At 37.3% G+C, this 72,089-nt stretch overlaps 3 protein-coding genes across 6 annotated transcripts in view; 1 reads left to right on the top strand and 2 right to left on the bottom strand.

Annotated features, from left to right (window-relative positions):
- The window catches only part of LOC111610914, a 19,680-nt gene extending 2,820 nt beyond the window's left edge, over positions 1–16,860 (bottom strand). The window contains exons 1-15 of one of the 3 annotated variants that reach the window (XM_023345996.1): positions 16,728–16,860; positions 12,735–12,905; positions 12,286–12,519; positions 12,091–12,190; positions 8,796–9,031; positions 7,925–8,173; positions 6,926–7,183; positions 5,463–5,912; positions 4,996–5,241; positions 4,060–4,317; positions 2,707–3,120; positions 2,231–2,479; positions 1,291–1,548; positions 393–650; positions 1–190 (exon numbers count right to left, since the gene is read on the bottom strand). The exon at positions 1–190 is cut by the window's left edge and continues 68 nt beyond it. In XM_023345996.1, coding sequence (XP_023201764.1) covers positions 1–190; positions 393–650; positions 1,291–1,548; positions 2,231–2,479; positions 2,707–3,120; positions 4,060–4,317; positions 4,996–5,241; positions 5,463–5,912; positions 6,926–7,183; positions 7,925–8,173; positions 8,796–9,031; positions 12,091–12,190; positions 12,286–12,519; positions 12,735–12,905; positions 16,728–16,761 — 3,605 coding nt within the window. In that variant the 5' untranslated portion in view covers positions 16,762–16,860. The remainder of the gene's footprint in view (positions 191–392; positions 651–1,290; positions 1,549–2,230; positions 2,480–2,706; positions 3,121–4,059; positions 4,318–4,995; positions 5,242–5,462; positions 5,913–6,925; positions 7,184–7,924; positions 8,174–8,795; positions 9,032–12,090; positions 12,191–12,285; positions 12,520–12,734; positions 12,906–16,727) is intronic. The other 2 variants (XM_023345997.1, XM_023345998.1) reach the window with 2 other exon arrangements.
- Positions 16,861–26,313: 9,453 nt separating this feature from the next.
- Positions 26,314–46,370, top strand: LOC102223372 (protein O-GlcNAcase-like). Of its 2 annotated transcripts, XM_014468978.2 has the most exons (18): positions 26,314–26,377; positions 26,711–26,981; positions 30,245–30,296; positions 33,122–33,219; positions 33,371–33,501; positions 33,587–33,758; positions 33,832–33,930; positions 36,365–36,634; positions 37,853–37,939; positions 38,073–38,539; positions 38,622–38,796; positions 39,665–39,721; positions 40,182–40,267; positions 40,395–40,499; positions 41,005–41,096; positions 41,470–41,659; positions 42,721–42,880; positions 43,595–46,370. In XM_014468978.2, the coding sequence occupies exons 2-18, from the start codon at positions 26,942–26,944 to the stop codon at positions 43,729–43,731; spliced, it is 2,418 nt and encodes an 805-aa protein (XP_014324464.1). In that variant the 5' UTR covers positions 26,314–26,377; positions 26,711–26,941; the 3' UTR covers positions 43,732–46,370. The 2 variants fall into 2 exon arrangements, with proteins under 2 accessions (XP_014324464.1, XP_023202382.1); XM_023346614.1 differs by lacking the exons at positions 26,314–26,377; positions 26,711–26,981; positions 30,245–30,296 and having other exon boundaries at positions 33,131–33,219; positions 33,445–33,501.
- On the bottom strand, positions 45,873–67,526 carry LOC102223112 (urea transporter 2-like). Its single transcript, XM_005799634.2, has 8 exons — positions 67,247–67,526; positions 66,705–66,894; positions 66,141–66,269; positions 65,249–65,438; positions 61,461–61,608; positions 49,540–49,674; positions 48,377–48,426; positions 45,873–48,220 (listed from the first exon to the last, which is right to left on the bottom strand). Exons 1-8 carry the CDS (start codon positions 67,371–67,373, stop codon positions 48,038–48,040), a joined length of 1,152 nt encoding a protein of 383 aa, XP_005799691.1. The 5' UTR covers positions 67,374–67,526; the 3' UTR covers positions 45,873–48,037.
- Between the last annotated feature and the right edge of the window lie 4,563 nt (positions 67,527–72,089).

Here is a 72,089-nt window from a genome sequence, read left to right as displayed (position 1 = left end):
TATCTGGTTCCAGCAGCTAGAGATGAGATGGTGTGAGTTACTGGTCCATCTCCATCTGGTGCTATGATGAACGTCTCTCTGCCGTCATACTGGAGAACAAAGCTGGTGTTGTCGTTGATTTTATTCCACTGCAGAGTGATGCTGCTCTCATCTTGTCCTGATGCTCTCCAGCCTTCTGCATTTTGAGGTGCTGAGCCAAAGGAGTTAAAAAAGGTCAATTCATTTCTTCAAAACCTTTATACTGAAAAATGTAGCATTTAAAAACAATATTGGGATGATGATACAACAAACTCAATGTGCACCTTTAAATCTCAGATCTAACATGTTTAAAAAAGGTTCATTTGGAGAAAATAACTATTCCTAGTAATCAAGCATTGTTTCATTTGTCTTACCAGTAGCTGCTGCAATGCTGATTCCACTGCTGGTAAAATTTTCAAGCACAGAAATTAGAGTGAATGTGTATTTAGTTCCAGCAGTGAGAAAAGAGACGGTGTGAGTTACTGGTCCATATCCATCTGGTGCTCTGATCAATGTCTGTGTGCCGTTAAACTGGAAAACAAAGCTGATGATGTTGTTGAATTTTTCCCATAGCAGACTGATGCTGCTCTCATCTTGTGACCATGGTCTGAAGCTTTGTGCATTTGAAGGAACTGGGAGAATAAAAACGGCAGGGAAAATGATAAAAGAAAATATATGTGCCATTTCATAACTTCTAATATAATGTCTAAATTAACTTATTAAAATTAGAACTTATTACAATAAAAATTTATCTTAAGCACATATAAACTGTATATATAAAAACCCCAGATACTTGCTTATCCACTGAAGAGAAGAAGTTTCATAGTCCCTGTGCTTTGTTCTCTCATGAAATATTTAAACTCTCACTAAAAACTAACCAGAGGGAAGAATTTAAATTCATACTTGACTTAGATTTTTATTTGCAAACAACTGTGTTGTTTCCTACTTAGAACTGTAACATGACATAATTAAAAGTGCAATAAACTTAAATATTAAAAATTAAAAATGGATGATTAATTTAATGACATATTTATCTTCTTGATATGTGATGTAACCTTGTTGTGCTTTGAGGAGCTTAGAACAGAATTTCTCTAACACTTAAAAAATGTTCTGATAATCACACAAAAATATAATTTATATTTGATCTTTGTTTCTTGCCTGCAACTCTTTAAATACCAATTTATTGGTAGAGTTCTTTGTATCTCAACACAAACATTAATGTGCAAGAGATGAAAAGTTGAAGTTTTATATATTAGATTTCCAGTATCTTACCAGTGACAGCAGTAATACTGACTCCACTGCTTCTGACATTCTCAATCACAGAGAAGAGAGTGAATGTGTATCTAGTTCCAGCAGTGAGAAAAGAGACTGTGTGGATCACTGGTCCATCTCCATCTGGTGCTCTGATGAGCGTCTCTCTGCCGTCATACTGGAGAACAAAGTTGGTGCTGTTGTTGATTTTATTCCACTGCAGAGTGATGCTGCTCTCATCTTGTCCTGACTTCATAAGTCCTTCTGCATTTCTAGGAGCTGATTTTTAAAAAAAGGAGATGTTCAGTTCAGGTTTTTGCAGTTGGGTTTTCATGTATATCTATGAGTAGCCAGTATCTTAATTGTAGCTAGAAATTGTAGTAATGTTATGTACATTTTAAGCATTATTGATCTTTCCATTGCATTTTTTCACTTTCAAAACCACATCATGTTGCTTCCAACCACCTATTTAATTTGTCCAAATATCAACATCATTCAAATCAACTAAACATAGTGGCTCAGGATCCACAATAATCCGAATTTGAATCCCCTAAGTTGACTGCTATTGGTGCAGAAAAGCACCAGCTGCTCTGCATTCTGTTTTCCATTGTATTTTCCAGGGATGAGGGTTAAGTGGTTTTTACTACCGATTGAAAACAAGAAGTGCTCTGATTGTTCAGGGTACTGGTGAAACAATGTGAGCTTTTCATGAGGAATCATAAGCATTTGCTCCTGAGTTTCTGTTTGAACTGATGACTAACAGAGAAGTTGGTCATAGTTTTATCTATAAGTTTTGTCTCAGTACCTAGTACATACACAAAAAGCACTAAAAAAGAGGAGAAATCAAACCATTTTTTTACAGTCTGTAGGCTTTCAGATATAAGATAAATTTATTTTTCTTAAAATAAAACCAAATTAGATGATGGTGTGAAAAGTTCCTTTGTGCAGTTAAATATCTTACCAGTGACAGCTGACAGTTGCTCTCCACTGTTTCTTACGTTCTCAAACACATAGAAAAGAGTGAATGTATATTCGGTTCCAGCAGTCAGAGATGAGACTGTATGGTTTACTGGTCCATCTGCATCTGGTGCACTGATGTTTGTCTCTGTGCCGTTAAACTGGAGAACAAAACTGGTGATGTTGTCTCCTTTATTCCACTGTAGAGTGATGCTGCTCTCATCTTGTGTCAATACTCTGAAGGGTTGAGGTTCTAACACACACAGACACAATATATATTAAAATATAAGCATTAGTTTTACCAAACATAAAACTTATGTTTCACATTGGGTTTGGTTAAAGAAATAACTACAATTTATAGAAACGAATGAATTGCGGTCTGTTTGTGTGTGTGTGCATCTGCATATACATATTCAAATTTCTTCGTTGTAAAAGGAAAACAGATAATTCTGAATTTTTTGTAAATTATTACAACAGTACCTGCACAATATGCCATGTTGCATCCAGACGTGTGCTGAAGTTTGTAGACGTAGTATCCATAACAAAGTTTGATCTGGATGGCGTTTGAGGCAAAAGAGAAGCAGGAACCATACCAGGAACCAAACACAGTGCGAGTTACAATTTCATTAAGCTGGACTGGATGAGTCCCGTTTATCCACATAGGAACAGAAGTTCCACATCTGTTTTCTGCTACACATTTCTCTGGTATCTGAGCGCTGGTCTGACCCAAATAAAAGCGATACCAACCACTCCAGGAAATGTACTGGTCACAGTGCAGAGATGAATAGTAGTCAACTGTATTCTCTGTTGAACGCCATGCATCGTTCAGTACAGTGTAGGTGTCACAGGGGTCAAGGCATTGAACAACTCCATTGGTGGTGATGCAGTCTGTGCCTGAAGCACAACATCGACAGCCGGTACACGGATCGTCAAATAGAATATGTGGGGCAAAACAGAGGATAAGCATTATAAGTCTAAAGACACAAAATACTTTTGTTTTTATTTCGACTTACTGTCAGATTTTGAGTTAATGAGGGTGAAGAGGTTTTCCTGCACCTTTAGTGAGGATATCACTAAAGATGCAGTCAGAGGAAATCATTAAAAAAAAGAAAAAAACATCACCTTTTAAAAAAAAGAGATGTTCAGTTCAGGTATTTGCAGTTGGGTTTTTATGTATATCTATGAGTAGCCAGTATCTTAATTGTAACTTACAAAAAAAACACGTCCGGGTCAATTAAACAAGCAAAGAGCAAAAGGATAAACATTAGCGTTAAGTCTTGGTTTTAGCAGATTTTTAGTTGACATGGTACAACTAATAAATAAAATAATATCTTTTAAATCCTTTTCATCAGTAAATCTACCTGTGACAGCCTGACAGCTACATGTTGCTTTCCATTTACAGTCGCTCTCTCTACATGGACTAAACAAATCCTACTCAGGACAAAGAACAGAAACATCTCACACTCCCTTTATGATTTAAAATGTTGACCCTATTAGGAAATTTAATGACCACTAAACATGTTTCTTTACTTTGTTGACCTTCAGATGAGACTCTTTAATTAGTTGCTATGTAGCAGATTTTTGAGTAATTTCTTAAGACTTTAACAGTCTTTGAACAGAAAACTGGTTTATGAGAAATGGGGAAAACATATGGCAAAGGTCACCAGACCAGGACTTGAACCTGTGACAGTTGTGCTTTACCCTGCACTACTGAGTCTTTTAAATTTTTATATAGCAGATGGGTCTTGTTCAATAACCAACCAATGGACTGCAGACTAACAGAATTTTGGTGTGAAAAAAGTTTCACTTTCTTAATGAAATGTAAAGTCTTACCAGTAAATGCAGTAATACTGACTCCACTGCTCCTGACGTTGTCAAGAACAGAGAAGAGAGTGAATGTGTATCTAGTTCCAGCAGTGAGAAAAGAGACTGTGTGGATCACTGGTCCATCTCCATCTGGTGCTCTGATGTTTGTCTCTATGACGTCATACTGGAGAACAAAGCTGGTGCTGTTGTTGATTTTATTCCACTGCAGAGTGATGCTGCTCTCATTTTGTGCTGAAGCTGTAAATCCTTCTGTATTTCGAGGAGCTGATTTTTTTTTTAAAAAGAGATGTTCAGTTCAGGTTTTTGCAGTTGGGTTTTCATGTATATCTATGAGTAGCCAGTATCTTAATTGTAGCTTACAAAAAACACGTCCGGGTCAATTAAACAAGCAAAGAGCAAAAGGAATATAGGATAGATCAGTGTTATGCACATTTTAAGCATTATTGATCTTTCCATTGCATCTTTTCACTTTCAAAACCACATCATGTTGCTTCAAACCATCTATTTAATTTGTCCAAATATCGACATAAATATACTGAATATTTTTTCTAAACCCCTTAACAAGCAGCTAAACGGCTGCATTCTGTTTTCCATTGTATTTTCCAGGGATGAGGGTTAAGGGGTTTTTACTACCAATTGAAAACAAGAAGTGCTCTGATTGTTCAGGGTCCTGGTGAAACAATGTGAGCTTTTCATGAGGAATCATAAGCATTTGCTCCTGAGTTTCTGTTAGAACTGATGACTAACAGAGAAGTTGGTCATAGTTAGGAATCCATAAGTTTTGTCTCAGTACCTAGTACATACACAAAAAGCACTAAAAAAGAGGAGAAATCAAACCATTTTTTACAGTCTGTAGGCTTTCAGAGATAAGATAAATTTATTTTTCTTAAAATAATACCAGTGATGGTGTGAAAAGGTACTTTGTGCAGTGAAATAACTTACCAGTGACAGCTGACAGTTGCCCTTGACTGTTTCTTATATTCTCAAACACATAGAAAAGAGTGAATGTGTATCTAGTTCCAGCAGTCAGAGATGTGACTGTGTAAGTTACTGGTCCATCTCCATCTGGTGCACTGATGTTTGTCTCTGTGCCGTTATACTGGAGAACAAAGCTGGTGATGTTCATCTTGTTCCACATCAGAGTGATGCTGGTCTCATCTTGTGTCAATACTCTGAAGGGGAGAGGTTCTAACACACACAGACACAATATATATTCCAATATAAGCATTAGTTTTATCAGACATAAAATTTATGTTTCACATTGGATTTGGTTAAAGAAATAACTACAATTTATAAAAACGTGTGAATTGCGGTCTGTGTGTGTGCATCTGCATATACATATTCAAATTTCTTCGTTGTAAAAGGAAAACAGATAATTCTGAATGTTTTGTAAATTATTACAACAGTACCTGCACAATATGCCATGTAGCATCCAAACGGCTGTTGAAGTTTGTAGACGTAGTATCCAGAACAAAGTTTGATCTGGATGGCGATTGAGGCAAAATAGGAGGAACGATACGAGTAACCCCACCAGGAATCAAACAGATTGCGAGTTACAATTTCATTAAGTTGGACTGGATGATTGCCGTTTATCCACAAAGAAGCAGAAGTTCCACATCTTTGTTCTGCTACATATTTCTCTGGTATCTGGGCATTGGTCTGACCCAAATAAAAGCGATACCAAACACTCCTGGAAATGTCCTGGTCACAGTGTAAGATTGAATTGTCTGTATTCTCTGTTGAACGCCATGTATCATTCAGTACAGTGTAGGTGTCACAGGGGTCAAGACATTCAACAACTCCATTGGTGGTGATGCAGTCTGTGCCTGAAGCACAACATCGACAGCCGGTACAAGAAGCTTCAAATAGAATATGTGGGACAAAACAGAGGATAAACATTATAAGTCTAAAGACACAAAATACTTTTATTTCGACTTACTGTCAGATTTTGAGTTAATGAGGGTGAACAGGTTTTCCTGCACCTTTAGTGAGGATATCACTAAAGATGCAGTCAGAGGAAATCATCAAAAAATAAAATAAAAAATCACACCTCACTAGGAGTTAAATAAACATTAGCTTTAAGTCTTGGTTTTAGCAGATTTTTAGTAGACATGGTACAACTAAATAAAATAATATCTTTTAAATCCTTTTCATCAGTAAATCTACCTGTGACAGCCTGACAGCTACATGTTGCTTTCCATTTACAGTCACTTTCTATACATCAGGGGTGTCAAACTCCAGTCGTCAAGGGCCGCTGTCCTGCAACTTCTATATGTGCCTCTGCTGCACCACACCTGAATAGAATAATTGGGTCATTAGAAAGGCTCTGGAGAACTGATCTACACAAGGAGGAGGTAATTAAGCCATTTCATTTCAGTGTTTTGTACCTGTGGCACGTTTAAAAACTGCAGGACAGCGGCCCTTGAGGACTGGAGTTTGACACCACTGCTCTACATGGACTAAACAAATCCTATTCAGGACAAAGAACAGAAACATCTCACATTCCCTTTGTGATTGAAAATGTTGATCCTATTAGGAAATTTAATGACCACTAAACATGTTTCTTTACTTTGTTGACCTTCAGATGAGACTCTTTAATTAGTTGCTACATAGCAGATTTTTGAGTAATTTCTTAAGGCTTTAACAGTCTTCGAACAGAAAACTGGTTTATGAGAAATGGGGAAGACATGTGGCAAAGGTCACCAGACCAGGACTTGAACCTGTGACAGTTGTGCTTTATCTTGTGCTACTGAGTCTTTTAAATTTCTATATAGCAGATGGGTCTTGTTCAATAACCAACCAATGGACTGCAGACTAACAGAATTTTGGTGTTAAAAAAGTTTTGCTTTCTTAATGAAATGTAAAGTCTTACCAGTAGCTGCAGTAATACTGACTCCACTGCTTCTGACGTTGTCAAGAACAGAGAAGAGAGTGAATGTATAGTTTGTTCCAGGAGTGAGAAATGAAACTGTGTGGATCACTGGTCCATCTCCATCTGGTGTTCTGATGTTTGCCTCTCTGCCGTCATACTGGATTACAAAGTTGGTGCTGTTGTTGATTTTATTCCACTGCAGAGTGATGCTGCTCTCATTTTGTCCTGACTTTGTAAGTCCTTCTGCATTTGTAGGAGCTGAATTTTTTAAAAAAGATGTTCAGTTCAGGTTTTTGCAGTTGGGTTTTCATGTATATCTTTGAGTAGAAAGTATCTTAATTGCAGCTTACAAAAAAAAAAAACAAAAAAACACGTCCGGGTCAATTAAACAAGCAAAGAGCAAAAGGAATGTAGGATACAACAGTATCATGTAATTTTTAAACATTATTGATCTTTCCATTACATCTTTTCACTTTCAAAACCACATCATGTTGCTACCAACCATCTATTTAATTTGTTCAAATATCAACATCATTCAAATCAACTAAACATAGTGGCTCAGGATGCACAATAATCAGAATTTGAATCCCCTAAGTTGACTGCTATTGGTGCAGAAAAGCACCAAAAGCTTCTCTGGATTCTGTTTTCCATTGTATTTTCCAGGGATGAGGGTTAAGGGGTTTTTACTACTAATTGAAAACAAGAAGTACTCTGATTGTTCAGGGTACTGGTGAAATAATGTGAGCTTTTCATGAGGAATCATAAGCATTTGCTCCTGAGTTTCTGTTAGAACTGATGACTAACAGAGAAGTTGGTCATAGTTTGGAATCTATAAGTTTTGTCTCAGTACCTAGTACATACACAAGAAGCACTAAAAAAGAGGAGAAATCAAACCATTTTTTACAGTCTGTAGGCTTTCAGAGATAAGATAAATTTGTTTTTCTTAAAATAATACCAGTGATGGTGTGAAAAGTTACTTTGTGCAGTGAAATAACTTACCAGTGACAGCTGACAGTTGCCCTTGACTGTTTCTTATATTCTCAAACACATAGAAAAGAGTGAATGTGTATCTAGTTCCAGCAGTCAGAGATGAGACTGTGTAAGTTACTGGTCCATCTCCATCTGGTGCACTGATGTTTGTCTCTGTGCCGTTAAACTGGAGAACAAAGCTGGTGCTGTTGTTTATCTTGTTCCACATCAGAGTGATGCTGGTCTCATCTTGTGTCAATACTCTGAAGGGTTGAGGTTCTAACACACACAGACACAATATATATTCCAATATAAGCATTAGTTTTATCAGACATAAAACTTATATTTCACATTGGGTTTGGTTAAAGAAATAACAACAATTTATAAAAATGAGTGAATTGCGGTCTGTTTGTGTGCATCTGCACACAAACAGACCGCAATTCCTCTGTACATATTAAAATTGCCTTTAGGCTTTAACAACTTCGAACAGAAAACTGGTTTATGAGAAATGGGGAAGACCTGTGGCAAAGGTCACCAGACCAGGACTTGAACCTGTGACAGTTGTGCTATAAATAAAGCCTTTTGTTTCACAGCACAGTTGGGGGTTTATATATATTTTTATTTGTTAAACAAAAGCAAAGCCTTCAAAACTGTTTATTGGTTCTGTGTTGCATAATGTAGTTTTTTCCCTTAAGAAGAAATAGATCATTTTTCCAGATGTAAGAAATGCAAGAAATATTTCATTATAATGAACAAGTCCTGCCAAGCCATCTGCTGAAAATACTTGTGATGTAGTGTGCTTAGAGACTGTAGTTGAGGGACCTGCAGAAAATGACACCACAGTCATGTGTTGTGTAAAATTATGGATTATTTCTGAAACAGCAGAAATGAGATACATTACTTGGTTTGTAGCAGACGAATGGCAAACTCAGGCTGCAATTTTCATTCGACCATCTTCCAGAGTCACTAAATGATCCAGCAACACACTCAGAGGCATCATTGGGTTCGCCAGCCGCCCAGTTTCGAAACAGAGAGGTGCTTCCATCAGACCACAGCTTTTCCCGATACAGTCCAATCCAAACAGTGATGGTACCCTTTAGGGTTTTTATGATTTCAGTTTCTGCCTGATTCCGTACACTGGCAAGGAAAAACAGTGTTAATAAACAATCATATTAAAACCAGGACACAAGGAAAATAATCTGTGTTGGGTTTCCTTTGATTTTTCTCTTTCAAAACAAAAAACAATTATTGTGTTTTTTTTTGTTTTTTCAGTTTTAATACCTAAATGAAAAAAACAACAACTTTAATTTGAAAATTAAAAATCCACTGTGTTTGGTTTTTGCTTCAGCTATTGAATCTAAACTGAAATATACAGTTTTTATTTATAAATATGTAAAATGGAAAACAACGAATGTCGACAAAGAAGAACACTACACAAGAAATTATTACACTTTATAATATTAGTTGCTTTCTTGGAATGTTAAGTCAAATTTAATTATATTAGGATCATGAGCTCTCGAACAGATGCGTTGACTCTCTTTAAAACCAGTGGTGTCAAACTCCAGTCCTCAAGGGCCGCTGTCCTGCAGTTTTTAGATGTGCCACAGGTACAAAACACTGGAATGAAATGGCTTAATTACCTCAATCTTGTGTAGATAAATTCTCCAGAGCCTTACTAATGACTTAATTATTCCATTCAGGTGTGGTGCAGCAGAGGCTCATCTAAAAGTTGCAGGACAGCGGCCCTTGAGGACTGGAGTTTGACACCACTGCTTTAAACAAAGCAGTCAAAGGTGATCAAAGTGGACTGGAATCCACCGTCTACCACACTAAACTCTCACCCCACACAAGAAGAAGCATTTATTGTTAATTTCTCGCTATCATCCTTTCTGATATGATACAGTCTGGGCTTTCTCATGTTCACTTGGATTCCTTCTGGTAGAATTTCTACCGGGCCAAATCAGCCACCTTAACATTTACCTTGTTTTACTAGACCCTTATTATTTTATCAATTTTATTGTGACTTTTATGATTATTACTACAACAATCATTCAGCATCATGTTGAATGATTGTTGTACTTCATGTTATAACTGTATGGAGGCTCTGTTTGTTGCGACTTAATATACTTTTCTTCATAAACTTACCCTGGCTTTAATTAAGCTCTGTATGACAAAGAGAGTTTGATATTGTGTGGCTGTTGTTATAACTCGTTCATCATTGTTTGTATCTTTGACATGTTTTTGCAGTCTAAACAAATGAAGATGAAAGAGGAAGCCAGAGATCAGGCATTAGAAAACCTAGACTTTCCTGTCTCAGAAGAGGCTCTTGCTCCACAAGATCACCAACCAGTTCTGAGGATGAACCTCCACATCATCTTCATGGTGGAAGGATTTTTCTTTTTTACTGAGCAGCTGACCACAGTTTTAACAGCAAAAACTGGTGTGTTACCAACAGTAAGAGCTTAATAAACATGATTTGATTTAAAAAATAACTGGACAGAATTTATTCCCCTTGTTAATCTACCATTTGTCTTTCATACATTTTATTTGTTGTTGGCTTTCAGGGCCCTGTGATGGACTGGTGACCTATCCAGGGTGAACCCCGCCTCTCATCTGGGCTCCTACTGAGGGGCACAAACAGGCCTTCTGACATACAGGTGAAAATAAAAAATAATAAAAACAATGTTTTGAAAAAAAAAAAACAACTCAAAAAGAGCACTAGGGGCATCAAGGATAAAAAGGGCAGGGGCTCAACCCCCTTTGCCCCCCACTCTGCACGTGCCTGACCTAGAATATGCAGATGAGTGGCTATATTCTGGTCTTTTTGCGGAAGTTGTTTCAGGGTAGGATGCCTCAACTGTTTTTTGTTTTTTCTCTCGCACATAGGACTGTCAACGTTAACGCGTTAGCGCACGCGATGAACCTGAACATTTTAATGCGTTAATATTACATAAGACAGATCAATCGAACCATCTATTTTGACATCAGAGCCTCTCTCCCATGGAGTGTTATCTAGTTCACAGCAACACGTTACACACGGGGAGCTACGACCAGCGAAATACTTTTCCTGCGACTGCAGACAACAACAAGAGTTGAACAGTTTCAACTTTCTTGTGTTGGGTCTTTAACCAACGTTGTGCACATCCGCAATTTCACGTGCACAATTTACACCGGTCTTCACTGGCTGGATGAGGACAATATAGTGCTGCCTCAACACAGGAAATGAATGTAGAGGAACGTTTCTAAACCAACGTTTAAAACATACCGAGTTTCTATAAACCTTCCTGAATATAAAAACCTGTAAATATTCAGACATGGTTGGTTTGAGACAACTTAAACTTTTTTGAGAATGTGCATGTTTGATATGGGCTTCATGGTATCATAAAAGAGTGGAGCATCCAAGAACTAGAAATTAAAATAGATCTAATAAAATAGATCGATCAGTTGGCTCCTGAGCAAGTTTGGTACCACTTGTATGCATGTACTGTATAGTGGAGTAAATTTCTCTTAGTTGCTATTGAGTATGGGAGATTACAAAAGCAAGATAATTGCTTGGATTTTAAATTGCTGCCGTGCAGCACGAGGGGTTCGCACAGCTGTGTGCATATTTATATTTCAAGCCTATAAAGTTAGGCATAGTGATTAATTGTGATTAATCAGCCAGTGCCAGATTCTGCTATGGGTAACACAGTCAACCGCCCAGAGCAGCATCTTGTGGGGGGGTGACAAGACCGACCCCTCTCACCACCCCAGATACTCCAATTGTCTGTGTCTCACTGTAACTCCAACCTTCCATAGACTAATGGATGGAAGACATAATGAGATATTGCCATCTTACTGTACCCGCCAACCTTAGGTCTACAGATAGAGGCACAGAAGGTGTCTCTGTCTGCAAACATAGTATATGGATAAAGACATCAAAATGTATCTGTCTATGGAAATGTCTCTGTGTACCTGAGTATTAAGTTAAAATTAAGCAAAACGTAACCGATACAATCCGGTTTAGGATTTTCAAAATAAAAGATCCGGAAGTAGTTCATTATGTCTTGCGCGGCCCGGTACGGGGACCACTGTCTTAAAGTACAAGATAAAAACCCAGAGGAAAACATCTGGAATTCATGAACTACAATCCCTCTCTCTATAGATTATTATGCATTAATGCAGTATTTGCTTTAAGATATTGTCTTGTTATTTACCTGGCCAGGTCAACATAATTCGTACGGCAGAATTTCTGAGCTTCTGTCCAGTTTAGTGAAATGTTACTCAAAACATAGGATGGTGATCCACCTACTGTACCTGTAAATATATACACAAAAAGTAGAATAAGAAAACCAAAAGAAAATGATAATAATAATCTTTCAAATATATAAATATATATAAAATACTCTTACCATTATAGCACACAAATTGTATTGTCTCCGTGCACCCAATGTCATCCCATCTGCCCACAGAGTTATAAGCAGTACCATAAAATCTAACACAATACTGTTGTCCATAATAATTATTGGGTTCGCCAGGTTCCCAGTCCCTAAATGAATATTCTCCAGGACCGTAGAAGCTGCTGTCATTTAGGGACCATTTCCAGCTGTTTATTTTGTCATCATAAAGACCTATCCATGCCTTGCCTAAATAAATAACAAAACAAAGTTTATTACATTAAAAAGCTGCAGTGAAGCATGTTTATACTCATATGATAAAACTTTCACTGATATGAAAACATAAGAAAAGGTAGTTTTATGTATATAGCACATTTTCAGCAACAAGGCAATTCAAAGTGCTTGAAATGTGGGGTTTGTGAGTATACATGTGTTATTCACCCATTTTCAAATTAAAAACCCACCTGTATTATTGGAGGTGGTCCTTAAAAAATCATCAACATCAGCTGAGCTTTCAATGGTGGCCAGATCAGTGTAGTCCCGTCTGCAGACTCTCTGAGCTTCTGTCCACGTAAGCGAAGTGTTCACAAAGTAGTACTGATGGCTTTGGGCACAGGCAACACTGAGCAGGACGCCTGAAATAAAACCAATTAAACTTTAACAGCATTGCATTAGAGGCATTGCATTCATCTTCCTTATTTATTCCAAGTGTTCTTTCTGTGGAAAATGTCAGCAAAAGTAGTGATTAAAAGCATTTGATTATTATTATGTAACTCCCATAAACTATGCTGATCTGTATGTATGAGTTTAACATACATACATATGTGTTTAACATAACAGGATTCTACAGGACATTCATAGAATGTCCTGTAGAGGGCACTAGACTCACATTTCTGCGTGTCGGTACGAGAAGAAGAGAGAAAAAGAGAAAGGCAGAGGGGAGAAGAAAAGAAATGGCAGGCTACGTAGACTGAGCACGTTTCAGCAGAAGTAGAGAAGTTACTACTCATAAGTGCTGCTGTGATATGGAAGAAATTTGTTTATTTTGAACTGGATAGTGTGTAATCCGTTCTGGGATTTCTCCGGTTGGTTTTTTTTGGACGGCCCATATCTGAACGAGCCAGTTGAGTTCCAGAAGCAGGAGGGTCCCGCCGCCATCTTTGTGACTCGGACTGAAGCCTGGAAAGACGGAGGGTCTGGTGCTGCTGGAGCTGGATGTTTTGCTTTGACTACAGATACGCTAATTGGACAAAAAAGGAGCCCCCGATCCTTTTAAAAAAATTTATTCCACAAACTATTTGTTCATGAAAATTTTCAAAATTGACAACTTATGTGCACATTGAGTGAACTGACTGACTGAACTGTTATATTGAAGGACTAACTGGAATATGTAATTTCTTCTGTTGACATGAGTTTTAAAGCTACAGTTAAGAAAACCTATCCTCATTTTTCTGAATATTAATTTGCTTTTTTTTGTAAGGATGGACAATTTAAGTTTTATTCTTAATTTTATTAAGGTAATTAATGTTACCTGGATTATTATTTTTTTGTGTGGGGAAAAAAAATAAACTTGAGTTGTTAAAACTTATATGCTTATCATCCTCCTGCGTGACCCTAGAACAAAAGTAACTATCCTACTGAGTTTATTGCTAATTAAATTTAAGTAGTGGTTACAATTAGTGTATCCAAATGACAAGATGTGGAAAGTTAAGTATTCTTCAGCGAGAGTCACTGTCAATGTTGACATTCACATCTACAATTTTGTTGTCCTAAAACCTTTCTAAAATTTGTTTTAATGCAATGTTCATTATTTGTGTAGTTTAAAAGGATTTATGTTTATTGAACTTGGTAAACATGAAGGAACCACAAAGTAACCTTAATAGCTAGTTTGCAGTGTTGTAGTCAAGACCACCTAAACCAAGACCGAGTCAAGGCCAAGACCAGCGCCCCGCATTACATGACACGATAAAATGTGAAATATGATCAAAATTGCTTCTCAAATTGATCTGAAAGATCCACATTCTCCTAAAAACACCTATATATTAAATGCTTAGAGCTGAAATAAATTATAATTAGCAATTCAAACTCTTCTTTGTTCTGCTTTGCTTCCATCTCTGTGCCACAATCTGCAGAGGTCTCATGTCGCCCCTACTTAGATAAGGCCCTGGGTGGTTGCTCATATGGCCAGTGTCAGAAACCACAGCTGTCTGCACCATTAAACATAGCAATCATGACAATGCACAAACGGTAAACAACGCCAAACTATGGGTGTATAGGGTTCCCTGTAGGAGCCATATATACATTTTGGAACTTAATACAAAATGTTATTTTGTGTTTACGTGAATTTAATTTTTTACTCTGCTATTTGAAAAGGATAAGCGTCTGTAATTGTATTGTGCTTAAGCTTATTACGTGGTGTCTTTTGATTGGTTATTGACTAATTAGTTTATGAAAGATGAAAGTACTTGCTCATTGTAGAAGACTGGCACCTTGAGAGTAACACAGTCTTTTGACCGTCACTTTCTATTGGTTGTGAATCTGTTTGTTATTTTTATTTTCTCTTAAATTCAGTAAAGACTTAAAGATGACTGTTGGATTCAAGACCTCTATTTTTTTTTTAGAAGAAATGTGTCGGGTACGAAAGAGCTTTAAGAGGCTAGACTAGTGAGACCTTGCTGCACTTACATTCCATTTGTGTCAAAAATAAGTAGAAGTCATATGTGTAGATGTTGTTGGTCTATGTCATAACAAATGCTATATATACAGTACAGACCAAAAGTTTGGACACACCTTTCTAATTCAATGGGTTTTCTTTATTTTCATGACTATTTATAAGGCAAGAAATCCCATTTATTAACCTGACAGGGCACACCTATGAAGTGAAAACCATTTCAGGTGACTACCTCTTGAAGCGCATCAAGAAAATGCAGAGTGTGTGCAAAGCAGTAATCACAGCAAAAGGTTGCTACTTTGAAGAAACTAGAATATAAGGGGTATTTTCAGTTGTTGTACACTTTTTTGTTTAGTGCATATTTCCACATGTGTTATTCATAGTTATGATGCCTTCAGTGTGAATCTACAATGTCAATAGTCATGAAAATAAAGGAAACTCATTGAATTAAAAGGTGTGTCCAAACTTTTGATCTGCACTGTACATATGCAGCGAACACATATGCAACATCGACATATCCATAAAGCACTAAGACCATAGACATCAACCAAAGAATGACACAAACCAACAACATCTACACATATGACTTCTACTTATTTTTGACACAAATGGAACTCCATAGTTTTGGAGCAAAACTATAACAGTCAAAATGTGCAAACATTATTAAAACATTAATTTTTTAAATTCAAACAAAAGTAGGTATACAATTAGAACTAGATAGTTACATACAATGTATTAAGAATCATTTTTTAAATGTCAGAATAATGAAAGAGAAATAGTTTTTTTGTAGTTGTCTTCAAGTTAACTAAGATTACTGTAATGTTAAACTATTAGAGAAACTCCAGCTAAGGATGCTTTATAACTTTAACATTTGTAAACCAATGTTAGAGTTATAAGGAGGTAAACCTGTGAATGTATTTTAAACACACTACTTAGTTAAGTGACATCCTGGAGAAATGGAAACAAGTCGGTCAAAATCAGAGGAACAGAAGAAACAAATCTGGTTCATCTGGTAAAATTTCCAGATGCCTAAAAGTGCCCACTTCATCTTCAAATTAAACAAGTATATTTAAGCATTAGCATCATATGAATAGTCAGCCCTCACGAGTTAGGAGGGAGGAGGGACTCCTAGAGTCAAATATGATCTGCTACAACATTTGGATATAAGCTTCAGAACAAAATTTCTGAAAACTTTGTAAAGTTACTTAATAAAGCTGCTCTGGATTTTCCTAAGTGGAACGAGTACGTTATCAACACCGGCTAAATGAACAAAATGGATAATGCTTAAAATGGACGCAGGAACATTTGGATGGATCAAGTGGAAACTTGCAAAACACAGAATACCAGTTTAGTTGTTTTGCGACTGGTACACTTCACAAAATAGTATTATGAATAAGATTAGAAAGAGAAAGTAAGACAAAGAAAAAGAACATGTAGGAAGGACCCAGGTGGGATTTGAACCTTGGCCTTCTTTGCATTGAGGTGAAAGTGCTAATCACATATTTAGTTTATTCACTCAATTTAACAGACACATTTCATAATCAACTTACAAACACATTGTCTTATCACACTTAACACAAATCATAACTACAAGATGAAACTGAGTGAATCAGGTCTCTGAAGAAGCTATTAAAAGCGTATTGAGGGAGTCACAGTGCACCTGCACATTTTAAACACACAACTTGATTTTAACTTTTGTCTTACATTTCCTCTCTGTCTCAGTTTCCCATTGTGAAAAAATAACTAAAAGAAAAAAGATTATTAGAAGCCAGAATAAGATACCAACCTGTGAGCCCAAACAGGATGAGCCTGAAATCCATCAGTAAAACCTTGAGAAAAAATAAAGTAACCAGATAATATCTTCTAAATCCAAACACTATGAATGCATTTCACAACTTATACAAGCTAATAACCTATAAGCTGCAAAGCACACCTTAACAAAATCTTAAGAAGTACTGCATGTTTATAGGTATTTGAGTTGGGTGTGGCAAACAGTTGCCAACATCTGACAGTACAGGAATGAGGATGAGCATAATTTGAAAACAAAAGATATCAGGCAACAAAGCAGAGAAATGTCATTTGATGCACCAGTATTTAACAACACCAGAGTTCATGGAAATTCACTTTGCATTAAGGCTTTTTTACCACATAGAAGTGCATACTTTAAAGCACAACTCTTGGAATTTGGAGAGAAAATGTCATCCTATGCATCTGCAAATGTCCTACTTAATCCATATATTTTTACTAGTGTTGCAAAAAAGTCATTTTGCCGATCTAAAACAGCATACTCTTCATTATTAATACAACAAAATAAAAACTGTCAAACTTACACCATTAGTACTTTCAGTTAACTTTGGACACATCCTGTAAATACAGAAAAAGTCCAAAGATTATATTTATCTCAGGGAAAAGTATTTTTCCCATTAAATTGCAATTTGGACTTATTGTTAAGTGTGACTTTAGCAGGTTTGAATCCTTGATAGTCCAACACGATTTTGAAGATTTTTTAAGAGAAATTGTTTACCTTCGTTGTTAATAATTGAGTGTACTTTATATTCATGCCAGTGACAGCAGCAAGTTGTACTCCACTGCATCTGACGTTCTCAAACACAGAGAAGAGAGTGAATGTGCATTTATTTCCAGCAGTGAGAGATGAGACTGTGTAAGTCACTGGTCCATCTCCATCTGGTACTCTGATGAACATCTGTGTGCCGTTAAATTGGAGAACGAAGTTGGTGATATTGTTGATTTTATTCCACTGACTAATAAAGTTATCCAAGGTGTAAAAAGAGATGGAGTGGAGCAGATATTAAGATGAACCTTAGTCTACAATAAGGATCTTTTCGTTTCATGATTAATTATTTTAGTTTTGCTTTAACATCAAATAATCTTTGGCACATTAAGGAAACTGCTGGCTGTTTGTCATCTCCAGTCAGTTGAAGAATAGAAAATGATGAATCATGAGACTTCATGGTTCTCTTGTCCTTCAGTTGTTTGTCACTGAAAAATTGCTCATGTTTTCATTGAGTTGAAACTTTTTCATGGATCTAATATAATGGGGCAATTACATTGTGGAAACTTTGGGGACTTTAGATTCCTAGAGGCAAACATTATTTTTACATCTTGAAATTGCTTATTTTCCTCTAAAATAAAAGTCCTCCTCATATTCATCTGTGAACTTCCCTCACTCTTACCCCCAGAACTGAGCCACCATGTAATGTCCAGAATATTTGATTCCAGTTCTCATCATATTCATTATTATCATCTTTCATAAACCTTTATTTAAGCTTTCTCCTGAGAGTGATCATGAATGTGGTTAAAGCACCGTAACAAAACCATGACAGACAGAAGAACAGGGAAGTGCAGTACAAGCTTTCGATGGGTGGAGAGAGTTAATGATGGAAAAGTTTGCGTGCAGGGCATTCTGAAGAACTTGGAATTACATATGAATATTTTTTACTTCCTGTTGAACAACTAGCAACGTGGTACAGTATTCATTTTGAAATTTGGTTACCTATTATTAAAAATAAACATTCAGAAAAAGTGCTATAATTGAGTGTGATTCAATGCTTCATGGTAATACAATTGTTTGTGCATGTGGATCTTTTAGACACTCAATAGTAGTGGGTTATGGAAATCTTAAGAAAACCAAACTCCTATCTTTTCTAGTCTTCTGGGCCTTTTCTAGGCTAATTTAAAGACTTTTCTAGGCTTAAATTAGCCAAGAAAAGGCTTTAAATTAAAGCTTAAATTAAATTTAAGCTTAATAGCTTAAGCAGGCTATTAAGCTATTAAAATATTCGTCACTGCTCAGACAGAAAGAACGAATATAGGCAACTTGTTGTGCAATTCAAATGACCATTGGCCTATAATATATGACAGTCAACAGTCCATTGCAAAAATACCTTGTAAACTGGAACAGACATGCACTACAGCCAGTTCAGGACTTTTGTTGTCCTCAATCAGTTAAGAAGCAGGATTACATGTAAAAATTTACTGTCTACTGTCAGAGTTCATTCCTTTTGCCTTTACAAAAGTATAATTATATAAAAATACTGCTGTAAAAACAATTAAAAATGTGATCAAAAATAAAGATGATTACATCTTTATTTTCCAATTGGTCCTGTTGTCATCATATGTAGCTATGAGAAATCTACCTATAGTGTTGATAGGCTACCAAGCACTGGACAAGTTTAAGATATAATTTTCATAGTTAATTCTTGTAGAAATTTATTGCCAAACTTATGATCAAATTCTTCTGAGCAGGTGGAAAAAATCACAATTATCATAATTACAGTTGACAATTTTCTCACTGCTTGATTGCAACCATGTGGTAATCCTTTTTTTCTTGAGGCTCTAAGGGCAAAAGGAAGAAACAGGAGAAAGAGACCAAAAAGCAAAATAAAAATGCAGCAGGCAATTTCTTAAAAATATTTATTTTATAAGCATCACTGCTGCTAAGTCTGTGTTTTTTGGAGCTTTGAAAAAATTTTATTTTAAATGACTTTTATGAAAAACAATGTTCCAGTAATCTACATAACTTAGTGCATGTAGTACTAAGTAGACTTCACATTCAAGGATGTGAAGTCTACATGTTGGAACCTATTGCCCATTTGCTGACTGCTTCAATGTTTTTAAGCAAATTTCAATACTTTGAAAACTGTTGCAAAAAAAAGTCTGAACTAGGACGCTACTCTTAGTTTCAGACAAAAACATAAAAACATATACACTCTCTACCTGTATTTAAGATATTGTTATATAACATAGAATTTACAAAAAAATAGCCCAAAAAACAAACATATGAAGAGAATTGTTATCTTAACAAGGAAGCAGCTCTGCAAATGCACTATTTGGTATTTGATTTTACACAATAAAGCTCTCAAAAATGTAAAACAAAAAGCAGTAGGTGTAGGTAGGTGAAAACAGGCACAGCCACAGATATATGTTAAAGTTATGCTTTAATTAACCATTTAAACCTCTAAATTATTTGAATTTAGTTATTTAAATAAGTGCACAAATTGAAGTTGACAGACTCTATATCTGTGCATAGATCATCTCAGCATAAGTCTGAATTTAGCAAACATTTCCTTGTTCTTAAACTTAAGGTTCCTGACAAACGACATTCCTCAACAACAAATAACCAGAACTTCTTTAAGTGAAATGAATACCAGTCATTTCTTTATAAAACAGTATACAGTAGCTGTTTTTGTTAGGATAGAAAATTTATTCTTTTAAAGAGATTATTGTGGATACTCGTAGAAGATGCGACTATTTTTTGTGTAGAAGTAAAGGCATTTTCTAAGAGGCAAAACACAGTAATCAATAACTGATAATGTTTATACATCAAAAGGTATTTGACTAATAAAGTTATCCAAGGTGTAAAAAGAGATGGAGTGGAGCAGATATTAAGATGAACCTTAGTCTACAATAAGGATCTTTTCGTTTCATGATGAATTATTTTAGTTTTGCTTTAACATCAAATAAACTTTGGCACATTAAGGAAACTGCTGGCTGTTTGCATCTCCAGTCAGTTGAAGAATAGAAAATGATGAATCATGAGACTTCATGATTCTCTTGTCCTTCAGTTGTTTGTCACTGAAAAATTGCTCATGTTTTCATTGAGTTGAAACTTTTTCATGGAACTAATATAATGGTTCAATTACATTGTGGAAACTTTGGGGACTTTAGATTCCTAGAGGCAAACATTATTTTTACATCTTGAAATTGCTTATTTTCCTCTGCTCCATAAAAATCCTCCACATATTCATCTGTGAACTTCCCTCACTCTTACCCTCAGAACTGAGCCACCATGTAATGTCCAGAATATTTGATTCCAGTTCTCATCATATTCATTATTATCATCTTTCATAAACCTTTATTTAAGCTTTCTCCTGAGAGCGATCATGAATGTGGTTAGAGCACCGTAACAAAACCATGACAGACAGAAGAACAGGGAAGTGCAGTACAAGCTTTCGATGGGTGGAGAGAGTTAATGATGGAAAAGTTTGTGTGCAGGGCATTCTGAAGAACTAGGAATTACACATGAGTATTTTTTACTTCCTGTTGAACAACTAGCAACGTGGTACAGTATTCATTTTGAAATTTGGTTACCTGTTATTGAAAATAAACATTCAGAAAAAGTGCTATAATTGAGTGTGATTCAATGCTTTATGGTAAAACAATTGTTTGTGCATGTGGATCTTTTAGACACTCAATAGTAGTGGGTTATGGAAATCTTAAGAAAACCAAACTCCTATCTTTTCTAGTCTTCTGGGCCTTTTCTAGGTTAATTTAAAGACTTTTCTTGGCTTAAATTAGCCTAGAAAAGGCTTTAAATTAAAGCTTAAATTAAATTTAAGCTTAATAGCTTAAGCAGGCTATTAAGCTATTAAAGGATTAAAGATTTGTTTTTTGCAACTGTGATGTTTACAGCACTGCTTCTAACATTCATAAACACATGGTAGAGTATGCATGTATATTTGGTTCCAGCAGTGAGAGATGAAACTCTATGGTTCACTGGTCCATCTCCATCTGGTGTTCTGATGTTTGTCTCTGTGCCGTTAAACTGGAGAACAAAGCTGGTGGTGTTGTTGATTTTATTCCACTGCAGAGTGATGCTGCTCTCATTTTGTTCTGATGCTCTGTAGCCCTCTGCATTTTCAGAAGCTGCACAGCAATGAGATTTAGAAATGCTACAATATAGAGTCACTCATTGTGTGTATGGAAATAATATTGCTGTTTTTACAGCTGAAGTTATTCCATGCAACAATCTCTCCAAGGTTCAGATCTTAAGTCACATTTGCCAGTACAAAACCAGTGTAACTGCATTGAGCATGTTTGAGCAAAAATATGTTTATAACATAAATATGATAAAACATTCTCTCAACAATATTTATTTAAACAAATGGTAAATGGACTGAACTTATATAGCGCTTTTCCAGTCATTTGACCACTCAAAGCACTTTACACTAGTCACATTCACCCAGTCGCATTCACAAACACACACACACATTTATACACCGATACGCAGATCGGTAGGCAATTTGGGGTTAAGTGCCTTGCCCAGAGGCACATCGACATGTCGCAGGAGGAAGCTGGAATCGAACCTACAACCTTCCAATCGCAAGACAACTACTCTACCATAGAGCCACAGTCACCACCAAATCACCAAATTTCTGCTCATCAATATCCTTTGCTGTAATAAAACTTAAAGGTCATTTTGTTTGGTGAACCTCTTTCACTATTTGTCATTATGAAATGGTTGGAAGAATCAAACACAAAGCTAGAGACGCTGGAGGAATGGAAAAATAATTGATTTAGAGAGCTAGAAAATCTAAAGAACTTAACATTAACAATTTAAGAAAAACAAACAAGGCAACAAAACAAAATGTGTCTTGAAACCTAGTGAAACCAGATAATCAACTTTGAACATTTCCAGGCTGTTAAACTTAATGATCCCGACAAATAACATTCCTCAACAACAAATAACCAGAACTTCTTTAACTGAAATGAATACCAGTCATTTCTTTATAAAACAGTATACAGTAGTTGTTTTTGTCAGGATAGAAAATTTATTCTTTTAAAGAGATTATTGTGGATACTCGTAGAAGATGTGACTATTTTTTGTGTAGAAGTAAAGGCATTTTCTAAGAGGCAAAACACAGTAATCAATAACTGATAATGTTTATACATCAAAAGCTATTTGACTAATAAAGTTATCCAAGGTGAGCCACCACGTAATGTCCAGAATATTTGATTCCAGTTCTCATCATATTCGTTATTATCATCTTTCATAAACCTTTATTTAAGCTTTCTCCTGACAGCGATCATGAATGTGGATAGAGCACCGTAACAAAACTATGACAGACAGAAGAACAGGAAAGTGCAGTACAAGCTTTTGATGGGTGGAGAGAGTTAATGATGGAAAAGTTTGTGTGCAGGGCATTCTGAAGAACTTGGAATTACACATGAGTATTTTTTACTTCCTGTTGAACAACTAGCAGCAGATAAGAGAGTGAACGTGTATCTGGGTTCAGCAGTGAGAGATGATACTGTGTAGTTTACTGGTCCATCTCCAGCTGGTGGTCTGATGTTTGTCTCTGTGCCGTTAAACTGGAGAACAAAGCTGGTGTTTATATTATTCCACTGCAGAGTGATGCTGCTCTCATCTTGTTCTGATGCTCTGAAACCTTCTGTGATGGCTGGGACTGAGTGAGAAAGTTCATCTTTACTTAGAAAGAGACTAAATGAAACAAAAAACGGAAGATTTAAACTTCACTGATATATTTTATGCCTCAGTATTGGGTTTACTGACTGTAAACATCGTCTGGCTGACTGGTCTCTGTCAGGTCTAAATACCTATTAGAGACAATTTAAACAAACACAGGAAAGACAAAGAGAGTTAGATTCTTTTATACTCGCGAGGAGAGCAGACAGAGAGATGTTTCCAGTTACAAATCTCCACCTACTCTGGAAACACATCTCCCGCTCCCTCTATTTTATTGATCTTTAGGAACCTGCCACAAGGGGCGCTGCAACCCTATGGGGTGGGGTCAAAGCATTCATCACATGGTTGCAGCGCTAAATAACATTCACTTCTAGACACATGTTATCTATACTCTAAATCTTTCTTGCTCCAGGCCCGGTGTGAAACAAGACACATTGCATAGCTTCAAAGCAACGGCTTTGTATCACAAAGAAGCACAGAGCAGAGTTTATTGTCAGGCCTGTAAAACTCTGCTGGGAGCAATTAATACCTCTGTCTTGCAGGAAGTCCTGCAGGGCAACAGCTGCTGTGAGTAGCTGTCACCCCTATTTCCCAGGGCAGTCTCAGGATAGAATCAAAGTTATTTAACACACAGAAACATTATCTAAATGTAACTACAAGGCTACATGATACAACAAATATTTGATAATTACTAATAATACAATTTATCCAACAGTCTCCCAGTGTCGAAACAGGTAGGGGCTGCTATCTCACCACAGTTTGTCCCGATAAAGCCCAATCCACACTTCGATGCCATCTAGTAGTGTTCTGATGTTATTATTTTCTGCTTGATTTCATATACTGTGAAATAAGAAATTTACAGAAAAACAACAGGAAAACTGAACTGGTTCTGCAGATAATAACTTTCTTTGTCTTGGATTATGATTATTTTTTCCACATTTTCTGACATTTCAACAACAAACTTCAATATAGTTTTATTTATTTCTCAGGACAGGTAAACTAAGCAGCACATAATGATAAAGCATATAAAAAGGACAAACTTTTTTTTTTATTTTCAAATGAAAATAAAATGTTAATGAATACCAGCCATCACAGAAGGAAGGTAGAGCACATAACACCAGTTTTAAAGTCCCTCCACTGGCTCCCTGTAGCTCAAAGGATAGACTTTAAAATACTGTTGTTAGTTTATAAATCACTGAACGGCTTAGCACCACAATACATTAAAGATCTGCTTTTATTACATCAACCTTCCAGACCTCTCAGGTCTTCTGGTTCTGCTCTACATCCCCAGAACCAGAACCAAATGAGGAGAAGCAGCTTTCAGCATCTATGCACCACAAATTTGGAACAAACTTCCAGAAAACTGTAAAACAGCTGAAACACTGACTTCTTTTAAATCTCAACTGAAAACCCACCTGTTTAGAATTGTATTTGAAATGTAATCAATTACAAATTTATTGATGGAACTTGAGTTAATGCTTTGTTTTGATTATTGATTCGATGTTGCTTTGTATTCCTGTGTTTGTAATGATGTAAAGCACTTTGAAATGCCTTGCTGCTGAAATGTGCTATACAAATAAAATTTGATTGATTGATTGAATGTCTTTGTAGGTTCATAAGTTTAAATTTTGCTGCTGAATTACTGCAATGACACAAAAGTGGGAAAAGAAAACTCATAGTGCTAAGTAGTACATTACATATAATTTCAATTTGTTTTAATATTGTGCTTTTATTATCTGGCAAGGTCAATATAATTCTCTCTGTAGAATCGCTGAGCTTCGGTCCAATTCAGCCACCGACTATACCTACAAATAAAACAGATTGATGTTTAGGAATGCTTGAAGTTTACCAGTCATGTCATTTATAAGGGAATAGAGAAACTGATGCCATCAAGTGGCTTTAACCAGAATTACATGAGCAAAGAAGGAAACAACATTTCCACCTTTTCCCCATGACCAACATTTCAGTGTTCAGGAGATTTTATATAACAAAAGAACAACAGACTTTTAGTGTAAACTGAAAGAAAATCTTACCAGTGTAACACAAAAAACGTCTTAGGTCCGAGCACTGACAGTCATCCCATCCACCCAAATACGTGTCGTCACTTAAAAACCTAACACAATGCTGCTGTCCCCCGAGGTCATTGGGTGAGCCAGATATCCAGTTAATAAATTTATACTCTCCAGCTCCATAGAAGCTGCTGGCAGTCAGGGACCATTTCCAGCTGTTGTACAACTCATGGTAGAGACCTATCCAAGCATTGCCTGTTGAAGAACAAAGTTTCAAGTTGTCATTGAGCTGCTGTTAGAGCAGGGTCTTAGTGTTGTTAATCAACCTCATTCACTCACTGCTAATGTGCTAATGTAAGATTTTATGACGATTGTTTTAATTTATGTGAGTAATAAATAAATTGTTTTTGTTGTGTAGCTGTAAAAAGAGTAGAGAGAGGAAAAATCCACAGATTCCCTGGAGTGAGGCTAACTTGCTTGTCATTGAACACTGTGTTGCTCACCAGCCAGAGCTGGCTCATCTGTTGTTAACTGTGGTATGAAGTACAGGTGCCAGTTAAATATATGAATATGTTGTTAGATTCTTTCCTTCATTCATTAAATGCTAGTGAAATGGAGGCAAAGCTAAGCTAACTGTGCTAAATGGTTGATAATCTCATACAGTCTACCCACCTCTCTGGGCTATAAATTGACTCTTGTCTTTTTCTCTCTCTCTTTTTAAAAACCTGACTTTATTAATTTTCTAGGCAGCTTAGTAACAGCTACAGCCGTCCTTGTCTTCCACTGACTGCTGCTGAACACCGTCACCGTCTAGCGCGCTAAGCAGGAACATTTCATGCAGATCCAGGGGGGATCAGTGCAAATATGGATGTGTGCTTTTTGGTCTGGGAGTGGGAACATTTCATTTTTACTGCTAAAACAATTTTATAAACACTATGTGATTAATTTGTGCTTTTTTCTATCTCCATTTTTTTTCTATCTCTATAAGAAATATTTATTTTGTGGGAGGGCCCCCTGTCGGCCAGGGGCTCTTGGCTGAGCGTGTACAGAAGGAGTGAGATGAAGGAAAAGCTTCTTTAGTACATTTTCTTCTCTACAATTACTCAGGAATTAAACATTGAACCATTAAACTGGCTTGGTGACGTTCGCAGTTTACATCAGCTGCCAGCTGAAAATCTTACGATACCATCACAATTTAGTGTGAGTACCTGGAAAAAGTTATTTTTTATTCTTCAGACCTGATTTGATTTCATCTGGTGTTTGAATGAAGAATTTATTTTTTTTAAGCAGGTATTTTGATCACAGTTATTTTTTACTCAGGTGACTTCTCTAAATTAAGGTTAACGGGAAATTTACGTTTATTTTTTTAGTTCATCCTTTCACAGCAAGATGAAATATCAACAATCCAACGGCCAAAAACTACATATCCAAATGGGTCACCTCGGTTGCTAAATTTTATTCGATGTTACTTTGGGGTACTTATTGAGAAACGCGTAATTGTCCACTAACAGAAACCTCTCCGGTGCTTTAAAGCTGCCGCTTCCCGTGAGCACCTGAACGCAGCGCGGGAGCATCCGGCGGTGCAGTGAGGAGGAGGAGGAGGAGGAGGGAGGAGAGGAAGGAGAGGGACAGGAAGAAGAGGAAGCATATCGATGGTAAGCATGAAGAATATTCCCGGACTCTGAGCTGATCGACGGGGAAAACATCTTCCCTCGCTCGTTAAGAGGCCGACAGGAAGCGGAGGGAGACAACGGCGCGGACAGGATGGAGGAGGAGAAGCAGTTCCTTTGTGGGGTGGTGGAAGGTGAGAGCGGCCGACTTCATCAATGACCTCCTATAAATCATGTGATTTTTATATTATTCCTATGCTGAGCGCATTGATTTTGAACAGAGAATAGTGTGACCTGGACTACAATAAAAACGATCGTTTGGAGCTACTGTAAAATGGGCGTGGGAGTGTTGATAAATATATTTATGAAGGAAGAATAAGCTTGGATGAAAAGGTCTGTGGCAAATGATGGTGTGGGCATCAGCCAAGTGAAGTGGAGATCAAAAAGGCAGGCAGCGGGAAGCATCAGATCTGATTGAACTATGCCACTGTAGCTGCTGGAAGTAAAGACAGATATGCTGATAAATGAAACAGAAATGATGGAAGGAATGCAAATGATGTGATGAGGCTGGAAATGAAGTTTGAATGACACGACAATAACAGATGATGACAGAGATGGTGTGGGGGGGACAGGAGGAGGAAGGCTGCTGTTATGGTGGGCAGTTAATTATCATGATGATGATGAGGAGGAGGAGGATGATGATGATAAAGAAGGTGAAGAGGACACACGACTCAAGAGGAGAATTATGACAATAATTTTGAAAAAAAGTAACGTAGAATTACAATCATTCTCGTTTATTGTGCCGCAGATTGCAATTATCGCAAAACAGCAGCATATAAAGTAATTTAAAAATAAATTCTGGTTAATTATGATGTTGCAAATTTCCTCCATTTTTAGACACAAATAGAAAACTTTTTCTATTTTTGACTGAACCAAAAATATTTGGATAATCCAGGTATATAAGATATAAGCAAACCGAGAGACGGCAGGGGATTCACAGCTTTCAACTACGTCTGGACAGATAAGACGAGATCATTTTAGATTAAAAAAAGACACAATGGCCTGAGTAACTGGTCAGAAAATGAACCAAAAATGTTGTTTTAGGCATCTGGTATGTTAAGGTGAGGGAGACTTCATTAGCGTAGACAAAGTGTTTGCACTGTGTTGCATGAGCTTGAGTAAAATTATTGCGACATTTCAGCCATATTTAACAACAATGTCCCACACACAGGTACAGTAAACATTGTGTTAAAAAAAAATCTGTGATATTTTGACTTAGTTGGTGATCAAATTACGTCAACACAGCATAAAAAGTCTAGTGTGTTAATTACATGAAACAGCGTATTTCACTTTTTTCATGTCTTTAACGTTTTGTGTCATTACATCCGTGCCTGACATCAAATTTCTAGATATGGGAAATGCTCTCTTTTTTTTTTATAGCTCATCAGGAATATGTCTGGAACAAACACTTGTACTTCTCGTGCGTAAAAAGGTTTTTCAAAATGAATTATTTTTCAAGAAGATTTATTTTTGACATGCTGGTCAATATTGTAAGCAAAACCCACAACATTAAACAAGAGAAACAATGAAAGGGTAAACAAAAAGTTATCCAACTTTGCACAACAGCTCATTTAAATTGCAGTTATTGTTCTACATGAGTAGTAAAAAAAACATCTCAATTTTAATGTGATATGCAGGAAACCAAATAAAATCATTAGTAAATAACTAAATCTCTCTCTTACCCTTGTTGGCATTCTGTTTGTTAAATAATACATCTTTGGCTGTTTTTATTTTAGTTTCAAGTCATTCCAGCTACATACTGTATCATTTAATCCATTCCAGTTCAGTATTCACAACAGACATCTTCTTAAATCTTCTTCGTTCCAGTTCAGTCCAGCAGCTAATTGTTTGTTAGATCCTTTACTTCCTAGTTTGCCCCAAACCGTTCAGAAGGTTTCTCATGAGGTTGTTATTAGTCTGGCTTTGAAGCGAAGACTCCACTTACATCTAGAAATGTCAAACATCACACACATGCACACCAAAGCAATAATGAAGAAATTCCCCAATGGCTTGCAGAAGAAAGTGGTCTGGACTGCATTTTATTCACTTGTCACTCTGACCCACTTACTGTACTTGCACTCATACACACACTAGACTTATTCAATAACATACAAGACTGGTAGGGACGCTGGGGATGCTCCCATTTCTATTAATAGAAAATGTGATGGAGTGTGTGCATGTAGATAAATTAGGCCTAAACCAAATCCAGCGCCCGGCCAAGCGGGCGCTGGAAGAGCTCAGATCATTTTGCCTTACTTTACGCTTTGCATTGTAGCAGCCAGTAATGAGTATTAAAGAACTGAGCTGTTCTTTGTTTATTTGGGAAATTTAGGAGATCTCACCTGTGGACTCTGATGCAAACTTTCATTCTGGTGATTTTCCAACATAAAAACTAGTTTGTGTGAATCCTCTATTTTAATTCACAAACACCGTCATGAAGGAAGAATGTGCTGCAAATGTGTTAGAGGTAATAGTTTTTATTTCAGCAGAAAATGAACGTCTCTTTAGTCTTTGTAACATTTTAAAACAAAAAAAATAAAATGCATGCAATAAGATGCCTTTAATATGTCCAGGGAGAATTGATTAAAGGTACAGACTTTGGTTTCCTTTTCAAGCTTCGCTAAAATTGTGGCCCATTCCCTCTGGGAGAACTTGAGTTTAATTTGTTGGCTGCCTAGATCGCATAAACCTTTCTAACCCTGCCCACATATTTTTCTTGACATTGAGATCAGGACTTTGTGATGGTCACTCCAGAACATTGATCTTGTTGTTTTTAAGGCCATTTGTATATTAAACTCGCTGTATATTTAAGGTGACTGTCCATTTGGACCCATTTATACCTAAGACCGGCAGATCTCGTTTCAAAATTTCCCTACAGTATATGATGGCAGCAAAAGTTTTGATGTTTTGATGCAGTTATCAGGCTTGTAAGCTTCTGCCTAATCTTGGACAGTATGGGCAGACACTTTAGCTTTACTTTCTGGCTCCAAAAATTAAGACTTTTGTCCTTGTTTGCATTTTCAAATTGTAATTGGGCTTTTTGTGTCTAATTTAGATAATGTCCTTGTTGCTGAGTGATCTTCAGTTCATGTCAATGGCAGAATCAGTTAACAACACTCTGAAATATGAAAATGAAACAGTTTAGAAGTGGTGGATTAAAAACAACCTGATCTGAGCCAGTTTTAATTATTGTGGTCACCCAGTACTTAGTCAAATATGGAGCAATGCAGGCCTGGGTTATGCTAATGCAACATGGTTGGTTCACTTAGCAAAATTAGTTAGTTTTCAATACAAAACATGGGCTAACATAACTAGTTTCTAATGTTACCAATGAGCAGGTAAACACAGCAGTGGTTTTTGTGTGTCTGTACTCATTAAATATTTGTTTTTCCTTTAGGTTTCTATGGTCGACCCTGGTCTATGGATCAGAGGAAAGTTCTCTTCCAGTGGTAAGAACATCCATGTGGCCTGTTGAATATTTTCTCAAGACATTTCAAACTGATGCGTTTCAACCGTCTCTGTGACAGCATGTTTAAACTGGATCATGACCTATTTGTTTGTATTGTGTTCATGTTTGAATTTCAGTCTGGACTTTGACTGGGCCATGCTAATAATACATTTAGCTCCAAACCACAAGGATCAAACTCCAGCCCTCAATGGCTGCTATTTTTTGCTATATCGCTCGTCCAACACACAATGTGGAACAAGACAGGTTTAGCCCTTCAATTTAATTTGAGTCACAGCCAAGGAAAGTAACTGCGCTCCCTATTGAGCTGCAAAACATTTTTTCATTAGCAGTTTCCTCACAAAGAGAACAAAGCTGTGCATGACTCAGCTCCCTACGCAACGCAAACGCAAAGTGTTATTTAGAAAGAAGCATCGGTGTAAGGAGAAACAACCACATAAGTAAACAATGAGGAGAGATGTGCCTCAAACATGCTGTAAATTTATGCACTAATTAAAGATGAGGGATTTTCTTGCTCTCTCATTACCCTCGTGTATTCTGTGTAGTTTGAAGGGAACCAATTAATTCTTCATGCCTCGCTGGTCCTACCTTTAAGATTAAATCTTAAATCCTTACTGAAAGCCTGGACACAGTTTTATAGCTCGGTGTCTAATAATAGCCTGGAGAGTGTACCTCTGCTTCCCTAAGCAAAAATAATTAGTCAATTGTTTGATTCTGTTTGTAGTTTGTCCTTATAGCACACAGCAAGCAGCTAGGATTAAGTCTTAAGAATTCTGCCTTACAGATTTTAAATTTAAAATGTGTCTGTAGTTTGCACAACTTTGCTAAACAGTCACTTTGTTATGAAGATACTGCACCAACTGCTGAGTGTGTGGGTTCCAAATTTATTAATAGAGATGTTTTATTTGGGGTTCTCACGTGCCATGAGAACAGAAACAGTTACTTTGTTGTTTATAGCTCTGGCAGAGTGGTGCTGCAGATTTATACCCAATATGCGTTTGCAGTGTTAGTCTCATTTCATGTTGGTATGTAGGTTGGCACTTTGTGGAGGCGACTTACTGTACGTGCCATCTGTCCAGGAAGTGAAAGATGAGATCACTTCCCTTCCATAAATGAGCAGCAACACAAACACGCCAAAGTATATGAATGGGCACTGATGAAGATTCAGTTTTATTTCTAGTACTATTCTCTATTTATAATTCAGGAGCTTCTTTCCTATAAATGATGCAGCCTTGGGATCTCGCAATAGAGACAGTTAATCTGTTTTTATTACAATTTTTGCAGTTCTGTCTTTTTCTGCTCCTACTGTCCTCCCTCTCAGTGCCAAACATTGAGTCATATCTCACAAAGAGAAGATGTAAAGCTTGGAGAAGATGGATGTGCATAAAACATGTTTAAAAAAAGCTAAATAAAGGTTGTCACTAAGTGATAAATGTAGTAAATTGGTTTAGGGTCTGCAAGTAAAAGTCAAACGATGCAGCAAAATCGGCTTGAAATAGGAATCACATGATTTGTAGTTTATCAGCTCTGACAGGTTGGTCAGAATCGCAAAAAAGAAACATTCTGTTATCAGTTAGTACACCAAGGCTGCCAAGTCATTTTGACGACAAAATATTTTGATGTGGGTACTGTTAGAGAGGGGAGAAGACTTAATGTTATTTTTGATTTCAGTATAAACAGTCTTGGGAAACATTTGTTCATTTGACTTCTGTAAAAGCTCTTTTTTCCACTATCAGGAGGATAATCTACAAACACGCCTCAGTCTAGCCATCCCAACATAATCACCTCAAGAGGCCACGAGATGCTAGAATAAATCTCTGAAACCCCAAAATGTCACCACAGCACCTACAGCAGTCCCTACTGATGACATGACATTTCATGCTTGTACAAGCAGAATAAGTCTGCACAAGTTTAACTTTCATTGAAGGTGTGCAAAGAGGAAACCTTGGCTCTGTGAAAAAGCATAAAAGCCAGAGTACAATTTGCTAGAGTTTCTCTTACGTTTTTCAAATAAAGGTCTAAAATTGAATTGTTAAGATCACTGAACAGGAGGCGTGTTTTGGTGTGAACCTAGTAAAGTAATGTGAAGCATGGAGGTGGAAGTGTCAGTGTTTGAGGAGTTGTTGCTTTTCTAGGATCTGATCAGGTCATTGTTGAGTGAATGACTTTCACCATGTGTCAGCAAAAAGAAAAACAAAAAAAGAAGCAAAACTAGATCCTGCAAAATGACAATGACTCTATAGTTGTTTATAAATCCAACAATCACAGCATGAGGACTGAGACAAGTCAAAGCTCTGAACTTGATGTCACTCAGATGTTGTGGGGAGACGGCCAACAGGCTTCACATGCAGGAAACCCCTAAAACATTTCATAGTTTAAAGTGAAGAGTGGAGAAAGTTTTCCTCTGACTGGTCTGTGTAAAAAGAACCAATTTATTAATGGTTAATGTTTAATTATTTCCCCAGAACACATATTTAATAACAATTGTGTAAAACAGGGTGAATTTCTGTCATTTACCTTATGATCAATCATTTTCTTTTCCACTAAATGAATCAGAACAAGATTAAGTATCTATTTAATGAAGTCAGAGGAATTACAGGAGATGTAAGCAGCTATTCAAAAGTAACTAATTTCTTTGACAAGTCTGATGTTCATTTCAGGGATTAATCAGACATAAAATTCTCATCGGTGCGTCTTTGTAAATGACTGATGTTTGTCAACCTCTTAAAATGATTTCAATTAATTCTCTTTTGTCTTTCTTTTGTGCGTCACTGAGAAACATATTTCACCTTTCTCCATCTCCCTCAGGATGCAGCTCTGGGGGTTGAACACCTACCTGTACGGCCCCAAAGATGATCTGAAGCACAGACTGCTGTGGAGGGAAGTCTATTCTCCCGAAGAGGAAGGTTTGTACATTCACTGTAGCCTTCCATGATGGTAATAACTACTTTACAGTTAATTACTTTTAAGACTAATCACACATAGTTCCTTCTCTGCCAGTTTAACCTGCTAAATTGAGGCCATCATACTTATGACTTGTTCTTCTTCTTTTCACAGCTCAGTTGCGTACTCTTATAGCCGAAGCTCAGTCCCGGGGTCTGAGGTTTGTTTACTCTCTCTCCCCTGGTCAGGATATCGTCTTCTCTTCTTCCTGTGACTTGGCGCTGCTCAAACGGAAGTTGAAACAGGCACGTTACGCTCTCTAAAATATATCAGAAACACACCTGCGTGTTGCGTCCCCCTTACTGATCCTCCTTTGTTTCTCTCTGGCAGGTATCAGACCTGGGGTGCCAGGCGTTTGCCATCCTCTTTGACGACATCGATCACTCCATGTGCCAGGCCGACAGCGAGGCCTTCACTTCATTTGCCCACGCTCAGGTCACAGTAACGAATGAGATTTATCGCTTCTTGGGGGAGCCACCTGTCTTCCTTTTCTGCCCTACAGGTAAAACTGAAGTCTGCATAAAACTCTATGTTTTGTTGAACGAAACATTATTTTCTCTTTCTTTTATACTTAGAGTATTGCGGTTCTCTGTGCTCCCCAAGTGTGTCAAAATCTCCCTACCTGCAAACAGTTGGCGAGGACCTACTACATAACATAACAGTGATATGGACAGGTAAGACAAAAATCAATGAAAATGCTCTTAAAAGTTACATAATCTGTCTTCCTACTAGAATTTAGAACAGGGATGCTCAATATGTCGATCACGGGAAGGTTGTGAGTCGATCTCGGCAGAAGGTGACAAACTGAACGCCGCCAAGACGCTGAGACCAGCACTTTCTCTTCTGACATGTTTATCAAAAATATTCACTAAGATCCTAAACGTTTGTAGCTTCAATAAAGAATAATAATTTTTAAAAAATCAACAAATTAGTAATTATTGTTTCAACAAGGTGCAATTCAGTGCGTTTTGGTTCCATTAACACAAAAAAAGCGACTCAAAGACCGACTGACGAGCAGAGCAGGAGTTTAAAATGAGCTACTCAACCATCGCTGCGTTCATGAGAGGCTTGTTAATAATCGAGAAATAAATATCAAGCCTGGAAACCTGATATCGTAACGGACTGAATGTTTTGTTTTTAACGTAATCTCTGCTGGGCATGCGGGGCTTTTCTATCACTTTAATATTTCTGCTATAACTGATGTATATTCACATATCAAATAAGTCAATAGAGTTTAATTTACAATTTTTATGTCTTTGTGTCATGAGGTAGATCTCAGCCGGTTGGTGACAGAAAAAGTAGATCTTGGTCTCAAAAAGTTTGGGCACCACTGATTTAGAAATATACCTGTTGTGTTCTTTATTCGAAATGCATCTTGCCTAATAAATGCGCCAATAAAAGCACATCTCAGCACGCACTCATGCCAATTAGATTTTGCACAAACCCACTCAGCCTCCTCCACAAACCATGAAACCGTTTAGGTGCACATCCACCCACGTTCATATGAAAGTACAATAGAAGCACAGGATTGATCGCCCACTCGCTTCCAGATCACTTCTTTAGTTTTGGTGTTTCTCTCTGTGTTTCAACATCAGGAGCTAAAAAAGATTGCTAAAATATCACATTGTTATTGTATTATTACTGTTATTTATGTTCAAGAAAACACCTGACTTGGTTTGTTTACTGAGCCTACTTGCTGATAAAACTGCTATGTATTCAGGAATGTGTTTTCTCTGTGATGTTTGTTTGGATTGTTCAGTCGTTGCCAAAGGCATGAGGAAGTTATGTCATGCAACTTCAAGGATAAAGGAGCTCCCTCTCTAACTCTTAAACAGATCTAGCATTGTTTGTCATCATATCGTTCATTAGAATCTGTAAACCTTCTCGATTTTAAACACTTGGAAATTAGCAGAGGCGGTGAAATACAGTGCTAGTGAGTTGTTATGGAAGAGAAATGCTTCCCGGAGGATTTTCTGCTAAAAGACACCCAGCTGACCTGCCTGTATAAAATATGCATCAGAGCTGCTGAAGAAAATATGCAAAGTTGCTGTTTTGTGAACAAGCAATTATCTCCAGCTTTCTCCCACAGCAGATTTATTTAAAAAACATTTTGGCAAATCAATCTCCTAAAACAAGCACTTTATGTTTACACAAAGAATAACCTAATTTAGGTTATTTTTCTGTCCCAGTCCAGAGTCAATTATGGATTGATACAACCCAGGGCTGGTTATGGATTTAACTCAGCATATTGGGTTACAGCGGAGTTCAAATGTCCAATTTATTGCCCGATCAGATGAAACCTTCCACTCCGGGGGAAAGATGAGGCACTTTGTCTGGTCAGAGATCAGTTGAAGAGAGATATTTTTAACCAGCTTGTATTTTATTTTAGTCCCTCAAGTAATTCAGACAGTTTAACGAAGTTAGTGTTCTTGAAAGAGCCACAAAGCTGTGTGTCAGCATAAAAATAATAGGAGATATAACATGTATTAATGAGCCTTTTGTTGTGTATAGCAACAAAAATGACTAAAATAAGTTGTTTTCTTCCAGAGTGTTAATGAAAAACTCCCCTTAGCCTCTATATGGTCAAATAAATTATGTTTTTGTTTATATTAAATATTTTCACAATTGGATCTGAATAACAAAATTCTTACTCAGTATGTGTGCATAAAATGTCACATATCTCAACTGACATGACTAATATTTTAGAGAAAGTGTGAACGTTGAACACTAATAGCACAACTTGCACCAGGTACTTTGCAGCTAAAATGCTAGTTGTTTTAAGTAAATAAGCTTTCTCTCGAAATTTACTAAAGCTAAAGTACTCCAGTGAGTCTCACCTTGTAGGTATGCATGTATCCCAACAAACTGGGTTAATTTTTGACTGAACATTTGGTAAATAGATCCACTTCTGTACCAACATCACTAACTTCTGTTGCATCTGTAAGTGAACCAGCTGAGGTCTTTTTGTGTTCAGATGTTTTTTTATCTGTTTATCTAAAAATCAAAATTTTTAAATGGACTCGCTTAACATTGATTTAGAGAAAGAAGTTCATCCAATGTGTCCAGTTTTCTTCCTGAGATGTTTTCATTCATCACTGTGTCCCACAGGCAGCAAAGTTATTTCCAGGAAACTGTCCTTAGACTCCCTTGCTGAGTTGGAGTCTGTCCTCCAGCGGCCCCCGCTGATCTGGGACAACCTGCACGCCAACGACTATGATACCCGACGTCTCTTCCTGGGGCCTTTCAAGGGTCGCGACCCTCAGCTACGAAACCACCTGAGGGGTCTGCTGCTCAATCCTAACTGCGAATTCGAAGCCAATTACATCCCACTGCATACTCTGGGAAGCTGGCACAGAGCTGAAAAAGACTATGTAAAAGGTGAGGGCAGATTTCATTTTGTTTATAACGCAATATTAACTCTGCCGGACCGCATTAATAAACAGTCACTTCTTGTGGAAATGTCTAATATTCTAATATTCTAATATTCCTGGGGTCATTTTGACCACCAGGCACAAATAAGGCCCCATGCACATGGGCATGATTTTAGGTGTAACTGCAAAAGATTTTTGTCATTAGACTGTGTATCCACATGCATTCTGCATCCTGAGGAATCAGGAATGATTATTTTTGAAACCAAATTCCAGAATTTTATAATGGCCACGCAAACCGAGTCTTTTTTTAAACAATGACATCGTGCCACTCTCTTTCTCTATCTATATTTGAGTTTTTATCCTCTTCGACTGCATTGCAATGTTGAAACGAATATAAGGTTTGGAGATATGATTAAGTCTATTTAGTATAATTTATTATTCTGAATCCTGCTGCAAATGTAAAGTTTTATTACACAATTTAAATTGACAATAAAAAAGCCAGGAAGGAAGAGAGGGAACAGCAGGAGTCATAAAAAACAAAGGCAGCTGAGAAGCACTGAAGTGTGTGAAGTTCTGCTCTCTGTGGGGTGTGTGGAGGTGGTGCAGGGTAGCTGTGCAGCATGATAATGAGAAAAAATGAGGAGAGAGTAAGGTCCCTCTGTGTGGAGAAAATGAGGTGGATTCTGGTGCAATCAATTCCTATAAAATGTATAAAAATGATAAACACCTTGAGTCATAATACTAAATGGAAAGGAAATTCTTAGTGAAGGTTTGCTGATAATCTACGGCTGGACGTTTCAGAGTTTGGCTGCTTCCAGGCACAATGTGGTCCATAAAGTAAGGTGATTATGCAACAATGTTAAAGCAAGCTCAAGTTAGCTTTGTTCATTCAGTAAATAGCATACATTTGTAACTCAATGTGTTAAAGAATGTGACATTAAGATTGTTAAAAACAACAAATTATAAACATAAGAATAAAACATTTATGTAGAGATTTAAAAAGAAATACTCTAGTGACATTAGGTATTAATTTGAGAGTTTAATGAAAGCTTCTGTGTAAAAATACAGTAGGGGACCAATAAATGGTCCTTCTGGAACTCCATCAGCAACATTACTTTTACCTGATTCCGAATTATTATTAGAAACAGAATAAAACTGATCATCACAGTTTAATTAAAGTACCTTTTTGCAGTTCATTTAAGAAAAGTTATATTTGATATTTCAGACGACGAGTGTGAATACTGTCCAGAGAGAGCTTTAACTGCTGCACTTCATGACTGGATGGAAGAACTTAATCAGCCTCTGCAAGCAGGTAAAGATTATATAAACCAAAGCATCTGCTGATGCTTATGCACCACTGTAATAATAATTATATTAAATAAGTCACATTTTACCAAATCTGAACTCTGAAAGTTCTCACACTGTAGTTTGAACCAATATCTCAGGTCGGCAGAGCACAAGAGCAGAACATCGGGCCTCTGTCTCATCGTCGCGTACCAAAACTTCTGACAGGTCCGACTGTCCCGCCACCTTCAGAGCCACACATCCTGTGGCCAAACTCCCAGTCTTCCCACTCAATTCCAGCTCTCCACCCTCATCCCCTCCTATGGGCAAAGCGGAGAGAGAAGGGCGAGAAGGGGAAAAAAAGAGGCCACACCAATCCAGTCAGCAACTTCCAGGATCGAGGTCGGAAGCGCCTGCGGGTGGAGGCCGGGCACAGCAGGCGCCGGGTCGCGGGCTCTGTGGCGGGAAGGGCTTACTGAGCGAGGCCCAGGTGCGGCTGCTCGTTGGTCTCCACTATCTCCCCCATGAACACGGCCCTTCGGCGCAGAAGCTGCTGCAGGACCTAACCTGGCTAAAATCAAACTGCCACCTGGTCGGTGCAAACAGCAAGAAGACGCAGCCTCAGAAGGTTTTTCTTTCTTTCGTCAAAAATGATTTCCGACATGGAGGCCATCGCAGTTAAATATCTGAGTGCTTGCTTTTCCCCTCAGGTTGATGAGTGGCGTGGGCGGGCCTCCAGATTCCTGTCTCTGTGCGAAGACATAGCTCAGCTCCACTGCAGCGTAGTGGGCGGGGCTAACAGGGCTGTGCTCTATGACCTTTACCCTTATGTGTGGGACCTGAGGAACACAGCTCTGGTGGCAAAAGCCTTCATATGCTGGCTGGGTGAGTTCACCTGGAGGGATATAAATACAAGCTTAGAACAGGAGAGAAAAGAAAAGAATAATGCGTTTCATCTTACAATGGAGAAATTAGTAATAATAATAAAACTAATAAAATAGAGCAGCAGACATTGTGTGTAGCTACTACCATCATTCAATCATTAAGCCTCAAACTACATTCCTTGATGGTTTTTTTTTTATTCTTACACCAAATTTGTCTCTATTCAATAAAAATATGCTATATAATATTCTTTGTATATAAAACCATTGATCATTATGAGTTTATTTAACTTAAAGAAATAAATTACATATATTTGTTAGTAAGTTGTTTCAGATTGAAAAATGAAAGTTTCTCTTCTGTTATACTATTTCAGTAGTAATTGAAGTAATTCATGTATTATAGCACAGGTTGAACTGTCACTGCTTCTCATCTCGTCGTCGTTCTGCACCGTTAGCTCTGCTCTCACTCTGATATGTAGGACCGATCTGCTAAATCAACAAATAAATGCACAAGTAAATCAAACAAACTCTGACAGACTTTTCATTTTATAGATTTTGTGCTATATTTATTCTGTATTAATTATGCATTTAATATATTTTTAATTACTGTATTTTAAATTCCCTCAAAACTTTAGGCTCATCTTTGTCCCTCTATAACTATGTGAATGTTTACAGTAATTAAAACACTATGAAATGTCATTGAGCGGTTACCACATAGTACCAGATTACTATGCCTGTAGTGCTTGTTTGTAAAGCCTTTGTGCAGCTTGCATTTTACAAGCTAAAACACCTGCTGTACACTGACAGCATTCTTTCGCTCCACGCAGAGCTGTCGTCATACTTGAATGACATTTTCTTTTTGTTTCCCTCAGATGGGCGAGTGCTGAATGACGGCTCAAACCTCGCCTCCTGGAGGAACTGTTTTCACTGTGAGTAGGCATAAATGTTTCTCTCTCACTGTGCAGCTGGTGCAAGTTAAACAGTCAGCTGTCATTCTTCCAGAAAACACTGATGGATATTTGCAGATTATGGCTCACTGAGGACCAATACGTCACGTTTGCTTTAAAAGTTTAGGAAACATAAATGATATTCCCATTTGGGTGGTTTGAGAAGCAACTGTTGGAGAAGAAATGTGAAACAATTAGGACAGGAAAGGATAAGCCAGTAAATTCAATTCCAGATCAAATCAAGTCAAAATTACTCCATAGTAACGTAAAATAATAAAGTCATTCAAAAGATGACACTCACTGATGCTAAAACAAGCTGTAAAATCATCAAGTTTATTTACGTTTTCCTATGACTGCAGCACTTACTGATAAACCTTTATGTATTTCAGAGCCCTGACCGGTTCTGTTGAATGAGGAATGTTTTTCTCTGGTGTTTTTCCAGGGTGTGGGAAATCCACAGGAGCAGAGCTGCTGGGAGTGGACTCAGAGCCTTGGGTGTTCAAAGGGGGGGTGTCTGGGGAGGTGCAGGTAGCTTTAGCGATTTTGTCTACTGTCTTATTCTACCTCTTATTTCTTAGTCATTCAGCATTCATCTTTTTCAAGTTCAGTCCTAAACCCTTCATTCTGTTGTGTGTGTTTGCCGTTGTGTGACCAGATGCTCCTCCCGGTAGGCAGCAGCAGTGAACTTTTCACTCATCCCCCTCCTCTCTTTCCTACCTCTCGTCTCTACAACATCAGGCCCTATCACAGCAAAGACAAGGTAGGAGATGAGTTATTGTTTGCAGACTCAATTAATGTAATAAATATGTTTTCAAAACTTAACTTTGGTTCTGCAACTTTTAGATGTGTCCCTGGTCCAGAACACCTGATTAAAATTACTTACATACTTCCTGAGTTCGCAGTCATGTCCTGCTCATGACCTGTTTTTTTTTAAACTCAGGTGTGTTGAAGCAGAGATGCATCTGAAAGTTGCAGGACACTGGCAGGTGAAATGTCTTACCCAAAGACACAATGACTGAAACAAACAAAGTGATTTGTAAAGATATTTAGTGCAAACAAGAGTAATAGGCTTAAAACTGAGGAAAATTTAACACATTACAAAGTTATTTGCAGCCTTCTCAACTTATTTCTACTTTGTTGGAAATACGCAAAGAAAAGCATGTGAATAGACTTGAATACTCGAGCTCTTTCAGTGCTCTTTGAAATATTAACAAGGTTGCAAAGAAAAGCATTGTAATTATATTTTGAGGGATATGTGCCCGTAGGTGGAGCTGTACCGAATGGTCCGCCAGCTTCACCTGAGGACTCAGGGCGGCCAGGAGTCCACCATGGCTCATCCAGATGTCATCGGAGACAGGTCTGACAGCCTGTTATGAATCTGAAAATTTAAGATCCCCCTTTTTTAGTTTGCTTTCTTTACTTGTTTACCATATGCTTTAAGTACACAGATTTGCTGTGTTGTGCATTCAGATTGTATTCTGCATATCTTGGTTGTAACTAGTGGTGATGTACTGTATGTACGCTACTCTTTTTGCCCATTCCCCTCTGATCTCTTGACAATAACAAAGCATTTTCATCTACAAAACTCGAGCCTGCTGGATATTTTCTCTCTTTTTTTGGACCAACAACCATCCCACATTTAAAGCCTCTTAAATTTCTTGAACTGAACTGGTGTGCAGCATAAAGAGAGTTAATGCATTTTTATAAATAATTTTTATCTCACCTCCTAGATGTCTTGGCCCATGTCTGGCGCTGAGCCCTGAGTACAGCTTCATCCTGGAAGATGAGCTCGGCATCTGTGGCTGCGTGCTGGGCATCCTAGACGTCCGCTCCTTCGCGAAGCGATGCCAGGCCAGCTGGATTCCTGCCATGAGAGATAAATACCCACCCAAAGGGAGCAGCACACACTCAAACACACAGGTGAATATGTTAAAACTGGGCAGAGGAGCTGCTTGTGTGTTTCATTTGAACAAACAGAACACATAACATGCAGAATCATGCACACAAATGTTTAGTTATTGGTACCTGCTGTTGCACCATCTGGACCCATCCTGTCAAAGATTAATTACTCACTAAGAAGACGAACAAAAACACATTTCAGTTTTTGGCATTTGGGATGCCTCATGTTAGCATGTTCAAGCATAAGCTGGCCATGCTGCTCACACTGAGCAGCAGTATGCAAGTTTTAGCAGAGCAGAACATTCATGTCATTATGGTAAAGCACCTTTTATTTAGGTATATTTGTTAAAAGTTGTTGCGTAACACAAAGTTACCACAGCAGAGAACAAACAACCTCTAGCAACAAATCCATCCACGACTCTGGTGAGCAACAGACACAGTCAGACCGAATCTGTGGTTGATTTTTTTTTTTCTGCTTAATGAGTAATGCTGCATGTCAACAGTCAAACTTTTGGATGGCTGCCATTTTTACAGCTTACTCATGTTTGAAGACAGGACAAGTTTTCTGTCTGCCTAATGATTTATTGTTATGTGGCAGAAGGAGTTGAAAAGGCTCTTATAACCTGTTTTACTTTCAAACTGTTTTTACTTCCCCGTGTTTGGGTTTTATGCTGCATGTGAACAGAACCAGGAAAAGGTGGGAAAAATTCAACACTGGATGAATTTCAAAGTGAAGTGTTTCATAGATTTGTAAAGCAGAAAGTCAATGATCAAATGAAATTCAACTACAAGAGACAAAAGCTGGTTTTCCACATGCTAACTTACTTCTGCTAGATGTTTACTGAAGAGGATTAGAACCACTGGAAAAAAAAAATCTGACTTTTTTTCACAGAATTCTGATTTTCTTAGAATTTTGATTTTAATCTCAGATATTCTGATAAGAAAGTCAAAATTCTGAAGAGAAAATTAAGATTTTTTTTTTCCAGTGGTCCTCATCTTCTTCCACAGATGTTGTGACTGTTCAACATTTTTCCATCATCCAGAATAAATGATAATCTGTGTGTCTGCTGTCCTCTGTGCAGGACTTGGTAAAACTGATGGAGGAGGACCAGGGTGAGTACCCGGACTCGCTCCTCTACCACTTCCCCTCTCAGCTGCGACTGGACGCGCTGCCCGAGCTGGTGGACGTCAGCGTCGGCCGAACCCTGCTCACCGCCCTTCTCACTGCGCTCAAGGCCAACGGTAAGATAAAGGTCACATCCAGTTCCTCTCTGGTGTTTGGTAAACCGCAAAACTGCAAACCTCTTTAGATCTGTTCACTTCTTTTAAAACTTTAAGTAACAGCGCATTGCAAAAGCAGTCATATAAGTCAAACTTATTGACAAATACAGACTTTAATGTATTTTGCTGTGGCTTAATAAAATAGACCAAAGCAAAAAATAGCATTATTGTGAATCTGTGGTGTGAATTTTTGTTCAATCCACCCGAGTCAAGATGCTTTGTAGAGCCACCAACAAATTCAGATGCATTTCCATGCACCTGTATGGAAATGCATCTACCAGCTTTGCACATCCAGATATCAAAATTGCTGCACTGCCACATACAGATAAACACCTCACTATTCATATTGTTTTTGCAATATTAACAAGTGTGTATTCTTTTCCACTATTTTGTGTTGTGCATCACTAAAAATTCTAGTAAAGATACATTTAAATATTTTATTGTAACATTACAGAACATGAAACAGCTTGTAGGATGTGAATATGTCTCCAGTGCATTACAGATCGCATTCAGTTTTTTTTTTTTTTTGACAAACATATACAGAAGAATGTTTCACTGTGGTGTTTTTTGTGGGGAGGCTGCAGTTAATGCAGGTCATTTTATGTGCAGAGAAAAGGCTGATGGACGTTTCTTGTGTGGGCGTGGGTGTGTGTGTGTGTGTGTGTGTGTGTCCAGGTTCTCAGGGTGTCTTCTGTGAGGTGCAGCCCACCGATCATCAGAGGCTGGAGTTCTTAACCAAACTGGGCTTCCTGGAGATCCTCAGAGGAGAAGCCAGGAGCAGAGAGGGCGTGGTGCTCGGACGGCTGCTCTGAAAACAAACACGACAGACACACACACTAGCCATCACCTGGTCACACATTTCAACTCCTTTGAGAAACATCAACATTAATTAGTTCATCAATTTATCAAAGTGCATGGTTAGGTATAACAAAGGTTATTTTTTAACAAAATGTTGCCATAAATGTCACCGTGTTCGATCAGCTTGAAGGGTCGCCCTCCTAAACATAAACATTTTGAATGGTAATGTAAAGAGAAGGTTTCTTACAATTCTGTTATTGTGCTTGTTCAAAAACATTGTTTTCTTACTTTGACTAGGAGATGTTTCATGTAAGCAGCCCCATTCAGAAATATTTTGCAAACTGCCAACATTTTATTTTAAGTTGTTTGGTTTAAAATCTGCCAACATAAATAAGATGTTCCACCAGAAAACTGAAAGAAAACCAAAGCAAGAAAAATTGTGGACTTTATTTATTTCAGAAAGGGTTAGAATCTGTCAGATTAGAGAGAAAAATGCCACATAGGCAGCTTTACTTCAGCCTAATAAGATCTTTAGGTAACATAGACTTGTTTATTCTTTGAAATGCAGCACCAAACCAATAATATTCTTAAAAGGTTGAGGTGCAGATATGTTGTAGCATTTCTCCACTCTGTGCAGTTTCAACCACTCTTTCTGCCTGGATGAACATAACTGCTTTCCTCAGTTTTATTGAAAAGAAAGTGAGCACAACATTTTCCAAAGAAAGAGAAACCTGCTTGTTTAAAACCTGCTTAGCACCAACCTGCAGAAACACAGTGCCGGTAATAAATCGACTTCCCAGAGCAATTTTTTTCTTTTCTTTTGCTTATTGCTTTTGATCTGACTTGGATAAGCCTGTGTCTCATATTTCTTTGAAGAAGTAGTTTCGGACATTCAAAAGTAATTTCAGCCACCTAATTTACCTAAACTTCACATCAGCTGATCCCACAGACTGAAGCTACAAGGCTACTGCATAAGAGTAAAGCAGACTTCCACCATCTTAGAATAACCCCAAAAAATGCCAAAGACTATTTAATGAACTTTTAACAGTCTATGTGTTTGCACTGGGCAATTATTTAAAAACAACCCAATAGTTATTTACACAGGAAATCGATGTCTGAGGTGGGCTGAACTAGGAAATTCCAAGTTTCACTTCATGAGTAATATGTTGCTTACTTTTGACAAATTCTAACAAAAAGAAGCCTTGGAGTTTTATCCTTGACTGCTAACATCTTAGTAGTTCAGTGGGACATTTGGTGTCAATACATTTAATAAACTATATTTAAGCTGTTAATTTGTAAATGAAGACACTATAGGTGAGTTTTAACACTTTGTACAGGTAAAGGTTATTTGTTTTCCTGGTTTATGTTCATGCTCAGCAAATTGTAGCAGCAGCCACACAGTTCATGTTAAACAATTCCTAAAGGCAGGATTAAAACAGATTTTTTCCGTTTGATTTTGTGGTCTGAGTTCTAAATGATGGATGTTTTTTCTCATTTCGTCATTTTTACTTTAGTAGTTTTTTTTTGTTTTGTTTTTTTTATAGTTATTCCATTGAAATCATCAGACAACCTCAAGCTCTTTGGACTCTCATCGTTTACTATTTTTCTAGATAAGATGAATGTTTACATGCATGAAAAACATAACCTTGTGTTAACCAAGCAGGGTTACATGTATACAAACACAAAACATGCAAAGAGAATTGCAATGGCTGCCGCTCACGTGCATTAACACACACGAAGATGTTCTACTGGGCATTCCAGTCGTAAAAATGTAGTACGATAGGAGGACATTTTAAATGTATGCATGCTAAAACTTATTAGAAAAACAGAAAATAAAAGCTAAAAACATATAGATATATATGCACACACTAACACATTTTACCCTTGGTTCTTGGTTCTCTTATTTATTTATTTTTTACAGATACCTTCCATTATTATACATCACTTACATGGCTGACTCATGCTTAAACATAGCCACTCAGTGAAAAGTGTGACATTCATTTGAGGCGGATGCAAGAGTGGGCATGTGAATAATTAAACTGCGACAGCTGTGTCATCCGTCCTTCATTACAAACCCCAACGAGGCATAAACGCACCGTTCACACCCTGACACACGCAATCACACAAAAAGAAGCACAAACGCACTCAGTTCAACTGAAAGTATGTAGAACAATGAATGTTTTTTTTTATTTCAATATGAACATACACAAGTACTTGTGCAAGCATTTATATTTCAACTTTTTTTATTTACAATTATGTTCAATCAGTAGACTTAGACACTTTTGTACAATTTTCCTTAAAAGTCTCTCGTGAGGTGCTTTGTAATAATAAATGAAAGAAGATGGTGATTGCATAGACAAAAATAAAGCACCAAAATTGAATTGCATGATGTAAAGCAAAAAAAAAAAAAAAACAATAGATGGTTGTGTGTGTTGCAAGATTTTTATTGCACCTGTAAGGAGGTGGGACAGTTCTTTTCTTTACTGTGATAATCATTTAAAAATGTGAGTGTAAAGTTAGGAAAGTGTGTTCTAGAAAACGCAATACGTCAACAGTTGTGAAAAAATGTTGCAGTCAACATGAAGCACTGTGAAAAGTGAAGAAAGAAATTAACCACAACTTGATTTAATGCAATTGTAACAACAATCATGTCTGTATGAGTATTTAAAAATAACGGTTGCCTTTCAACATCAGGCTTAAGCATTGTCCGTTTCATTAAGTCATTACAAATTTCAAACTGCTACAAACTGCCTGCATAGAGTTACATTACACACAAACTTTGTGTTTACAATGAATTTTTAGTGGAGTGCTGAGTAGCACATCTATGCAGGGTAAAAAATAAAAAAAAACATATTACTGCTGATTTCAGTTTGGGTTTTTATTGACAATAATTTTCAAGATGTTTCATTTTAAACAAAGATGATGATGCAACTTGTTTTCATGTTTATTAAATGAATTTTTCCTTCTGACTTGTGATGCCTCTTTTTCAGCTCAAGATGAGGAAAATATTACACAGTAAAACCTAAAAGAAGGGATAACCAAACAGGCAGCTAAACAAAGAATACAGTTTACAAGATACAGAATATCTTGTATCAAAAACTCGACTAATAACATTACAATAGTAAGAAAAGGGTAATAAATAAGGAAACAACATTGGCAATTATGAATCAACATCAATCTAAGTGCTAAAAATTATGCAATTAAAACATAACACAAAACTTATAAAACATTAAATTAAGAAAATGATATATATGAGTAAGACAGTGATGAATATCTAAGAGTCCTGTCCTTTATTTCCTAAGTTTCTTGTCAGTGTTAAATTGAGACACTACTTTGAATAAATACCATTCCAGCAACAATCTTACAACCAGGCACATGATCTAAGTTTTTTTGTTTGTGATTTACAGTTTTTAATCATTCCATGGCATTAGTAAGTCACATAGTGTGCATCACTGCTCCCATGTTTGTATTAGAGTTTTTGAGTTAGTCCAACAACAACCTTACTTATTGTCATTCTCTGTTATGCAAACACTCAGTCTCCATAGATGAAAATTGACTCACATAAACTTAATGTGCAAACTTCAACAACAGGTCAGTTGGACCTATTTTTTGAAATAATTTAGCTGATCATTTTTTGAGCACTTTGAGACACTCAGTAAAAATTACAATGACCATTCATTCATTAGGTATAGATCAAGAGAATCATAAGCAATACACATGCTGCATGGAGGTAACAGAGCTTTACGTTTCACAAAAAGTGTTTCACTTCTTCAAATTTAGATCCCCAAAAAGTTTTTTTAAGTTGTTGGCATCTATGAGAAAAAAAAGAACATTGTTAACAGCAGCCTGTCACCATTCTTCCCATTTCTAAAAGTGAAATGAAGAATACCAAAGTTAACTAATTCCACAGACTGAAACAAATACTTTTAACCCAGACGGATTATTCCCAAAGAGCTACTTTACATACACCAACCTATGAATGAAGAATTCAGATTTTAAGTCAGTTTTTTCTGGATCCTCCCGTTTCTTAAAGAGATGATGTTCCAGTCATGCCTTTATCTACTGCAAAAAGCTTTATTTTTGTGAGGAAAAAGCAACAGCTGAAGAAATATTAAAAAGAATGCAGACTGCCTGGAAACTTCAAGTAAATATGGTTTAAAACATTTGCACTGTACTGTCAGTGTATGGGCAGTTCAAGAAGCAGCTTTGGAAGTGTGTCCATATAAAATTCAGTATAAAAACTCACAGCTAACATAATTTTTAAGATTAAAACTACCTGTGTTTGGTCCAGTTGGTGAAAAGTGCACATGTGACGTTCCGCTACACATCCGTGCTCTCCCTCTCTTCCATGTTTCCAGCTTCCCATTGGCTTCTCGAGCACATGTTGCATTCAGGGGCCTTGACTTGACCAATGGGGATGCGGTATCCTGCTAAGCTTCCGGTCAACAACAACATAAGTGTGGATGTAAGAGTAGCTGCCCAACTGCATGCTGGGAGACCCACCTAAGCAGAGGGAAGGGATGTGGTGTATGAATGGCACCTTTCGTAGTTTAAGCCAAATTTTAGATAGGTTTAATTGTCCAAGAAAGAAAGTTGCTAACTTATTAAGAAAGGAAGGAAGAAACAAAGACCAGATTCTCAAACAGTGGGCATTCTTACAGTTCCTAGCAAGTTGCTCAGGGCGATGTCTGAGTACGCAGAGAGAAACGCTGCAAACAAGAAAAGAGTAGTTCATAGAGAAAACTCTCCACACATTCAGTGCACAGCAGCACCTGGCAGCTCTTTTTCCTGATAGCAGTCAAAGCACCAATTAAAGCCAATTTACATGATGGGATGTAATTAGCTGCATGTCAAGCTGGTCAGTGCTACGGTCTGTGATGTCTGTGACCGCTACAGTGTGCTCTTTTCCTCTCAGATATGAGCATGGCTAAAGTGGTCAAATGGATTTCCAGTCTACACTGATTAATGACATCAACCTTTGGATTAATAACATAGAAAAATTACTGCACATGAAAAATGTGAAGGAATGAAAATGCAATTTACAATGTTGGAAAAAAGAAATGCTCAAATTGAAAAAAATATTAAAGGTATTCAGTCTGAGTGGTTTACTATTATACTTCTAAAAGCAATTTAAATTACTGAAAATGTACAAAAGGTTGTTTTTTTTTTTTCATTTTAGTTTCACTTGAACTTCAGTAACCCTGTCTTAGTTCTATCAATATTTTGCTTATTTTTGATTTAAGAAATGTTATTTTCGGTTCATTTCATTGCATTTTTAGTGTGATATTAATATTCCTATAATTATGTTTTCATCACTGTCTTACTCATATATATCATTCTCCTAATTTAATGTTTTATAAGTTTTGTGTTATGATTTAATTGCATAATTTTTAGCACTTCGATTGCTGTTGATTCATAATTGCCCATGTTGTTTCCTTATTTATTACCTTTTCCTCACTATTGTAATGTTATTACCTAGTCGAGCTTTTGATTCTTTGTCGTTACTTCAGCTTCTGGAAAGCACTTTGTTACATTTGATTCTACCAAAAGTGCTCCATAAAGATTGAGTTAATGATTAATTGATGCAGTGGTGAACATTTTTTAAAAATACTCCAAATAAGGCTGGCCCATGTGGTCATATGCAGTAAACAAACGACTTTAGCTTTGAGTGTGAATAAGTTAATGTTGGTTTTTATAGAGAGTTGTCAAAAAAACAGAATGGATTGACAGATAGCTGCAGAGTCTTCTTGAAGTCCATGTGGTCATGACGTTTTGCCTGATTCTGTGTTACTGTGTGTGTAGATTTTGTAAATGTTTGTCACCGTTGGCGATGGCCAAGAGGTGGGTCCTCCAGCTGAAGGTGAAGAAGAGTCCTCCAACAGCCATGCAGCCCAAAGCACCATTGAAGCCCGACAGGCCGGAGTAAAGCGAATCATGACGCACTGCCATGGATAAACCTGTGACACATCAACACACACACACACAAGATGTGGTCACATAAACCCATGAAAATAGCCAGATACACAATCAATCAGGACGTCTTGAAACAGCAGTACCTTTCTTGTCCATGTGGTGGGGCTAGACACATACTTTTGTGCTGCTACCCCTTTGTGCAACCCTTAATTTGCATGTAACCTAATAAGGACATTTTTCATTTGTGCGTCAACACACCTAAAATGGGGACCAATGTTATAAGTGTTAAAATCCCCAGAACACATTGTTTAACTAATTAGCCTCGCTTTGCTGTGATGAGAAAACCTGTCAGAAAGATACGATGAATCACTTAGAAAACTGCTGCTAATTAGCCAGGCCATCTGTATTCAGTGTTTAATCACAAGGGAAGAAAAGCCTTCTTTTCTTTAAGCGAAAGTCGTATTAAAATATTTAATTTTTATTTCACTTTAGTCATGCTTGCATCACCCAGTCTGTTAGAGGCTGCTGCAGGCTTCTGGTGATGCAGGTAAACCTATCTCTGACTCATACCCACAGCAGACAAACTATAAACTGATTACATTGGGGTCATTCCAGCCCAAGTAGATCTCAGCTCAGCCAGATGCTCTGACATTTCGTCCCATGGCCTCCAGCATCAGCAGCTGCAGTGGGACTCTCACCCCCACACAGAGGGAGATAATAAAATCACACTGTGGTGAGGAAGAATAGGGCGGCGGAGTTCAGCTGCACATGTTAATATGTTTCACCTTTAGATTAGCCACCATGCTGCCCAAATCTGGAACGATGAACTGAACAATCATAAATGTAGGCATGATTTGATTATCTTATCAGGTAGGCAAAAACTTCAAAAATAGAGCAGTCGCATTAAATTATCCACTCAAGCGGTTCCACTTTGAGTTTCTCAACCTGAGGCCCAGAATCTAGAGGGTTTGAAGCTTTTCCTAGGACTGCACTCTTCTAGATGCCTCAGAGGTTGTTTCCCAAAATCTGCTGTAGCCACGCCCCCAAATTTTACTCCAAATACACAGATTCACCACTGAGGCCTGGAATCCACAAATTCTCCATTTTCTCCTTAAGCACTTTGTTTTTGGGGGTTTTTTAGTTTCTCATGTTCCTCTTTCTTAATGTTGCTGCCAACTGCTTATTGATACTAGAAAAACTACAGAATTACCACTCCTAACAGTTTTAAATGCAATAACTTTTTTATGCGTTTTATCCTGGCAGCTTAGGCAAAAGTCGGTGTTGTTCTTGTTGTACTGTCTGAGTAATTGACACTCCTCCTGTAACACTGATGGGTGTTAATTTTCTTAAATCCAACAGGGCAATAGTTAGGCTGGAACAAAACATCTACCAGGAGCTGTGATAACAACCAACCAAAACTCTAACCCCTTATTTTGCCAACACTCATAATTGTGAAGATAGTAAAGAAAGTAAAACACGTCCAAAGCTCACTAGCAAAGAAGATGATTCTGCAATTAAAAATAGGTTTTCTTAAGGCTTTCTACACATTTACCAGAGATTCAAAACTAATGATATAAAAGACAACTGTTTCTAAAATAACCATTTACAATACCCAAAGTCTGTGGAATACTAATTCTGAACAAACACACAGAAGACCATAGCAAGTGCCAAGACCAGAAAACTCAGCTCACAAATTGTACAGTCTTACCAAAATTGGACAAAAACAGGTTGAAAAGTGTTGCTTGGTCTTTGGGAATCTTAATTTCAGTTGCAACATTTGGAGGATTTGATCAAATTTAGCTTTAGCAGCATCAAAGCAAGTTTCCATCAGGCCTTGGCTCAACATTTCAGTTTATTGTAGGCTGTATAACGGTGTGATAGATGTTTTCTTGGCACACTTTGATTACTGATTGGTCAATACTTTGCATTAGCAAATACTTTTTGGTGGCAATGTATTACCTCTATGTTGCTGCTGACCATATTGTTTCCCTTAATGACCATGTTTATCACCCATCTTCTGATAGCTTATCTAATCTGCTATGAAGGACACATTTTCTCAAATAGTCTTTCTAAGCATGATGATGAGTTCACTGTACTCCAGCAGCTTACATCAGGGGTGCCCAAAGTGGGTCCTCGAGGGCCGGCATCCTGCATGTTTTAGTTCTCTGCCTGGTTTAACACACCTGGATCCAATGATGGCTCATTAGAAGGCCTAAGAAGCACATTGACATGCTGAAAAGGTTTTTTACCATCACCAAAGAGACTAAAACATGCAGGATGCTGACCCTCGAGGACCGACTTTGGGCACTCCTGGTTTATATGCTCATCAAACCTTAATCTATAATAAAGCACCTTTGGGAGATTCACATCACTGGATATGCAAACAACAAATCTGCAACACTGTTATGTATAAAATCTCAGAGGAACTTTTCTGACAACTTATTGAATCTATTTGCCAAATAATTAAGGCAATAGTGAAGGCAAAACTGTCTAAAATCCAGTATTAACAATAGGTACCTAAGTAAGTGATCAGTCAGTGTACAAATCCTAAAACATAGAAAAACATGAATCTGAAATCTACACCCTCTCAGTTTAAAAGGCTGCCTAATCAGCACTGGTCCATTAATCACATTATAGGACAAATTACATTTTGAACAAATGTGGGCTGCAAAGTAATAAAGCGAATAAAACGGCCACATCCTGAGGGGTTATACATGCCAGTACCAACTTTCATGGCGATCCATCACAGTGTTGTTAGCAACAAACAGGAATCTCATCACGGCACCGTGGAAATGTCAACCAAACGCTGCAGTCATTAAGATTTATCAAGTGAGGACAATGAATGTGAGAAATGCCACTAGCAACCTCTCCAATTATTACTGATATATTTCAGCTGAACACTAGAGTAGAGGCTCGTCTACAAATTAAACTCCAGCTGATTCAGATTATCTTTGTAAGCAAGTTTCTAGATCAAAATGAAGTGCTTCCACAAAGCAAATTTAAACAAAAGCAGATTTAATAAGACACGTTTTTAGCTGGATTTTAAAGGAGGCTGCTGATCTGAGAGTCTTTGAGCCACAGAAGAGAAAAAATATTCTGCTTCCTTTAAGTTTTAGTTTTGTATCGGGGCAATCAGCAGGTCTGATTACAGGGATGTATGGACTTAAAAGTTCTGAGATGTAAGTTGGTGATGATTGGTTTAATGTTGGCTCTCCAAGACAAACCCAATTTCTTGTGAAAGGTAATGGACACAACCTGCCTACCGAGAAGGTGGTCACTTAAAAATGCTGGCAGTTTTTTTTGTTTTTTTGAGTTAATGAAAAACATTTAAAATTTTGGCTCCACGCGTCTCACGTCTCTAGCCGCTGCTTGCTGACCAGGGTGCCTGCAGCAGGAACTGCATTTCTAACCTCCTGCGTGACCATGAGATCATAAATAATTCAAACTGTCAGACTATCTAAAGGAAGAACCGTTTAATACCCCAACCACTATGTTTCCTGTGTTGGTAACGTTCTCTTTTTTAATTATATACTCATTGGTGTTTCCAGTTGTAAATCTTGTGTGATGAAAAAGCCTTTTAAAAGCCATTACAACTCTGAAATGCCAGGCTTGGCATGCTGAGAGCAGATAAGGGAGAAAAATAGTCTGGACTAATTCACATCCTTCCTGCATGGAAACTGCAGGATTTTTCAGAGTAATATGGAGTTTGGTAGCTGCCCTGTGATAGAAAACAACCTTCAACCAGCATTGTGATCGATTTACTCATTACGCAGTAATAGGAGCTGCAGTTTAGCAGTCATGTTCAGAAGCAGACGGACCACGCCCCTGTGCTGCGTCCTCGTGATGTCTGCTGGTCCACTCTGCCATGATAAGCTCTCCTACAGCTGTTTGTTCATTTCTTCACATCCACAGACACCTCTGCTGTCCTCTCTTAATCCTCTTCATTTGCTTCCATTCACTGTTTGACCCTTTCAGTTCTTGCTCTTGTTTATGTTGCTTACCTACAAAATGGCATCATTGTGGAGTAATATGGGAAGAGAGCTGCAAAGGATGCTGTAATTTTCACAGTTTTGACTATTATTAGGTGTGTGTGTGTGTTGTATGTTCTAACAGGATGAGTCAGACTGCTTCTATCGTATCAAATGCTAACGTCTACTCTTTCTTTTTTTTTACCTTCACTCCACCTGTCTCCATCTACTGACTAGAGTAACAGGCACAAAATAAACAACTGAAATAAATCAGATGTACATATCACTTTTATCCAGGGCTGCTGAGAGGAAACAGTCTGTTGACCCTTCTTGTTTATTCAATTGATGAATCAATCTCTGCAGTTTGTATTGCATTTCTGGAAAGTAAATATTTGTATATGCATCTTGGTTATTTCTGTTTCCCGGCACGGAGCTGCTTTAAAGAACACTCAAAAAATTTTCAACAGGGTTAAGGTCAGGGCTGTAACATCTGATGCAAAACCTGTTTTGATATTTATTTACTTTTTTCACCTTGACATCATTATTCTTTTGTACCATTCAGGTGTGTTGAAGTTTAAACTGTTAAGCTGTTCGTGGCGAGGCAAGAATGCGAAACGGTACAGGATTAAATGAATAAATAGATTTCACAAGGCCCATCATGACCCTTATTTTAGAAAACGTTTGTTTGGTCCACCGGTGAACTTGGATTTTGAAACAGGTGCTTATTTTTTGTTTGGCTCCCAAATGTGAGCAAACTTCGTCGATATTCCGCTAATGTCAAAAAAACTGTTGTGTTGCAATTGCTGTGTTTTGATTTTAAAGGAAATGCAGTTAAAATTACACGTCATTAAGTCTGTTCAATAAGTTAAGAAAACATGCCGCACCGTTATCCTCCTACCGCTTCCTGTCATCTTCTTCATTTTTCTGCCAGTATTAACCTCTGACCACGTGACTCATGCAATGCAAAAAACATGTTTACATTACATTTTTGTGAAACACACTAATTTCTACGCAGCTGATAAAAAAACAATTTTAAAAACTTGCCATGTTTTTGCTGTGTTTCCATTAAGCAAATTTCTTTTCATAATTCCAATTTGCACAATTTTAAGGTGAATGGAAACGCAGTTAGTGCTGCAGAATTCAACATTCATTCATACAGTGGGATATATTTGAGCATCTGTGACTCTTAAATTGTTCCTTTCACAGTCGAACCATAATCCTGGTTAGAAATCAAAACTGATTTTGAAATTGAGAAACAAGGCCAATACTGAGCACAAATTTCCTGATGCTGCATCCGCAACCTTGTTAAAAAATGCGTGGACCATGTTTAAAAGCTGCTGTGCCAGCTTACCAACAAATTAATATAATTGTAATGTTGTATATTTTCCTCCATTAATTACCAGTGCAGTCACCAAACATCCACATGTCTAGCCAGAAATGGAGACAATCTGAATCTGAATTCCAACTCTCATCATTTCTCTTCTTTCAGATTCTGATCCCAACACAACACATTTGGTTAGTTGTTTTCCTATTAAGTGGTCGTAGCAGGTGATATGCAGGCTTTGGCCTACATTCGGCCCCTGCTCTTCTCCTCTGGAAACCCCTCATGGGAACAGCATACACCACCGTGTTTGAGTGGCAGCTCTAAATATGGCCTCGAACTCTGTCCCTGTTGAGTTTAATGCTTGTCTCTTTCCTTTGAGCTCAGATGTAGTAACACTGTCTTTTCCTCTCTTGTTTTTACACAAAACCTTTATTAGGAAAGTGCTACTTATATAGAGTTGCCTAATTGGCTCCCAGGCGTCACTGCCAAGAGAATTGTGGTTATTATTGTCTTTGTACACCTACCTAGGTTTAATGACAATTACTGACTTTGAAGTCAAACGATTGCGATATGTACAATGTGATAAAGTATTTGGCTTCTTAAAGATTTTGTTTTTTCAGTTTTTGGACTTTTGTTGAGCTTAATTCCACAAAATACTCTTCAAATGATGATTTGAATACATTTGATGTGCGGTGACTTTGACCAAACTTTGTGGGAAACGTAACTACACGCAACATAAACAACAGTGGCATGTCAGATAGCATACGCATAATTTGTAAACATAACAGGAGAAGATGTTTCATAAACTCTCTTCATTCCTTTATATTTAGATGCACATCAAATGTGGTTTCCCTACAGGAAATCACAGCCAGACATTCACCATGTATTTGGTGAAAATTTGAGGATAATTAATTCAACAGCAGACTTATGTTAGTGATAAGGACACTAAGATGACAGGATAATAAAAGGTAAAACTTGATGGGAACTAAAAAGGAAAAGAAAAAAGCTGCAAATAAAAAAAAAGTAAAACAGAGAAAATTCTTTGAAGTGTCAGAGAAGTGAGACGTAAAGCACAGAAATACAAATTTTCGGCTCTGTTCAAGTGTTGGGTATTCATCTTCTGCCATGTTCTGTATTCTCAAGCATTGCTGTCTTTTTCTCCGGCTGATCTCTCCCTGCCTGTGGTTTATTCCCATCTTTTTGTTCCCATCTTCGAAACCCTTTGACCTGTAATTAAACTGCCTGTGACATATGAGTTTCTGTCTCCTGACGGTGAAATCTTTCTCTTCCTTTCATGTGAGCTGTCAAGTAGCAGAATTGGGTTTAAATGTGACATCGCAGAGCTATGAACTCTCCCACATAGGTGGGGAAAAGATGAAAGAAAAAGGACAAACTAAATCTAAATGCAAAGAGAAAATAAAAGATTAGATGTTTTTAAAAAGCATTGTCCTTTAGTTTTTTGCAAAACAATATCATCTTAATTAGGCAGTCAATAAAGAACATAAAAAGTGTATGATTTATTAATACAAGTACTGACTGAAAAATTTGTCATAAGTAGGACTCCAACTCAATTATTAGAAAGCAGCATAGTCTCTTAAGAAATGATTTTTCTTTCTGACATATTGACTTAGATGTTAAAAATCAATTAAGTGGAAATAATTTGTAGAGAAACTAAAAATAGTTCATGCACTTCTCAAAATAAAAAGCAGGTTCCACAAGACACAGTAATAAAATAAGAAGATGCTATTTTTGGACAAATTAAGTTGGTTATGCTAGTGTCAGAGGCCGGTTGATGTTTGGAGCAGTTTGTTTACCTAAAATGTTCATGGACACAATCAATTCGGAGGCAGAAACTATCTGAAATTTTAAATGACGAGTGCCCTTGGTCAGATTGAAAGTAGATTTTGAAAACAACAACCTTCTCGCAAGCATTAGACAAACTTTTTATTGGTCTGATTTAATATCCTAAAAATAAAATGTATGTTTTCATAGGCACAGGCTGCTTAGGTGGAAAACCATAGCAGAAATAAATGCTTTCAAACTTTCCATCTGTGTTTTAATCTGTGTGTGTTTCACTCAGGGATAAAGTTCCTGAAATAAATGGGCTTTTTAATAATATTCTAATTTATTGAATGGGTTTGTATTTATGTCAGAATGTAATTTTAAGTGGGTTCCAAATGGAGAATTGGAAGCAAGAGGTGAAATAAAGATTCTTAAATAAATAATAAAACAATCATAATGTGGCATGAAAGGATAAGGACAAAGAATCAGCAGAAAAGCAGCAGACAAATAACATAAAAAGAAACAAATACAATAATAGACATAGAGTGATTGCAGACAAAGAAGATTGTACTTTTACATTGCAAACTACAGTAAGAGGATCAACCAGGGGAGGCTTTGCTTTGCACATGTGTAACCAGGTGAAAAAATGGGTACATGTCAGAAATGTGTTTTCTAAACCCTGTTTTGCTTTGTTTCGCCAACTGGTTGCAATTCTTGTTTTTGCCAGCATGTGGTGCTGTTTTACAGAGAGGTCAAAAGATTTCAGGAAGTAGAAAAAAAACCCTCTTTGTGTGTGTACCGTGGCATTCTTAGAAAAACGGAAGAGAAGGACATTTTTGTGTGCCGAGACCTGGTGAAAAGGATGACTACATGGCCACCTGAGCCGAGAATCCAAGTGTTCGGTAATGTCGAAGCTGAATTATCTTCCATGAACAAAGCTAAGGAGAGGATGTTAATGTTATGTTTTTCTTTGTTTGTCCTCTAGAAGTGCCACTGCCATTTAGTAAACCCTTTGTAAGAGTTTAGTTTTGTATGTGAAGCTACGTTACTACCTGTGAGCCCGCCATCTTCACTGAAGCTCAGGCTTTTATTGATAGAATACGGGTCATTTATATTTGTTTCTTTGCAACTCAGAAAGAGAGAAAAGTTTTCTTTTTTCATTTAAAAACAATAAAGGACCCATTTTATTTGAAGCTCCGTGTGCTGTATTACATCACATGCATGAATCCTTTGCAGTCCTGAAACACAATGTGCTTTCTCCAGAAATCTCCAGAAGTCTCCAAGAACATCAGAAAAAAAAAGTGTCAAAGGTCTGCGAAAAGTCACAAGACTGGGTCTGAAAACTCACTAAAAAGTTGATAAGATATGAACACATCAGAAGTTGGTTTTGATGTCATTTACTTTGTATTTCAAAATTGTCCTGAGCAGATGTGAGTAAAAGGTGATGAAGTAAACTTGATAAAGTCAGCACATCTTTACTTTTAATTCAAGTACACTTTAACTTCGCTTTTTGTCCATCAATAAATGCAGTGAATGACCTGAGTTCTTTAATCATCTGCTAAAGACATGAACACCAATGGGGAAAAATGAAACCAGACTTCAAATCTGTGAGAAAGTCAGAAATAATGAAGCTTGGAAGAAATAATGTGCAGCAAGAGAGAGACCTTTAGAGGCATTTAGCTGTCATGCATTAAACCGGCAGACTGCTTCATCTACTTTCTGATGCCCACACAACCTCATTAGGGTCAAATCTCTTTAATGACTTTCTTGTTGCTTATTACAGAAATGTGTGTTTGCATACTAACCACTGTTAGAAGTCTAATGTCCCCAGGTTTTCTGTTCACATATTTGTGCACAAGCTCACTCCCACTCTTCTGTTTTTTTTCAGTATGACTCACAGCTTGTCAAAGTATTTTAGGACTCAGTGCTGAAGTTTTAGTGGCCAGTGGCGACATGACTTGAATTATATCATTTATCATTTCTTACATGAATATTTAAAGTAAACGCATAAAAACCTAGACATTTGTAAATGCATACAGATCTGATGCAGGCCCAGAATATAAGTGCCAACGAAGACTTTTCCTGCCTCTTATATCACAGCAGCTTTAATTATATATCTGCATAGATAATGTGTATAGCTGCTAAAAGGTTTCATAAGTCCTAGATGACTTTAATCTTATTAAACTATTCTATAGTTGAAAGCATGCCTTGCAGAAAGCTGACCCTATAATCAGTTTAAGGTCCTGACTAATCAATAAAAAAACGACTGCAGGAGATTGTTTATTATCAAATATGGAAATTTTAGCCTTCTTTTTGGCTTGATTTGTACGAGGCGATTTCTGCTGTGCTCATATTTCATGTTGAAAAGAGAAACGCTTTAGCAATGCACCACATAGTGAATATGAGCGAGCTAGTTATTCAGCTACACTGCATTTTTTTATTTTAAATCCTCATCAGGATGCAAATACTTGGTTTATACCTTAAATCACAAGAATAGTTGTACTGACATAATTCCCACTAATATTATAAAATAAGAATTATGAGGTTTTGTTAAAAAAAACCTAGAATCTCTACAGTTTGACATAGGAGGGAATGAAAGCAAATCAATATAAAACAAAAGGTTTAGTGCTGTGGTCATTACTAATTGTGTTAAAATTATTGATTAAAATTTCTGCATTATCTACGTGCCTCTTTTTATGTTGCAATCTGAAACGTATAAAGTCATTGTGTGATGTAGGCAACCCAAATTACACTTTGGGACAAAATATGAACAAATACAATAACTATTTTCAGGCAACTACAGAGGAACAAACAGGTCAGTTTCAGTCAGAAATAAAGGTAAAACACAGGTGGCAAATAAGAGAAAGCAATAAGTAAAGTATTTTAGTTAGGATATAAAGCAAACAACAACAATGAAATTGCTTTCACGTTGCAAATTCACTTACTAAGAAAATGGCAACTGGACATAAATAGAAAGTTCTCTGAAACAATCAATATAAATCAAAAACCAAGAGGCATCCCAACAAAACCAGAAGATCAAATTTCTCAAGAACAGCTCAGCTTATACCATCAGACAGCCACGATCAGAAAACTGGATATGTGCAGCTCCTTACAAGACTATAGGTCAATAGTGCTAAAAATAAACACTGAGTGTTTCGTGATCACAGACCGTAACTTACCATTATTTAAAAATGTGGACTCGGTGACGTTGCTGCATCTTTTTCTGTCTTTAATTAAAACTCTCTCTCTGTTCAAACAGAAGCTAAAATCAAAGAAGTCACAGAACTGCAGTAGCTTGCTGTCATGTCACAACTGTGACCCAGTGTTAGCTGATTCTTGTGTTCCAAGTCAACATCATGAAATCACCTTATTTTAATTTTAGGAACATCTCAGATGTCAAAAATAAACTCAGCCTATTTTTAAAACAAGCCTCAAGAAGCCGCACAGCAAAGAGAAGAAGAATCATAAAAAGGAATGAGATGAAGGATCTGATCAGTTTCAGCCACATACACAAAAATACAACATTTCAATTTTCATCTTAAAATCCCAATAAAAGCTACGACTAATTTGGGAGTGACTTAAAAAGCTAAAGGACTTTACACTTTAACTATACTCAGAATGTAAGCTTTTGACTGAATCTAACATAAATAATTAAGTGTATCTAGACCAGGCAGACTAAACAAAATGTTTATTAACTGCTTTCGGTGTGATGTGACTCAAACTCACTAAGTCAACACTGCATCCACAACAGATCCAAGAGGGAAACCCAGACGTTTCTCTGCACTGTCATCCTTTCCAACTCATTCAGGGGGACAGAAGGGATAAACAGTTCCTCCAGTAAAATCTGGGTCTGGCCCGGGATTTCCTCCCAGTGAGTCTCTCAGAAAACCTCCTAATCCCATCAAAACCATCTGAACTGACGGATTTCAATGTGAAATTGAATTTAGGATCCCATTCTTTTGGTCATGATGACCATGCCAGAATGCGGACAGACTTATAAAACTTTTACGCTTTTTAGCTTAGCTCTTTTATTCAACTTGTCAAACAAGAGCAACACCTGCAATACAGCAAACAAAGTCCCAATCTGTCTAATATTCCCCTACTCCGTAGTACCATCATCCATGAAAACTGGGTTTATATACAGATGCATGTATATTCTGTCATGAATTGTGTGGATTGATGGCTGGACGACACAGGAACTAAATTAACACACAGAAAAAAGCAAATCCTCACACATACATGGTTTTATTTTATTTTACTTTCTCTAAAGTATACAGCTCTGGAAAAAATGAAGAATCAACTGCAATGAGTCCCATTGGAAACCTCCAGGTTATTCCACCAAATATTGTCTGCTGAACTCTTCTTGAGTTCAAACATTCGTGTTGTTGTTTCTAAATGAATATGAACTTTGTTTCTTTGCATCATTTGAAGTCTGAAAGCGCTGCATATCTTTTGTTATTTAGACCATTTCTCATTTTCTGCAAATAAATACTAAATCTTTGCTTGGAATTTCAGAGACATGTTGTCAGTCGTTCATAAAATAAAAGAACAATGTAAATTTTACTCAAACATATACCTATAAAAAATAAAATCAGAGAAACTGATAGTTTTAAGTGGTTTCTTGAATTTTTCCAGAGCAGTATATGTTTGATGTCTGTACAGTTTGAGCATAATATTGGTTTGAAACTAACCAATAATATTGGATAATATTGGTTAATGTGGTTTTGATGGATAACAAAGACGAAGCAGGACTGACCGGCCAATGTTCCCACTGCTGATCCCAGCACAGCGTGGACGCCCAGCAGCGGGGAGTAGAGAACAACGGCCCCCAGGATGAGGAGAGAGGGTCCAAGGGCCTCAGTAGCGTAGATCTGACCCACACCGAGAGGAATGCCACGGATCACCTGGGCAGGTGTAAAGATTTTAGGGAAAACTTGGTGCAATGGGAACTAAAATTGGCATTATGAAAACTTTAAAACAGACTTTTATGAAAAACACAGATAAATATGCTGCTGCTCTTTTCTTTTATAAATCATCTTTACTCCCCTCCACCTCTTCCTGCTTAAACACCTTTAGTGATAAATGGTGCCTTCCCAGCAGTCACTCAGCACCGGAGAGTTGCCATGGTGACGTGAAGGCTGCACCTGCACATCGCTGATATTTACAAGTCATAAATGGTCTTTGATTACACGGCAGCCTCACTACTGCTTTTGCTTCGATGTGTGTGCGCGTGTATGCGTGTAGGCGTGTGTGTGTGTGTGTGTGTACGTATCTATATGCCTGTAAGATTTAATACTCTGTCTGAGCAGGCTGAGCGCTTTCCTCAGCAGAGCGACTGAATCTGAGAGCATTAAATATAAATAGGACAGACGTCACCTCCCCCCCAAACCCATCTAGGGAGAGAACCGGAGGAGAGCTGGAAGATGGCTGGAATAAAACGAATGGAAGAGAGGAACAGAACCGAGAAAAATGAGAAATATTGGTCTTTTTTACTAGAGCCATAAATGAAATCTATGGCTTCAACCGTCTCTGTAAATGGAGAGCATAAATTAAGCTACTTTATGAGAAAGGAGGGGAAAATCATTTTAACAAATGGATAAAGATGTGAAAAACGGAATGAGAGAGTAAAAATGGCATCACTACAAAAGAGAACAGAATCAAAGCGATAAGAGAAAGATTTTTAGTGTTTAACAAGAAATAAGAAATGTTTAAATAGGAAGGAGTGTCTTATCAGCCCACAAAGACTTGAAAATGAAACAAATTGAAATGAGCTTGGAGAAGATAAGGGCTAAATGAATAACGATTCATGATGGGAGAGAAAGAGATAAGAAAATCTGAGATGTTAGAGCTGAAACCTGTGGAAGTGATTTAGTGTGATGCTTGTTATTAACATAATTTTTACATTTTATTAACATCATGTTTAATTTTTGATATTCAGGACACCAAGCGGAGTTGAGAGGATGTTTTTCAGCATCAGAGCTCAGCGTCAGTTTGGAGATCATCCTTCAGAGACAAACAGTTCGTCTTCCTCCCAAAACAAAACAGCTTCTTACTTAAAGGCTGACTTACAAATCGGCTTAATTATATTCACAAGGGCAAACTAATGAGGAGGGAATTTCTGTTACTAAAGTGGCATTGCATAAGCCTGTTTGACTGAATCTAAAGATAAAATTATAATTCTGATGGATTCAACATTTACATTATTTAATGTAAATGTATTGCTTCCTATAAATATTGTGGCACGCTGCGGAACTACTAACTTGCATTTCGATTAGACATTTTTAATCTTTTGTGTAGTTGCTGTATGTACTTATGCATATATTTTGATTTTTTTTTTGCATCTATATTACAAATGTAAGTTTTACAGAATGCTGTCATTAGGTTGGTTGAAAATCCATCATCTATGGTTTTTTTTAAAAAAAGGCTGGAAATTAAAATTCTGCCCCTCTTGAAGCCCTGAAACCGCAGCTGGCAAATAGGATCCACTCAAACTGCAGCAGCTGGGGCATCTGCTTACTGTTGTTGGACCAGCAGCTTTTTGCAAAAGAATTTTCTCTAAATAGTTAAATCATAAAAGCAACCTCTTGTTTTTTTAAGAAGTTAACACTGTAAAACTGTATTTTCCATTTGGTCGTGTCGGGGGATAATCCTTACATGTCCAATTCTTGCTATTGAAACTGAACAAAGTAAAACTTTGACATGTAAATAGACCTGAAAACTGGGATGTAATCACACTACAACTCTAATTTAAACAGCATGTTAAATATTACTGTTAATAATGAATATAACTTTGAACCAAGAGCTTCAGTTATGATTGCAGATCTGCCTGAGTTACTCATCAGTCACTTCTGGAGGCGTCCAGCTGTGTTGTTCCAGTTCAGTTTGTTTGGGTCAGTATTTGTTATTTGAGGGATTTTTTGTTGGGATTTATGGTTTATCTGTTTTCTCTTTTTGTGTTTTGTGGTTCAGCTTTGATTAAATTCACATAAATTCATGTTGCATTGGCATTGTTACATTTTCTGACTGTCCATTTTTCCATTCATTCTTCCCTGACACCGACTTTTAGTTACACATTAATACATGTTCTTTTTTAAGTCTTTTCATATGCAACCATCCTAGGTTTTCATTTACCTGATCTTCATCCTTCCTGGCTAAAGTTTATTGCCCAGTAGTTTCCAGATTTGTTTCATGTCTCCAGTTGTTGAATTTCTCTTTGTTGAACTTAAACATAGCAGATTCCCTACAGGTATCTGTTACTGGAAGGTTGTTGATTTAGCAAGAAACCTTGTAAATTAGAGACTGAATTAAGAAGAAAAAAGCTTGAGATGACGCGTCACTGCAACACAAACTTAAATTTGAAACTGTGCTCACAACGAGATCACTCAGACAAATTGGAGTTTCTCAGATCTGTCTGTGGTAAACTACTATACCACTCGTAACTTCAAGGCAAAATATCTCATATTAAAAACAATCAATGATGGCAGTTCACTTAAAGGCCGCTCCTTTTTTTTCTCAGAGTAAGTCTTCTTGCTCCAGGAAAGCGTTCACCTTAAGACGAAAAGATCAAACAGAATCGAGTTTTGACCTTTTCAGCTGACAGAGGTTTGCGTCTTTATACAAGAAAGCATATTAACTCAGGATTTCTGTTCCACTTGTTGAGGCTGTTGCAGAGAAATACATGAAAAAAAGTATTTAAAACTGTTCAATCACTTTTCTGACATTATCTTTGAGACACGTGACTTTAGAAAAATCCTTGAAAAGCTTGAAGATGACAACTCAAATAAATGTGAGTAATATCTCCTGCATTTAATTCACAAGCGTTCTGTTTGTAACATATAAATAAATATAAATTATAGAAGTATATTATTATGAAAACACCCACTAACACTCAAACCGCCGTTACTCTAACAGACAAAAGTCACTTTTCAAGAGGTATTTGACCTTTTTCATTCTTTTCTGCAGCTGATGATGGAGGGCCACACAAATCAAGAGGGTCAAAAGATCAACATGCAACCTTTTGCAAAAGGGTAGCTTTTTATCTAAATGTTAGAGCACAAAACATATGTTCTTAAATTCAAAGTGTTTCCATGGTGTTAAGCCAGGGAAACTGATCTTTTTGACCAAGCAGAGTCAAAGCTTTGGTTGTATTTTGTCTCTGAGTTTCTACTGGCTTTCAGTCAGTGTTTGTTTAGGACACAGAGTTTGGAAGACTTCGGCTCAGTGCACATGCTCTGCTGTTGCACGTTTACGTTGCATAAAAACTTTTTTTTTCTTTTCTGCAAACTGATGAACACCTCGCTTTTCAAAAATGAAAAAAAATATATATTCCAGGTACTACATACTGTGCTTCACTTCAATATTTGTGTCTATGAACTGAGAAAACATTTGATTGCTCACAAATACCTTTGGTCTTTTCACAAATGTGTAGTGCTGTCGGGTTGTGGTTTTATGTTCCCCTTCCTAAAGATTGTCTTGAACAATTTTATTATTTTTAAATGCAATCTGGGTGGACATGCAGTCCATACCGGTTAGTTTTGTCCTCACCTCGACTGCTATAAGCGTTGTGTCATTAGGCTCTACTGCCCCCGGTGGTATTACTGGGTTGTGAGGAAAATAAGGGTTGTTTGTTCCAGTGCATAGGAGGTAAAGGACGATAATGATGTTGAAGGGAAACACGGCAGCAGGCAAATCCCAGTGGTCCAGTAACATTGTGAGCCCACTGAACAGAAAGACACTGGGAAAATGAGAGAAGAATGGAAAGAACTATAAGCTTTAAAAATAAGTAAAAACACTTTCAAATGCAATATGCTGAAAAGCCTGTTTTCATTTTTGATAAGAATTGAAGTCAAACTCAGAAACATGAAATGTCTGCCAACTTGTGTTTGTTGAAGTAAAGAAGCATATCAGAGGGGTGTGTTCTTTGGATGGAAAACGTTTTGCCCGAAAAGAATGTGTGAAGTATGTTGATATAGTTCAGAGAAATATTATCACGTGACCTTTTCATTGGCAGCAACTGTTTTTTTCAAAGACATTTAACAACTTTTTATTTGAGCAATGCTAAGAGGTGCGAAGCTGATGAGTAGCTAATATACACCCTACAAGGTCATCAGTGTCATATTGGTTTTTAGCTTTTAAAGACATTCTTCTTTCAGGGTGGACTGATTGTACCACATACAACTTCAATCATTAAAAAAGCCAACCTTTTTACACACTGTTTCAAATATATACACAATTCTACTTAATACATGTAGATTAGTTAAAAGTTAAACACAATAAATAGATTTAAAACACACTCAATGGTGCTTTTAAGTCTTTGGAAAAACGACAGATGCCACCCTCTATACTTTAAATTGTTATTGGGGATTTTTATTGTTTTGGGGATATTTTTGTCTACCGCTCTGGGCTCCTGCACAAGCAGCATATATGAGATTCGTACCATGTAGCTGAGGCCAAACAGGCAGGCAGCAGCAGCCACCAGTACCAGTCTCCAGCTGAGCTGAACACTCCCATCAGAAGAGCCACCAACATGCCGTTGAATCCGTGAAGACCTCCTGCCACGTCGCCACTGGACACAAACACAAGAGCTCAAGTGCAACTTGGCTGTTTCATGATGAAAAATTATCATTTAGCAACTTATAAAAACATAATTATGGTCAACTCTTTATGGATCCTCATAAAACAAACTTCTCTGTTTTAATGAGCAGCAACTTGAGAGTAAATGGATTCTGCATCTCATTTCTAAACACCTTGACCTCCAGATGAGAAGTGTTTTTTTTTAAGCCATAGAACAAGGATAGGCATTAGCATATTTTACAGTGGGAGGCATACATTGTAGTACAGCTTTAAGATAAGAAGCGTGAACTTAAAACTGCATTCAGACACGATTCAGTGAACTTTACCAAAAATATTGACCCGAACCACTGATTTCTCGCAACAATTTTCAAATCACCATTTGCTGTTTTTATGTGAGTTTGGATCTCTACAGCAGTGTAAACTCCACCTGTCCTGTCCAATGATGACAGCTGTGAGCGTTGAGGCCAGTACACCCAGAGTTCCCAGCAGGCCCTGCCAGGGGGAAGCCCAGTACAGGGCAGCCAGGATCAGAGCTCCGCTCAGTGGGTTGTTGGCCAGAATCACTCTGGCAACCCCTCTGAGCCCCCACACAGCCAGCTGCAGCACAAACCACTTTTCTGGGCAGGAAACAAAAGACAAATATTCAAACATGTTATTAAAAAAAATAACATGTTTGACAAACTTATTCCTCTGTTGTGTTGTTTTCTTGTTAGTTCAGGATGTTTTGTAAAGTGACTGGAAAAAGATCTTAATGATGAATATGTTGTTGTGTTAGAGGCAGAGTGCAGGCGTCCTCGCTGTGGGAGTTCTGCTGTGATTATATCTGCATATTTTACCAGCACCGTAAGCATTTCTAGCCGAGGTTATTCACGTTTTGCAAACACGTTTTATCGTTCTATATTCTAAAACTGTGTGGATAACGTTTTTTAAAGTAGCACAAAAGTCCAAATTTGCTTTTTCTTTCCCTACCCTGCATGTATTTATCCAAGTGCTCCATGTCTCCAGTGCACAACATCAGACCATCCAGCACTCGCCAGCTGAAGCTGGCCCGACTCCTGCCGGCCTCCTCCACCTCTGTTTTGGTTTCTATCCACATTTTTACAGCTGCAGGGCCTCCTTACTCCAAACAGGAGAAAAAATGTTCTCCTAATCCAGAAAGCCTTCTCCTTTATGTGCCCCTCAATCCTGTTTTTGTCCTTCTTCTCCGTCTTTCTCCTCTTCCTTCTGCTTCATCGCTTCTCCTCCTCCTCTGCCTCTTCTCTCTCCGCGAAGGGGTGACTTATAAACCGGTGGGTGATGTATTCACTCAGCCTCATGTGCCAGAGTTGAACAAAGTTCAACACTGTCAGCTGTGTGTGTGATCACAGAGTGGAGCATTAGTCCCAAATCCTGTTCCTGCCCTGACGTTACATTTCACAGTCAGCCTGTTTGCTCTCTCTTCTGTTTCAGGCCCACAGAGACAGTTCCTCACCTGCTGCTTGTCCATTTGAGCTACTCATCCACTTTTTATTGCGCCATGTTGATGAATATTTGTCTTCCCTTCATTCATAAAACCCATTAGCAGCCTTTGCTGCTGAAGTCTTAATCTTTAACACGTGTATCTTCGCTGCTTAAACGGAAATATTACTGACAGAGTCGGGCATGAATGTGACCGATCTAACGCATCCATGGTTGGTGCTCATTTTTTTGTACCTGCTTCATGACTAGCACAAGGCAAAACTGGTGTCAACAAGCATAGTTTCGTAGATTTCAAGGTTTCAGAGCATTCCTCTGACAATTTGGTCCGTATTGCCATGAAAGCATCAAGCACATGCTGCCGGTTTTTCAGCTGTACAGCCATGATGCTTAGTGATGCTGATCATTGCATTGACCACAGTTTTTTAAAATATATTTTTTAATTTCAACCCTTTGTAATATAAAAGCTGCATGTTTCTATTTTCTCTGCGTGAGATTATCCTTTTGCAATGAAAAGTACATCTATTTTAGACCTTTTTGCACGCGTCTATCAGGGAATTGAATAGCTAAAGGGCACAATATTTTTGTCTGAGATGAACTGATATGAAAAGCCAAAGTGAAGAAAGTAAAGACAATAACAACATGTCAGGTACAATCCCTCCATCAGAGTTAGGATCTAAAAACCTCGTCTTTACTGATGGAAACCTTCGTGACATTCCAAAATGCTCTGACAGCTAATCGCTCTTCTGCTTTGCCCCGTTTCGTTTATGTTTTATTAGCCTCAGTAAATATGTCCTCCTCCCCTCTGGCTCTATATGCTCCCTGACACATTTCAACACCTGTGGAGCAACAAAAACTAGCGACAGATGGGTACAGAGTGAGCGATATTAAGAGAAAGGATGCAGAACTACTCAGATGTGTAAATGTGTTGGTTTTACTGAGGTGATAAATAAATCTGATGTCTTTGCGCATCAAATTAGGGAATACCACCATACAGTATGTTCAGTAATTAATATTTGACTAAGGTGAGCTAAGGGCTCTTACTGGTGATTATTGACTGTCTATGCACAGCACAGTGTTGATCTGCTAAACTGGGCTTTAAAGCAACTGGATCCCATGGAGGAAATTTTACCCTAACTCTGAAAAAAAAAGATTAAACAGTTTGACTCTTTTCTCTTAAAGGAAAAATGTTAAATGGTTCAATTCTGGTGGTAGATCACAAACAAGAACAATTACTACATCTTTTTAAAAGAAACTTTCTCATGTGCACCTTGTGAATTGCAATAACATTGGTTCATTTATTTATATCTCCAATGAGGAACGCTTACCCAAACAATTTTAATCCTGCTGGAAGGAAATTGATGTAACACTGATTATCAGTAGTATTCATGCTTTTAAGAGCAGCAAATTGTTTAGGAATGACCTAGGAGGAAGAAGGGAAGCAACTAACACACTGGTGTAGAAAAAATGTTCATTCTACTTAGAAATATTTAACAAAGCACCAATTTTTTTCTATAATGTTTGCAGTCAAGAAGCCACAAAAGCCAATGTGTCTTTTCATCGGCTTCCATATGGGGGAGATTTTCTGGGCCAAATTTGGGCCCAATTGAACATAGTTAAACACCACTGGGTGTTATTGTGAAACAGGGCTTGGATGACTTAATGCTTGGTAGCATTTATTCTTAAAAACCTCCAATAGAAGATTCCCTTGAAGGATAAGAGGTCATCATTCTAACTAGAAGAGTCAAAATGATGACAATGAAACCAATAACAAAACAGCTCTAGTGGTTTTCAAAGTTGATGTGAAACATCCCTATGAAAATTTTGAATTGCCAAAGAAAATGTATTTATGTAAAACCAATCCTAACATCAAGCCTGATTCTTCAAGGCTTAGCTTTAGAAAAATGAGTATTTTGTCTGACCCATCAGTGTTTTCTTTCACTCTGTCAGATGACAGACTGTGAATGTTTTGGATGAGTGTGTAACATGTGTAATTACAATGTATCAGACAGCTCCAGCAGATTTGCTTTTCCCTCGATGCCCTTTCTGAAAACTGTGCCACCGTTGGAAACACACAGCATGAGTTCGACTGTCTGACAGGCTGCAGCTCTAAAAGGCTGAACATAATAATCCTGCAGAGCTGATGTAAGGATGCCCCTCGCAATTTAGGTGTCAAACAAAAGATAGATTAACAAACAATATCTTTTTCTCTTATGCCATATACTTTCAAAAGAAATCTAAAGCTCTTACTTACATAAGAACCATAACATGTACATATAATTTTTTCAGCTGTATGATAATGTAATTGTACAAGGACAGAGTGTCAATTGATCCTCTGAATACTGGAAGGAACGTGAGGCAGGTTTGAGAATACATAAATATATTACAACATTGAGATAACGAGCAAAACTAATGCGAGCATGTGTACCAATTTTCAAAAATTCCCCAAAGTCACTGAGACATATAATTACCAAGGTTTTGCTCAAAGAATCCAATTTCTAAAGCTAATGAAGCATGAGGCCAAGATAATATCACAAACGAGGAGCTGAAATTGCAGCCCATCTGGACATCGAGATACAATTTTCACACTGTTTATTCCCAGAGGCCATCACTGAACAGGCTAACCGTCTTCTAATCTTCCAACATTATCAGGATGTGGAGCCTGTGAGCCACAAAATCTTCACATAAGCTGAAGACTAAAATCAACTGAGAGGAGTAAGAACAAATACTTGTTTGTGGAAAAAGACGAGAAAAGAGAGACGAGACAAGGAAAACAAGCACTGATTTCTGCTTGTTTCCATGGCAATTGCCATTTTTCTCATTCTATTTGCACACAATAATACACACAACCTTTTATTCAATCTCACTCAATCTTATTTTGATTTCTACCAGCACTTTTGACAATGCGCTTTGAAGTTTCAATGTAGCTCAAAGATACACTGTTTAGAGGTAAACAATATATATACAACAAATTCAATGCACAATCTAAAAAAACAGAGAAGAAAAAGTTGTTTCCACTTAAATATCCAGGTCACTTGATGTTACCGGGTGTTATAAAGACAGAAAGTAGATGGTTGATTTATTTGATAGTAAAAGAACAGATATTTTCCCAGATTAATTGATCCCTAATTTAGAAAGCCATTCAGCGAAGTACTTCTGAACCAGAATATTACTCTGATGATCCAAAAGTTATCATGCTATCAAGGAGACTCAGACTCAAATTCAGACTTCTAGAAATCTTTTAATGCTTTTTTATTTTTAATTTAATTGATTTATGCACATTTCTGCCAAAGTATTCAGATAATAGAGGTTGTGATTTCTCTCTTGTGACCAGCAGACTCTGTTTGTAGTTAACTGCCCTTTCTATTCCAATGTCGTCCAATTATAAACTCCCATAGTAAATAACCTTTAAAATGAAAAATAAACAGATAAATGTTTCGTCTGCCATGCTTCACTTTGGACATGGATCTTTATGGAATTAGAAATCATGTATTTCTTTCATATAATTGGGGAATATGACACATTTTTTTGCTTTAAAAAAAAAAATTAAGTCTGAAATGTACTTCAAATCTAGCTGCCTTTATGTTAATAATTCAGTGAGGCACCTCTTCAGCATAAGGTACAAAAATAATCTGTTCTTATCTTCAATAAAAACATTGAAGATCAACAAGGTTGACTTAATCCTCCTTTGAGAGAATAACTAATGTTTTAATTTGTTATTTTCATACAGAAAAATGTGTTTATTCCTTTGAATCGTGTTCATTCTCTCTTTTTACGGCATGTCAAATAACAGAGACGTGGCGCTCCAGCACACGCTGGCCCTGTTTACAGCCGTGCTAATTATCGTCCAATTTGGGCAATAATTGATGGCAGTTTAAAAATAGCCCTTCCCCGACATGCTACCTTATTTGGCTTTGAAAGAAATGAAGACATCCAATATGAACCCAATCCAAAAAAATTTACATCATAAAGTGGAAAGGGAACAAACAGCATCGGAGGCGGTGAGTGATTGCTGAGTGTTTGTGACTCAACGCATACGACCGTGAGCTCCTGATGCACAGCATGCAGAGCAGCTGAGTGCTGTGCAGATGACTGTCTAATTTAGCTCTGTTGTCTTTTTTTGTGTGCAAAGTCCTGCTGGAGTTGATGAAGAAGAGCTTCATACCAAGAACACAAAACTAAAACATGTCAGTGGCTGCCTTTTATATCTTATATGGTAATTTGGTACATTGGATGTTCTTCACAACTTTTCTATGGCCTGCATGCTCCTTTGCATGGAAAAGAATAACAGCATCTCTCTCATAAATGAACGCAAAGAATTTTGCACAAAAATTTTACGTCATCTTAGAGAATATTG

Source organism: Xiphophorus maculatus, chromosome 14 (assembly GCF_002775205.1).
Source record: "Xiphophorus maculatus strain JP 163 A chromosome 14, X_maculatus-5.0-male, whole genome shotgun sequence".
Lineage (NCBI taxonomy): Eukaryota > Metazoa > Chordata > Actinopteri > Cyprinodontiformes > Poeciliidae > Xiphophorus > Xiphophorus maculatus.
Note: the sequence above shows the minus strand (reverse complement) of the source record. Positions and strands in the feature narration are given on the sequence as shown.

What these genes read in the sequence shown, in the direction of transcription:
- LOC102223372 (XM_014468978.2), top strand. Translation starts at nt 26,942, where the DNA reads ATGGAGGAGGAGAAGCAGTTCCTTTGTGGGGTGGTGGAAG. An exon ending in CCTTTGTGGGGTGGTGGAAG is followed by an intron (nt 26,982 to 30,244) that starts GTGAGAGCGGCC and finishes TTTTTCCTTTAG; the next exon opens with GTTTCTATGGTCGACCCTGG. An exon ending in GGGTGTCTGGGGAGGTGCAG is followed by an intron (nt 40,268 to 40,394) that starts GTAGCTTTAGCG and finishes TTGTGTGACCAG; the next exon opens with ATGCTCCTCCCGGTAGGCAG.
- LOC102223112 (XM_005799634.2), bottom strand. Translation starts at nt 67,373, where the DNA reads ATGTGGATAGAAACCAAAACAGAGGTGGAGGAGGCCGGCAGGAGTCGG. An exon ending in CCTCTTGGCCATCGCCAACG is followed by an intron (nt 48,427 to 49,539) that starts GTGACAAACATT and finishes TCTTGTTTGCAG; the next exon opens with CGTTTCTCTCTGCGTACTCA. An exon ending in TGAGCAACTTGCTAGGAACT is followed by an intron (nt 48,221 to 48,376) that starts GTAAGAATGCCC and finishes CCCTCTGCTTAG; the next exon opens with GTGGGTCTCCCAGCATGCAG.